The sequence below is a fragment of the Cryptomeria japonica genome, chromosome 3, assembly GCF_030272615.1.
Source record: "Cryptomeria japonica chromosome 3, Sugi_1.0, whole genome shotgun sequence".
Lineage (NCBI taxonomy): Eukaryota > Viridiplantae > Streptophyta > Pinopsida > Cupressales > Cupressaceae > Cryptomeria > Cryptomeria japonica.
The window spans coordinates 689042144-689114232 of record NC_081407.1 but is presented as its reverse complement, the minus strand read 5'-3'; the positions used below and the strand labels follow the sequence as shown (position 1 = coordinate 689114232).

Genomic DNA, 72089 nt, shown 5'->3' with positions numbered 1-72089 from the left:
GGTTGTTGGCTTGTATGGTCAAGTTTGTCTTATCTTTCATTGATTTATCTTTTATCGATTTATGTCAAATCATGTTACTATGCTACTCAAGGATGTCCACAAGTGACTAGAGGAGTCATGATGGGCATGCTCTTTTTCTTTGTTTGTTGTTTGTGGAGTGAGCCAATGAAGTTCTGGGGCAATTTCTCTAGTGGGTGTCTATGATTGGTACATTCATTCGGCAAGTATCCTATGCAAAAAATTGAAGCTAAGGATATCTATGCTTGTGACTACCACACATACCTCTACCCCTGGTGCTATTCCCAGAATGGAGGGTTCATTCCTTATATGCTACGTGTTTGTTTCTTGCAATGAGATATCTATACATCTTGGTTCCTTATACCCTGGTGTACTAAGCTTCATTGTTACATAATAAGGCTCAATGATGACAATGTGTCGCACTACGAATAAAGACAAAGAAGAGTATTCATCACCATCATTCACTATGGTTGTTCGAATGTGCGTGAAACCAGCTCGTAAAGTATACGTGTATGCATATGATACTGTGGTGCTGGTTGGTGTCTTAAATCATTTCCTCATATCAACTATTCTATCTATCAATCAATTATTCCTCACCTTTATCATATTTCATTATTCATCCAATTTTGATCTATCATTTGTCTTATACAGGATCAGTCCTTCCTAAAACCATACCTGATCATCTATCTTCATCTTATACAGGATGTATCCTTCTTGAAACCAGACGTTTTGATCATCTTTATCTTATACGGGATGTGTCCTTCCTGAAACCATACTTTATCTTTATCAGATCAATCTTATCAATCCAATTGATCATTCAATCAATCTACAAATCATTCATCTCTTCTATCCAATCGAACTCATTTGCGTCATCAAGTTAATCATTCTTCATCTCTCATATAATATTCTTCTTCTTTCGAGAGATCATTCATGTCTTCAATGCACAAACAATCTTTCGAGGGGGCATTATACCCTAACAACACCAGGGCATACTGGGACAAAAAAAAAAAATTTCTTCTTTGAAACAATATCCTCTCAACATTGTGTCAAAGAGGGGCAAATGTAGACACCTAAAAATGTCTCATCAATCTCTCGCCAATTATTCATCTTATTAATTAAGTAATTATTTAATTAATTCAATATTATTTCTTCTGAATTAACTCAATCATCATTCTTCATCTTACTAATTATTCAATTTTTATCCTTTACTCAATTCATCATTAACCCCCTCTCTCAAATATTAATTATTTAATTAATTGTGATTATTTCCTTAATGAATTAAATCATTCCTCCAAATCCCCAAATTTGAATTTCAACTTAATTTCATCTAATTCCAATTTCCCAAGTTCACATTTCCCCAAATTGGAATTTCATCCAATTTCAATAAATTTCATGTGCATTTCATCATTCAAAAATCCAAATTCAAATCAAAATCAAAATGAAATTAAATTTCAATTCAATCTCCTACAACACATGTTGAAAATCATAACTAGTTGATCAAATCAGTTAACTCTCCAATCTCCTCTTTTCACTCCAAATCATCTTTTCTAACTAATCAATCAAATCAGTCATCTCCTCAATCTATCCAATCAACTGACTAACCTATTTAGTTCACTATCCAACTAATCTAGTTGACTATTCAATCTATTTAGTTAACAAGTCAAACAATTTAAGTTAACAAATCAATCAACTCTGTTAACTTATCAATCTAAATCAGTTCACTCCCAATCAAAACTTGAGTTCAAAATCCCTCCCCAATCTATCTCAAAATCTATAAATTCAACATCATGTCTCCTCAATTTTCCTAGAATCCATAATCACATAATCACAGTCTTCAAAATATTTGTGTCAATCATATGCAGGAATCCTAGTGCAATACCTGAGAGCCACCTACCATACGAATTGGAGAACAATGGAAACACAAATCTGGAATAGGGAGTTTGAATTTATTTAAATCTTTTAATTCTAGTATTTATTTCATTACATTATGTTTGATTGTAGCTAGATTAGTTAAGGATCTATGATCGTCCTTATTTCCTAATTAGCTTAATTTACATGATTTAAAGCATGAAAACATTGAGGTATAAAAACATTCTTCAGTTATCACATTAACCATACAAGTTGGATCGATGAGCACCCCTCAAGAGGGTATACCTTTGATTCTTGCAGTGATATATAATGGGTCATCGAGTGCTTCAATAGTCTCACTAGGATCAAATATGATTCATAAGCCCTTAGGAGGTTCATTTTTATCAATAAGGTTCACCACATTATTAGACTAAAGGCCAAGATAACTGGGAGATAAGGCAAGATGATCAGTCTCAATCACATTAGTGGAATGAGGAGGTAAAGGATCAGTGAAAATTTGAAGATTTTGATTAGGAGGAGCTACTGATTTATTTCCTTTATCATTCACACTAGTCACAAATATAATATTATTATCAATCAAGTCTTGAATCTTATTTCTCAAGGAATAACATTTTTCAATGTCATGACCAGGTTGACGATGGTATTGGCAAACGACTTTGGCATCATATGAAGGTGGTGAAGGCTTAGTTGTATCAATTGGTTTAATAGGGGGAAGTTTCAACACATTCCTTTGTAACAATTGTGATATAATACTATGCAAAGATTCATTAAGAAGAGTGAATTCTTTTCTAAAGTATTTAGACAAAGGAGACACACCTATTATTGTGACTGCTACTTGAGTGTTGTTGTTGTCATTGAACTTGATGAATGCCTTATTCAGTTTGAACTTTGCAAAAGGTTGTTGAGCACTTTCACTTTTATCATTTGGATCCATTGAAGATGATTATTCCAATTCACTCAAGGTAAGGTGATAATTGTGAAGTACTACACACAATTGCGTAAAGGAAGTAAACTCAAAAAAGAGAAGCTTATCCCTAATATCTTTTTGCAAATTATAAATAAAAATTCTTTGAATATCTTGATCAAGTACAAGAAAAGAAATTTGAGAATACAAATGCTTATATTTGCCAATAAAATCAATAACTTTTTCTTTAATACCTTGCTTGCAATGCATCAAATCAGTCAAAGTAATCTTAGGACCAATATTATTGTGAAACTGTTGAATGAAAGCATTAGCCAATTGTTGAAATGAAGTAATAGAATAAGCAGGTAAAGAACAATACCATTGCAAAGATTTATCCCTTAGTGTTCTAGTAAACAATTTAGCCAACGGTCTTTGGTCATGAGAAAAGTCACTATACAAAGTTTGGAATGTTTTAACATGAGTCAAGGGATCACCTTTTCCATTATAAAGCTCTAATTGAGGTACTTTTACATGTTTAGGAGGGACAACCCGAACAATGTCATTGGATAATGGGCTCGCTACATCAAATGTGGACACATTATACTTAGATTGATTCATGGAAGCTATTTGTTGTTGCAAGGAAGACATTGTTTGGGCTAGACTATTGATGGTAGCTTTAGTAGAAGGGTTGAAATTAGACATGTTGGATTGAGAAGGAGGGGTAACATTGTTGAATGAAAGAGGAGCTTGAGAATAAGGAGGAATATTGTTATATGAAGGTAGCGGTTGAGAATAAGGAGGTGGAACACTATGATAAGTAGTTATTGGACATGATTGGGTAACAAATGGAATACTCATAGGAGGAGGTATGAAGGAATTATGATTAGAGGAGCTGCCCCTTGACTAACATTTTTAGGTATGACATTTTGTGTAGAGGTAGCCATGATGTTTGATGTAAAGGTGGGAACACTAGCCACAGGGCTAGTCAAAACAATGTAATGATTAACTTGACTAGAATGTTGTGTGTAACCAAGGACTTTAGCATAACTCTTCATAGGCATAATATTAGTATAACAATATGAGCAATACCACACAACACATCAACACCAAGTTTATCACTTCGAACCATTCTTTTTAATCCTTCAATCAATGGTAGAGCCTTACTTTTCGGGTATTGTTGACTCATCCATTGTTGAATATTTTCAAATTGATTATCAATCTTCTCCAATTGGTCAACGAAAACCCTAGTTAGTGATTCATCAACATCATGAGAATTATGAAAAGAATGAGGATAAACAGGGACATTTGTAGGATTGGAAGAACCACCAATATCCTCATGGAACAAGTTATCCAAATTAGGCTTTGTCTCCTTAATAATTAAACCTTGGGAAGCCTTAATTCTACAACTTCTTCTCACAAGGATATTATAGGTTGGACTAATAGTAGTAAAACTCATGCACTAAGGGAGGGAAATTGGAGATTTGAATTTTGAAATTTGAAACTTAAAATTTGAAATTTGAATTTGAAACTTGCAAAATAATTGAATAATGCAAAAATTTTAGAAAAATATTATTCAATTAAATAAGCAAATTGATTGAAAAGATAAGGAATAATTGTGAAAATTTATGCAACCCCCTAGGAAATTTAATTTTAAAAATAGGGTTTTGCTAAAATAGCCTCTTAATTAAAATTTAAAACTACCCACTAGGAGATGTAAATTTAAAATTAGGGCCTTGTAAAAATAACCTCTTAAATTTAAAATTTAAAATTTAAAATTAGATTAAGGTTTTTGAAAATTGAAATAATTAATTTAAATTTAAAAATTAGGACTCTTTTAATCAACCACTTAATTTTAAAATCTCAATTTGAAATGTGATCTAAGATTACAATTTTGAATTTGAGGCAACTCTAAAATGATGAATTCAAAATTTAAACAACCCACAAGCTCAATTTTTAAAATTAGGGTTTTTGAAAATAACCACTTAATTTTTTAAATTTAAATTTGAAATTAAACTTGTAGATGGAAATTTGAATTTTGAAATTGAAAAACACTCAAATCTAAAATAATTAATCCAAATTAAGCAATTCACAAGATCAATTTTAAATTTAAAAATTAGGGTTTTAATGAAATTAACCTCTTAATTTTTAAAATTTGCAAGGATATCAAACTTGTAAATGGTCATATGCAATTTTTGAGAAGAAACGATGGAGTAGTGCGCGAGGAGCTGTTGTGCTCGGGCTAGGGCATCGATGCCCTAGTGCGTGAGTTGCGTCTGCCTGTCGATGCGTTGGTGGGAGGGAGGTGTGTGTTGGTGCGTCGGTGGGAGGGAGGTGCGTGCTGGTGCAGGGAGGGGTTGATCTCGGGGTTGCGGATGCTGGGGGAGGTTCGGTGGCTGCAGGTGGTGCGTTGGTGCTATGTGAGGTAGGGTCTCGGGGCTTCCTACAGTTGCGTAGTCTGCCTACGGGGAAGGGTGGTGGGGGTCCAATCTACCCTGTGGTGGAGCTTGGAAGGGGGTGTTTGGTTCCTTGCAGGGGTTCGTGGAGCCCTTACTCTTTTCTTTTTCGGGGTGTGGGCTTTTCGCGAGGTGCTATGTCTAGTATTGTGGAGAGACCTCGAAGGCGTCTCCTGATATGGATTTTTGTGTTGCGGTGGGTTTAAAATCCCCATCCCAAAGTATCAAGGCCTTTGATAATAACCTTTTTGCCTCAAATTCGGGGATTGGTAGTGCTGGTGGCTCTCAGATTTTGAAGATTAATGGTTCTCTTGAGAGGTGCAGTGAGAGGCCGAGGTTGGATATTCCTCCAGAGATGATAGCTGAAGATGTTGAATACTTCTTAAAACACTCATTATATTGCAAGTTTTTGGGGATGAGGGTTTCTCTGCAGTTTTTGGAGAATTGGGCTCAGAGGACTTGGGGACTGGAAGGGGAAATGGAGATTATGTTGCTGGCAAACAACTACTTCATGGTTACATTTAATTGCATGGAGGATCGCAATAGGGTCTTTGAAGGAGGGTCGTATTTTTTCAACCAGGTGGGGTTGTTCATCAAACCTTGGCATGCAGGGTTTAACCCTTTGGAGGAGCTCCCGAATAGGGTCCTAGTGTGGGTTCATTTACCGCGTTTTCTGATGGAATATTGTCGGGAGGATGTGTTGTAGATGCTTGCTTCAGTGCTTGGGAGGCCAATTGGATCCTCGATGCAAACCTTGGGGAGAAAGGTAATGACTTTCACCCGTATCTGTGTTGAAATTGATCTCAGTAAGCCCCTGCCAGATGCTATAGATATGTGTGCGGGTTCTTATTCTTGGGTGCAGCAGTTGGATTATGAGACTTTACCATTTCGGTGTTGTCTTTGTCATGAGTATGGTCATTTGCAGTGCAAGTGTCCTAGATATAAACCGATGGTGCGCTAACCTCAACAGTCGGCCCGTAACATAGATGGGGCTGACAAAGGAAAAGTTGTCATGTTTGTTGAAGTTGTGGGTGCTGATGGTTTTGTCCTAGTTAAGACAAAGAACAGGAATCAGGGACAAAAGAGGCCCCTTCAGGAGAGACAGGAGGAGGATACCTTTAACAGATTTGAAGCCTTGGACGACCTTACACAACATGAGGTGAACCCAGGGTTAACTCCTTTGGGTGCATCAGGGTTGGTCCCTGATAGTGTGAATTGGGACTATACCCGGTCTCTGCAAGTAGTTGGGAGTCAACAAATGGAGATGGATCAACCAGTAGTGGCTCAGTTGGGGCCCATTTCTGGTGGTGAAGTGAAGTTGGCTGGGGGGATGGCTCTCCAGCGGTTCAAAAATTGGAACTTGCTGGGATCAAAAGTAACAAAATCGCCTTACGTTTGGGTCTTCACCAGAAGGACATTAAGAAAGGACCAACGAAGAAGATTTCTAAGGTTGGCAGAAAGAAGGATTTGGATAAGATCAAATTGATGGGGGAGAATTTGGTTGAGTCAGGGTCAATATAGACTCTGGATTCTCATTTTTTCAATCCCTCGAAATGATTGTGCTATCATGGAATGTGAGGGGCTTCAACAGTGTCCCTAGACAAAAACTTGTTCGGGAGTTGATAAGGAGTCATTCTCTTGAAGTCCTTTTCTTGCAGGAAACAAAACTTTCTGTGGAAAGTATGTTGGATTTGGTGCCAAAGCTATGGGGGAGAAGCCAATTTCAGTGTGTTGGGGCAGTTGGCTCCTCTAGAGGGGTGACCTATCTTTGGAACCCCTTGAGGATTCATCCTATTTGGTGGGTAGCCTCCAGATCTTCATTATCTGGGGTTGCCTCTAGTCTTGAAACTGGGGAATGTATCTTATTTACTAACATTTATGCCCCCACTGATCTTCAGGGTAAGCAGAAACTATGGTCTCATATTTATTTTATGCGAAGGTTGTTCCCTTTTCATCCTTGGATTATGGCGGGCGATTTCAATGCCATCCTAGAGCTAAGTGAGAAGAAGGGTGGTGTTATGAGATTGGAACCTTCTTCTTTCCTTTTTCGGGATAATTTATCTTCTTTGCATCTTTTTGATATTAAGCCTGGTAATGGTTTGTTCACGTGGAACAATAGGAGGGTTGGGGAGTATTGGATTGCGGAGAGGCTGGATTGCATTTTGGTTTCTAGTTTTTGGGTTGGTGGGGGGTGGTCCACATGTTCTGAGATTCTTGACTGGAGAGGGTCGGACTACTGGCCCATTAAGTTGGTATCTTCTTCTGCTCGGATCGCTCACTCTCCTTCATTCAAATTCCATCTTATGTGGTTACGGGATCCTTCTTTGCAGAATCATGTAGCTGAGTAGTGGAGGAAAGGGAGGCCAACCTTTGGCACTACTATGTACACTTTTAACAAGCAGCTGCGATTTGTTAAGTTTCAGCTTAAACGATGGAACAACCAGTGTTTCGGGAAGATTTTTCATGCTAAGAAAGCTGCTCAAATAGTGTCGAATGGTATCACCAGTGAAATTAGAGAGCATGGTTTGTCTAAAGCCTTGTTTAGGGAGGAAGACAAGGTTGTCAAGGCTTTAGAGGAATGGGAGCTTAGGGAGGAGATATACTGGAAATAGAGAGCTTGTATTGACTGGATTCAAGCGGGGGACAAGAATATTGCTTTCTCCTTCAATTCAATGAAAGCAAGAAGACATGGCAATTCCATTCTTGTTCTGGTCAATGATAGAGGTGAGCAGTTTTTATCCTTGCAGGAGATTTCTAGGGAGTCTTTACAGTATTTTCGGTCCTTCAACGAGGATCAGGGGGAGTCGAAAGAGGAGAATTAGGCTCTTGATTGCATTCCTTCTCTAGTCACTAGGGAGATGAATGAGCAGCTTATGGGTCCTATTTTGTTGGAAGAACTCGAGAGGATTGTTTTTCACATGAGGAAGGGAAAAGCTCCTGGACCGGATGGGTTTTCGGTTGAATTCTTTCAAGATTTATGGGATATTATCAAACTGGACTTATTGGAAGTAGACCAAGAGTCCCAGTGGAATAAGCAGATGCTTTGGGCTTTGAATGTGAATTTCATTGCACTAATCCCCAAGTATGATGGGGCTGACCGGTTAGGCCAGTTCTATCCTATCTCTCTCTGTAATGTGATATATAAGATCATCTCTAAGCTGATAGCAGATAGGTTGAAGAATTGTCTTGGGGATGTCATCTTTGAGGAGAAAAGCAGGTTTGTGGAAGGTCACCAAATCTTGGATGGTGTGATCATTTCTACAGAGACCATTCATTCTATGGCAACCTCCAAGGAAAAATCTATGTTTATTAAGTAGGATATGGCTAAGGCTTAGGATAGAGTTCGTTGGTCCTTCCTCCAGAATATCCTTAGGGCTTTTGGCTTTGCTGATGAATGGACCCAATGGGTTATGAGTTGTGTTACGTCTACCTCTTTCTCTGAGCTTATTAATGAAGATCATATTGAGTTGCTTGGTGCTTCTAGGGGTCTTCGCCAGGGAGACCCCCTCTCCCCTTATTCATTCTTTTGGCCGAGGGTCCGAGGAGGCTGATTAAGCATAATATGGATCTGGGTATTATTCAGGGTTGGAGTTGGGGTAATGACTTGCAACCACAGTCTCATTTGCAGTTTGTTGATGACACGAACCTGATGGGATTAGCTTGGATCAAAGAAGCTACTAATCTACCTAAAGTTTTGGATGTTTATCTTGCGGCATCGGGCCAGTTGATCAATGAGGATAAATCTTTTATCCTCTTCTTCAACACACCTGGATCTATTCAGAGGAGGATTGCTCATATCTTGAGATTCCAAGTTGGCTCTCTGCCCTTGACTTATCTGGGTACTCCTATTTCTCCTGGTAACCCTCCCAGGGATTCGTGGCAGGGTATCTTGGATAAATTTCGCACGAATGTTGAACATTGGACTCATAGATGGTTATCCTTTACTAGGAGGGTTCAACTGATCCAGTCGGTGGTTTAGGCTCTTCTGATTTATCGATGTATGATTCAAGTGGCCCCTAAGTGGTTCTTGAAGGGATTGGACTCTCTAGCAAGGTAATTCTTATGGGCAGGCAATCTGTCCTCACATAAACGGTGTCTCGTCAATTGGGACTTGGTGTGTAGCCCGAAACAGTCGGGTGGGGTTGGTTTAAGGCAGTCTATTTTATTTGGGGAGGCTTTGGTGGCTAAATTGTACTAGAGGTGGTGTGTTGAATAGGATCGCGGTTGGGCTAGGATTTTGGCCTACAAATATATGCAGAGGATCTCGAAGGAGGAAATCCCAAGATACTCGCTTGAGGGAAAAGTCTCAATGATTTGGAGCACTCTTAAGAAGGGGGATTCTCTTATTAAGGAAGGTCTCTTTTGGATATTTAGTAGGGGAGAAGAGGTCCTTTTCTGATACGACTCTTGGGATGGATACTCCCCCATCCTTGATTAGTTTCCTGACCTTAAGAATCTTTGTCAGAGGTTTCTGGAGGCAAGGTCGTCTAGGGTGAGTGACTTAAAGGCTGTTTATAGGTGTGGGCGGCTGGAGTTGGAGCGGTGGAAGGCTCCTAATGAGTGGTCGGTTGTTGGGATAGATGAAGAGTGTGTTGAGTTGCATGGCATTTTGGCGAGTAGACACTGTAGTTCCCTCAAGGGTAGGGATGGACTTGCTTGGTCTCTGAATCCTAAGGGCATCTTTACTGTGGCTAGTGGATACCAAGAGCTGTTGTCTTGTAGATTGGAGGGGAGGGAGGTGCACTGGTGTAAACATGTGTGGAATAATTTTTCTTGGCCGAAGTTTAACTGTTTTGCTTGGACTTTGGCTTTGAATAGATGCCTAGCTTGGGACAAAATTCGCAAGCGGGGATTCTTGGGGCCCTCCATCTGTGCTTTGTGTGGTAATGGGGAGGAAGATTCCTCACACCTGTTCTTTAGATGCCCTTTCTTGCTGCTTATTTGACATTTCTAGTGGGGGGTGTGGAAGCATCCTTGTGTTCACGCAGATTCTCTGGTGGAGTTTTGGGACAGTTTGGGCAGACCTCCTATTTTGTCCTCCTTTCTCCATACTATCTGGCATATTGGGCTTTTCATACTGTGACAGATCTGGCTCGAGAGGAATAGGAGGATCTTTCGGGAGGACAAACTGTTAGTTCACCAAGTGTGGAATAGAATCATTGTTATGATTTGGGAGATGGTGGAAGCTAAATGTGAGGTGAATTTTCCTCTGGATAGAGATGAGGTGAATATTGTGAGTAGGTTGGGTTTGCAGGAGTTGTCTCCCGCTTCAGCATGTGTTAGGAGAGGTAGACGTGCTATGAAGAAGGTTCAAAGGGTGGGAAGGTGGATGCCCCCTCGGGATGAGTTTATCAAGATTAACATTGATGGCTCCTCTAGGGGTAATCCGGGCCTTGCTGGGGTTGGTGGTGTTAGTAGGAGTGCTATGGGGGAGGTGGTCTTCTTTTTTTTGGTGCATAAAGGGCAGCAGTCTAATAACTTTATGGAGGGATTAGCAATTTTCTATGCCCTGGAGCGTGATTTGGAGTTGGGATGGCGGAAGGTTATCTGTGAATCGGATTCACAAATTATTGTCAACCTGTTGATTGAGTAGAAGGTGGGTGGGATTCACTAGTAGCTGGCATGGATTGTTCACCAGATTCTTCAAATTAGTACTACGATGGAGCCGGTGTCTTTCATCCACATTCCTCGTGAATGGAATAGAGCAGTTGATTGTTTGGCTAAGTGGGCATCAGAACGTGGTAATGATTGGAAAGTTGAAGGGTGGGAGCATCTCTCCCTGGATTACTGTCAGGACTTGTAGAAGATCTTTGCTGAGGACATGGATAGTTATGAAGCTAGTTGATCCTTGGTTGGGCTTGTGATTCTTTTCTGGGGCTTTGGGGCTCCGTTTCTCTTTGTATTTATTGTTTCTGATATTCAATAAAGTTTTTACCCCCTTTATTCAAAAAAAAACTTGTAAATGAAAATTTGAATTTTAAATTGCATAAACACTCAGATCTGAGAACATAAATCAAAATTAAAGGTGTAAGGAGTTGTGCTCACCAAAATGTAATGGTGAACACTGGCTATTAATGGATGTAACCATTAAGTGTATAAGCTCTATGTTTCAAAAATAATTGCAAATGTTAATTAATTAATTACATTTGAATCAAATCTAAAAATAAAAATATGAAGTAAGCATAGGACACATTAGGTTCACCAAAATGTAATGGTAAAAAATTAGGGTGTCCACCATTAGATGTATGACAACCACTGATTTTTGCTTGAGTTGATCATTACATTCAAAAGAGGGAGAACCCAATAGATTTAGTCAAAAATCAGCAAAGATTAAGATTGAACATTGATTGGATTGATTTGGGAGTTTCCTCTTTTGTGAGTTGAAATGTTGAATTAAGATAAGTGCTGAAAAATGAAGGTAAAACTGAGAAAACAATGAGCTACAAGCGCGGGATTTTTGCATGCACTTTGATCTGAGCAAAATATGCAAATTCAAATCTAATCCTCGAAAAAGCTCCAAAAATGTCAGCACCAGTGTTCCCATCGCCCTAGTCCTCCTACTTTTTCGTACGCCAAAAAAAGGTTAATTCTTCTTTGCAAATAGTGCCTATTTTGAAGAGTGCAACTTCGTACCTGTTTCCTAGACATAGAAAGAAGAGGAAATAGGTTGGGAATAGGGGCTTGCCTTAGATCAAACCCCGATTTTGGAATTAACCATGAAATTGAGATAAAGATAATTGAAATTGTTGTAATGGAAGATTCTCCTTCTGAGGGATATGTTGAATAATGACTGAAAATCAAGTGATATACCTCCTTGTGAAGTTTTGCTTGTCTCCACGTGAAATTAGGGCTTGATGAAGTCTTCAACAAAATGAGATGAAAGATGTCTACTTCAATACTTGAATATTGACTCTATTCATACTCTAAGGCTTGAAGGAAGATCAATTTTTGCTCAATTTCTCTTGAATGCTTGAATGTTTGATCTCATGTGTGTATAATGTATGTGTGGATGCTTGTGAATGTTCAAATGAGATGGGAAATTCTCCTTTTATACTTGTTTGTCGGATAAATTTCTAATTTCATGACATGAGCTGTCATAGAGAGAGAAATCTCGCTCAATTTTGAAATAGGACCAAGGGGTCAAATAAGGCCCAATTTAGGGGGGACCAGGGCATGGCGCCCTGGTCCTAATTAGAACTAGAGTATGGTGCCCTAGTCCTACCCATTTTTAGGGCTAGAATAAGGTACAAAATGCATGGGAAAAGTAAAAAAGGATGCAATTCATGAGGGGTATGAGCATAATAAAGTCCCAATCAAGCCAAGGGGTGCAAACGCTATGATAGGGACCCCATCCGGTTAAAATTATACAAAGGGTGCAATTTTAGGATGCAACAATTATATGATCTTGTAGTGTCATAAATTGTAACCCCTTCAATTTCACAATCCATTTTGGGTCCTTTCCTTAGTGCGTCTCCTCCTAGCTCTTTTTCAAGCATATTTCTAAGCCTTGTACTATAAAACTAATGTCATGTGATGATACAGTGATTTGATTCCCTATTGTAGGCCTATTTACACTGGAACTACCTTTGTTTCACCCCCCATTTTTGGGTGTAATAGGGCACTAGGCACCATAGTCCCCCTAGACTGGGCCCGATTTTGAATATGCCAGTGTACCAGTCCTCCAATTGTCATCTAATCTCAATATTTTAATATGATTTTTGGAGGTTAGCCTAATTTATGAAATACCTTGGGAACCCTGTATAAGATCATCTTTCCTAATTCATTTATCCATCTAAATTCCAATCAATTCCTGGAGCATGTATTATGAGTGAATTTCTTCATATCTAAACATTATGGAGCAATAAGTTACAATAATCTTCATGCAAGTGGTTTTTCATGATTGATAGTGTCTTGGCATGTCATGTTATTACATCAGCATTTGAGGGTCCTATCCAAAGAGTATTGCATCATCAACAACATCAAGACTGAGGTATAATATTGTGAAGTCAGTATTTTCCTTAAGGTTTCAGCCTCTACCCTATAAGGGTAAGCTCTCTTTTCTATCAATTCTTCATTTTAGGATTAATTTCAAACCTATGGTTTGACCTAGGCAAATCCCTATCAACCCAACACCAATTTTCCTCTCTTGTGTGGACAAGTTTCAAGATTAACAAAGGGGTATAGATTCAAAAAGTGCAAACTAAGACAAAGAGATCCAAAGTTTGAAGAAGCAAAAAACCCTGGATAGGGCAACTATTGTTAGTGTCCAACACTTTTCCGACAAATTTTTTGGGAAATAATCAAAGCAACATCATGATCCCAAATCTATTTTTGTGATTTGCATTAGACACCTTGAGGACAATGATGCTTAGTTATAGTGTCTGACACTTTTGGTCTCAAATTGCATACATAGGTTCATTTATGTTCCCTATTTCCATATTTGTACTCAGAGCCTACATATTGATATGTAGCTTGTTGTTCAAGTATTGATCACTCTTAATTTTGCACCATTAGCCCTAGTTCTTTCATTCTCTTGTCAAATCAAATCACCGAGTATGGAGAATAATCAATCATAGTGCCCAACTCTTACTAATAGGTACGGATTTGGCCCTATTGATCAATCTTGAATGTATTGTTGAGGTAAGTGAGTTTGATTCCCAGCTTACAGAATTAGACTAGTGAATCTTATTTATCCACCTTACATATCCTATATTAAATTTCACTAGACATTGCTCGTCTACTAGTATCTTATGATCATCTTGAATACATGTAATCTTATATGAGTTTGGATGTTCCATCCTCTCCAAATTCAACTTCCTCACCATCTCTTTACAAACCAAATTATTTGTACTTCCACTATCAATGATAGCTTTACAACACTTACCTCCCGATTTACATATCATTTTAAACAAAATTTTCTATTGTTTTTGTTTGCAACAAGGCTCTCTTCATGACCAATGTTTCACCTTTCTCAAGTTTTCCATAGATCCTAGTGATCAAATGGGTTCTTCCTTTCCATAAGTAGCTCTTGCATTGTTCTCTCCTTTCTTGATAACACTCCCTTGATGGCATTCAAATGCCTTACGTACTTCTCCTCAAAAAAAGAAACAAATTGTTTTGAAAGGATTCTTGACAAGTTCACTACCTATCCTTTGATATCCATCATTGTAGTAAGTATTGTGACTTCCTCTATCATTTTTGTCAAAATATTGAACATGTCTTGCTAAATAGTTTTCACTCTTCTCAACTCTATGGTATGGATATCCTTCCTCTCTTTGCTCCACATTTTGATACGTCTCTTTGATATCTTCCTCCTCTACCTTTCTACCTTAATTAAATCATTTACTCAACTTTTATTCAATTTTTAGCACAGTTTGGTACAGTTCTTCAATATCAATTATGTTTAAAAGATTCAATTCTTCTTTGATTTTGTTTTAAGGTTGTTTATGTACTGCACACTTTCTCCTAGCTAGCTTCACTGTGTCCAGTTCTAACGATCATATTATGAAAATCCTTGGTGTACTCATTCACAATTTTCTTCCTTTTCCTTAGGTTTTGTAACCTTTTTAACATCTCTATTTTATAGTCAGCAGGTATGAATTGATTTTTTAATTTTGTCACCATTCTATCCCACTTTGTGATTCTTTCTTTCTCTCTTCTATTTCTATCTAATTGAAATTATCTCCACTAAATTGTAGCACGACCTTTCAACTTGATTTTAGAAAATATAAGCCTTTTCAAACCATCAATTTTATCATACTCAAAATATTTTTCCATAGAATTTATCCAATCAATCAATTCTTCAGGATTCAAATTACTAGCATAATTAGAGATTTCAATTTGAGGTATGTTATCAAGTTTAGAAAAAAATTTCAATTATTATTTTTATCTAACTCTTATTTCTCTAGTATTTATTCATTTGGATTTATAGCTTGAGCTATTATTTCACCATCATCATTCTCATCCTCATTTCTAGGGTTTAGGCCTATGTTTCTATCTTCTTCTATAACATCTAATCATATCATTTTTCTCATCATGTCCAACATTTCTTCCAATCTTCCAACAACATTGGTAATACCAAATATTCTACTTAGTGGCATATTTCCTTCAAATATGGTGCAACTCCCTCGAGTCGATGATCTGGCTACAAGGTTCCAATTGCCTCATAGTTGGTGCTTTGTTGACAAACACTTGCAGGCTACCTCAAGTTCATGATCTATTCATTGTAGGATCTTCTAGAATATTCTTCACCTTCTTAATATTTAGAAACTTGCTTTGATAACACTTGATGTAGTCAGAAATGGAGGGTCCAAATTATGGAATTGTCCAAACATGCAACCTAGAGTTAATAAAATGGAAATACCATGAAAATAATAAAGATTATTATTGATTCAAAATATTAAATGATTACGAAGTTCTCATTTTCCTACTACATAAAGGTTATAGATTGGCTCACATGCTACCACAAGCTTATTAAAAACTTACATGCAAATATGAAAGTCAATATAAGACTCAAATCCTAACTCACAATGAGAATTGGAGAGCATCTTAACTATTATCTAACTAACACTATCTTTTCTACAAATTAAAAAAATGTTTATATACCCACTCCAAGCCTTAGAAATGATCCACATTGGCCACAAGGAGTTCCAACACTTGATGCTTTATTAAATGTGTAGGCAGGCTTCATCATGATGGTAAAGCTCCCAAAATAAATGAATTATATTGTGGTCCCATTTAAAAGTTTCTCTAGTCCTAATTTTCCATGTGGTACTGTTAGACAGTTCAAATAATCGGAAGACAACTAAGAAGGGGGGGGGGGGGGAATCAGTTCTCACCAGATTACCGAAACCTTAAGCAATTAAAACTTTAATACTGGAACATATAAGATCAATACCGAAATCCATAAACCAATTACCAAAATAGCAGATATACCAACTAAGCTCAAACAATAATTAGAGAACAGATACCATCCACATGACACCAAGATTTGTACGTGGAAAACCCGATAAAGGGAAAAACCATAGTGGGAAGCCTACCCACAGTCAGATAATACTTCTGCAGTAAGTATGCGATTACAAATTGAGGGGCCTGCACTTGCAAGAAGGTCAATGACCTAGAGCACATTGCTCATTACAAAAGGAGTTTCACTGACTACATGAAAATCCAAACTACAATCTGAAAGAAAGAATGAGCTGCAATGATAGCATCTCCAATGCCTGAATACAGTTCCAGTTAAGCTCAATACCAGAGGACTTAATCCTCTTGCATAAAACCAACTCGATCGCCTATGATCAAATGTCCTTACCTCTGATCTTCATGCACCCTGGTAGATGTGAAACCAAATCTACATCCTTCGCCTGCATCATCCTCTATTTGTGTCGTAATGGAAGCTTTGAGAAGTGTGCACCCACGTAGGAGAAATTTTGTTGGCTATTGATTATATAGCAACGCTGGTAGACAAATACGCCAAATGTGGAAGCACAATTCCCGCCTATGATTCATTTGGATCTATTCAAGGCTTGATGTGACACAACTTGAGTAAGAAGATGATAATAAAGGTTGCACTAATGACCATTTCTCATTCTCTAATTTTGTTGACAAGGGTTCTAGATACTCTGTTGCCAAAGGTCATATGTGAGACCTCCAATGCAAATGCCTTGCTGCTTAAAAATCCCCAGTTCTAAAATTAATTTGTATAGAATTGGGGTCGTACTTAAAAAACGCACCATTGAATTGAGAATTATGAGGCACAACAGATCTACTTCTGTTGTCCCCTGCATTACTGTTTTTGTTTGTGCTTGAACCTGGTTTGAGATAGGAGATGCGGGTATAAACCAAGGAGCTGCTTTTCGAACTAGCTCTCATTTGCCAACTAGAAGGATCACGTATCCCTCAACAAACAAATGAACACCGTACAGATCATCCCTCCCTCCATGTTGGTCAGTGCAAGCTCTAAATCTTGTTCTCCAAACCGCCATCCCCCTCCATTCACTTACACCAGATCCAGATTCTGTCATCATGGAAAGAAACCTCTATTCCACATTGTGTAAATCAATAAAGCAAGTAAAATATTATTGAATAAAGAAAGATAAAGAACAAGGAAACAAATCCAGGAAATACATCTACCACTCATTTAGAAAGCAAACATCATGATGCATATAAAGAAATCGAATGCAGCTGCACATAACTGCCTTAACCACTTCCTCCATTAGTGCGGAAACTTCTTAATTTCCAATACAATTGCTTTATTTTGATAATTAATTAATTCAACCATTCAATATTATGTAGATAACACTTAATCATCGTATTATAATTATTATATTTAGTTATTTGTGTCCTTGCAAGGGAGTTGATTCCATTGCTTATTATTACTAAAATAATACTTAATCTTTAAATGGTACAAGTGTTAAAGATACTACATTTCCCTTGGAGTTTATTCAAACAATCTATTATAAAAATCTAAAATGATGTGACAAGAGACGACTCCCTTTTGATCCATAAAATATTTTTAGCCTTAACATAATTCTAGATTAACAATTTATTAGGCCCACAATTTTGGGAAATTTCAAGAAGCGATGTGTAGATCATTGTTAGAAAAGATTAATCTAAAATCATTCTAGATCTAATGTGTATTTCTATCTACCTTAATTAACATATGATATCAATATACTTACTTGGTTTCATCAATGCTAAAGTTTGGGTACGATAATATCTCATTATTCAAATAGAGTTAAAGGGGCATTACATGCCATAATATGATGTGAACACCTATCTACTGCATAGCCATAACTTACCCAACATACAACTACAAAAAAATTATACTCGGCTATGATACAACTATAATTAGTACACTATAACTATACATAGACAAGGGCGTCTTTCATCCAATATATAAAGATGTTGAATATGTCCCATATGTTGAACTAGATTATCTTATACAAGTTTGAATAAACTATTCCAATTACTACATGTAGATTAGATCAAAAAATGTGTGAGGAGTGAGTGCCCCCCCCACAAGCTTCGCACACATTCTTGGTCTTCTTTTAGTCCCACATTCAATAATTTTGATCATAATTGATAAATAAAAATATAATTTACATAGTAAGAGCGAATATTTGCATCTAAAGATTATTATAAGCCAATTTATAATTGTTAAGTGTCATCATAAAAATAACACCTCAATACATGCTTAATTATCTTTAAACCATTTATTCATAATTGATTTCTTGCAAAAATTGTGAGAGTGATTGTTATTATAAAGGATAAATTTGACTTTATTGATTAGATACATACGCTGTAATGCACAAATTAAAACAATAACAAAGAATAAACTTGAAGGTTTATTATTTCATATTTTTCCTCTAGTTTCATTCTAATGGATAACTCAATCACACTATAAGAAAATTACAAGGCCATACATTTATTGTGACAACTTAAGTCAAGCTCTTTGAATTTACGTTGTTAGATCCAATAGTTTACATGTTATTCCTTACAACCGTTTATTGACACTTACTAAATGTTTATTCTTAGAATATTTAATGTGCACATTGTGTGCATTAACCCCATAGGACATGATGGACAAGAGGTCCAATAGTATTAAATATAACCATATGGACCCATGATATTCATGGTGGATGAACGTGGATCATTATAATTCATTTGCAACCAAAGGTGAATTGATATGCATGGTGAGTTATAAAAGTTATCTCCTTTCAATTTATGAAAGACGGAAACATACCTTTCTTTAACCTTTATATTTTGTATTCACACTTATAAACAATTACCTTGCAAAACAATATCTAATAAACCAATTAGGTACAAGGGCCACACAATTTCATAAAAGATAATAAAGACACGACACATGCATTTTGACCAAGTTTCTAGCATAAGATGTGACATTTCAACAATTCACAGTGTATTAGTGTCTTAATCGATAACTAAATAAACTAACTAAACTCTTATGGCTTGAATAGTTGGCTAACCCAGAGAACCAACTAGAGTATTTCACCTTGCTGTCCATGTCACTGTTGATAGATGACATCATCCTCTCACATGATGCTTTCCCTCTTATTAAGGACATAACCTCATACAATACATCATGATCAACATACATTACTCTACATCAATAATCTTAATCAAGATACATGGTTAAATCATCATTAGTTAATTGCTTCAATACACATAATTGGAGTGCACATCTTATAATTGTCTTTTGGCCCATCATCATGAAATTAAATATTAAGCCAATAAATAAGCACACATAGAAATAGTTGACCTATCCATTCTAATCAATAATTAATAATTGTTAACAATCATACATATTATTGTAGATTTGCTAATAATAAATGCAATATGTATTTATGTGGTACTGTAAAAATAGACACACAATTTTGAAAATAAGAAAAAGAAATTCAATTCCTTGGAACTATAATAGTGTAATGCATTTCATGAAACAAATATTTGTGAATCCCTTTATGTGGTGTAAATTGCGACTTTGGATAGATATGAAACATTTTAATAATTATCTTTTAATGTGATGTATATTGCACATTGGAGCACATTTAAATGAATGTGAGATATTTAATAAAATTTGTGATTGAGGTCTTGTATAGTGCACATGTGAATGGATATGATTTGCTTGAATATTTGTCACAAAAAAAATCTCCTTTAGATAATTGTTTTGTGGAAACAAAGGTAAAATTTATAGGTCACACTCGGAGATGCCACTAGCATAAATATTAAATATATCTATATAAAAGACAATGAGAGGCTTGCATTGAGTTGTCTAATAGAGAACTTACATAAATTCTAGATAAGGACATAAAGTAAAAAGAAAAAAAATACATTAGCAATGTTAGAAGTACAATTGCCGTTGCACCAAAGATCGACCCGTTAATGTCTGATACAACCACTAGACTTAAAGAATCCATAGGAGGTGATTAAGCCATGTCACAAACTTGAGCATTGCATTGCACAATACAAGGAGACTAAGAGCGCACACCTTGCTATAATCCCCCCCAGCGCAAGCAAGGGGGTTTGAACCTGTGACCCAGGCTCTGATACCACTTGTTAGAAGCATGGTTGTTGTTGCTCCAAAAGATCAACCTGTTAATGCCTGATACAACCACTAGACTTATATAATCCACAAGAAGTGGTTAAGCCATGTCACAAACCCGAGCGTTGCGTTGCACACACAAGGAGACCAAGGGCGCACACCTTGCAACAAACAACATAATGAGGAACTGACCAACACAAGGTCAATACAAGATAGGCAGCTCATGTTAATTTAGATAGGAGTTGGGGTAAATGACGAATCTCCAAGGAAAATTGGGAAGAAAGAATATGCCTATCTTGTAAACTAGGAACAATGAAGATAAAATTTGAATAAATATCTTAAATATATCTATATAAAAGACAACGAGAGACTTGTCTTGAGATTTCCAACATAGAACTTATATAAATTCTAGATAAGAACATAAAGTAAAAATAAAAAAAAATGTTAACAACATAATGAGAAATTGACCAACATAAGGTCAAAACGAGATAGGTAGCTCATATTAATTTAGGTAGGAGTTAGGGTAAATGGTGAATCTCCAAGGAAGAATGGGACGAAAGAATATGCCCATCTTTTAAATTAAGAACGTCAAAGATAAAATGAGATTACACTAGAGAATTCTAAATATACATCAACATTTCTTAAGGTATCATCTTGTCAATATGAAAGTTCCACATTTGAAACTCATTATATGATTCAATAAATTATTTTTTTTTATAAATACATTATAAAAACCTTGCTAATTTCTTTTATAAATCTCCACCTATTCCACTAAAATATAGACATATTTGTCCCTATTCAACATTTGATGATGTAGGTCTTTTCCATGAAACTCAATACCTATATAAAAGTAGTTCCAACTCCATAACCAAATTGTTAGAGACCAGAGGTTGAGTGTTTAACTATGTGAAAAGTAGTTGTGGGGTTTATCTACCCCCAAAGTTTCAGCAATATGGAAAAAGCCTAAAGGTGTGTATGAGTTTAAGGTAAAAGCATGCATTGACCACACCAAATGGCACTCAAAGGGGATACAAAAGTAGGACCCTCACAGCCACCCCTACGTACTCAAATTATTAAATTTGTCTTCTATTTTCACATGGGAGTAGAGCTCTCTAAAAAAAATCTCTTTCAATGTCCACGTCATGAACAAGTGGACCACTAGGAGACTTCCACCTGGCAATCTACTTTTCTCTTCTCTTTGAGCTGTTCGAGCAAAACGGGAAAAAAATAAAGGCCAAAAATAATGCCGAAAAACAGAACAAAAGGGCCCCTGCAGGCCCCGTCAATAGACGGAGGCCGAGACCCGTCGAAACGGTAAATGACCTCTTTTTTTTTTTTCTTACGCCTGCAAAAATTACGACATCCCGTCAGCCTGCCGGCTCTCGATTTTTTTTTTTAAATAAATTTTTTCCTCTACATCTTTCTTTTTCCGTCATATGACGAGAACTGTTGTACAATGGTACATTTACTGCAAGAGCAGCGGGAGAAGGCGAGGGGTGTGAAGCAAAGCGAGAGAGAAGCTTCTGGAAGCTTGGAGCTGGTTCAGTGACGTCCATAGAACCCAGCGCTATGTCTCAGGCGATGCAGGTCTGAAAAAGAGCGGGTTAATTTGGTTGCCTGTGCTGTGAAATCGAGTGTCCTGGAGGATTCTGGTGGAGCTTTGGTGCTGAAGTTTCTGTGGTGAGTGGAGGCCCTGCTAACATTATTTTGTATGTTGTTTTTTACGTTTTCAAACTTCTTGGCTTTTTATTAGCAGTGAAGTGGATCCGGGGTTTAATGTTTGCAAGGTTAACGTGATCCAGGGTTTGGTGTATTTATTTATTTTTCAGTTAATTTTCTCCTTGGATTGAGGAAGATTCAGGGTTTCATATGTTCTGTGCATTTCTTACAATGGGATTCGGCCACATTATGTTGCGCGAGAAGCGAGCGAGCGTTCAGTTTTTTGAGCTTTTCTTTTTGGCGAATTGTCAAATTTTTAACCGCGGCATGGGGACTTGCATTCAGCTTATAAGCCGTACGTGTGTAATACTAAAATTTTATAATACACATTAATTACATGTCTTTGGGGGATTTGAATCTAAATATCACACAATAAAAGCATCCACTCATTTAATTGTTTCAGTTGAGTTGATCTAATGAGATTTAGCCGAATTAAATTTCTATGCATATCCAGTAAAATGCGTGATCTACTCATTATTCGTAATATGCCATTTTTGGACCACAGCATAGTCTTGGGGTTATCCTGGCGTAAACGCCATCCGTTCGGTCATATTCACCAAAGACTTGCACCTGGCCTAATTCTTTAACTTAATATTGCACATTATCTGTCTGTCAAAGGTTTGAACCCGTGGCTTTACCACAAGATTCCTGTGCATTTACCACCTCAACTCATCACATTTGACTCAAAATATTTGACAGTTTTATCGTTTGAGTATTCTTTATTTTGTGTGTTTGACCTTAATGACTTGATGGTTTTGAATTTCAATATTCTTGGATAAAGGATTAGCTCAATGCTTAATTGAATTCTTCTCCTGCATTGATTGGAAAGCAGGATGGATAGAGTTGGTGTGGGCACAAACCTGGTAAGTGTAAGGCATTGCACATGGGTGCAAGTAATTTGGACCGGATTCATATTCAGGCCTTGTTACAGGTATTACCGGTGCACAATGAGTGTTATCAATAAACTTCCAGTTGTGTCTTTGTTATGAGTATGCTGATCTATTATTAAAAAATAATTTGGGATGAAACCTAAACCCACCTTCGTATCTAGCCGGGGTTCTTGGTTGGAATAACAAAATGAGTGCCATTATAATGGTTAACATATTTTTCTCCTTTTTATCAGAAACAACAGTACTTGATGGGGGTTAGTGAAATAAAGTGCACCAGTTCACCAAAGTTGTGTTTTAAATGGGTTGATGTGTGACTTCAAAGGAGTGGGTTGAGGGAATATTTCTACTTTGTACCTTAGATGTAGTGGAAACCAAAAGAGACTTCTTCATGGAATGCTCTGCTTATGGTGGCATCTGGTACAGATGCATGAATGCTTTAAGGGTTAAATCTATCCTTGGCCTCTTTGAAGAGCCAATCTTTAGAGAAGGTGAAATAATCAATTGACCAGAATCATTGGTAAAAGATCTATCCATAAGAAGAAATGAGCATCTTCTCCCAAACTTAGCCTCCTCTTTTTCTTTCATCGATTTCGTCTTCCATTGTAGAGTGGGTTCCCTAGAAAACATATACACTAGGGGATGGAGACTAGCGGCCACCCCAAAGAAAACAGAATCATTGTTGTCTTGGAGTAAATAATATTTAAATTTCTCAAGGAGAATTCTAATACATTTAATTCATTTTTTGTATAGACCAATTGCTACTCTACTTTGCAGCTGGTAATGTATAAAAAACAGGTCAAAATAGTTTTAGGCTTTGACAAATCTGCAGCTCTGTCAAAAGGTTATAGGCATGATCTCTACGTGACAATAACTTATTACAATCATGCTATGCTTAGAAATAGGCTAATGGACGTAATGCTATTGTTTGTATCCTGTTCAGAATAATTCTGCTCTGAATAGATTATAAACTAGAAAATTGTTAACAATATGTTCACAAGAGTTTGTCAATGTTTGATCTTAAGTAAACATAATATTATTTAAAATTACTACAATAAGGCCTTTAAGTGGATAAGCAAGATGAGCATGGGCAAAATGAGAACTAATTCACATGATTGCCTCTATTTTAAATGGTTGAAATTGCATCAATAACCCTTTTTGGATGATGTTAACATTATATTTTTTTCAGTCCATATACTGTGAAAATATTACTATCAATAACAACAGAGCTTGCAACAATCTAAAGATGACATGAAGTGAATTTTTTCATTGACTGCAAAAATTGGAAAATATCACAGGTCATAAACTGTTGTTGATAAAAAAATCACTGCATTATGTTCCAATGTATTAGCATGGTCTGAATGGACGACACTAGTAGGCGGGTAGTGTGGAATTTTCTTGGAGTTAGAGCATAGGGAAGATGTCAAACCGAGGAAGTGGGATATTGTGCATATAATTCATTTCTGTCATGTGTGTGGTTTTTATGCTTGATTTTGATCTCCGGTATATCTTTGGTGCTTTACTTGTCATTGGGGGATGCAGTTTACCTTAAGCATTTTTAATGTTTCAGTATATCAGTTCTAAAGATTTTGCAGCTAACCGTGGTTCTCATTTCATTAAGTATGTAATTTTCTAGTAATTGGATGGGTACTTTTAGCTAATTTGCATTGTTAACCAGTGATGTCAAACTGAAGGGGGGCTAAAGCCATTAATTAGTTAAGTCCTTGCTTTCACGTGTTTAGTTTTTTGTACATGATTGATGTTTGGTGCATCTTTAATGCTTCACTCTTCATAGGAATTGCCTAGTCTACCATAAGTACTTTTGATGTTTGAGACACCCTTTGTCTTGAATTGTTTCCAACTAACTGATGGTTCTGGTTAAATCAGGCAGGTAATAACTAGCATTTTGATGGATGTTCCTAGTTCATTTGCATTATCTTTGTGCACTTCTATTTTTACCGTTTTCATCAATTTCAGCATCAAATCAGACTGCTCAGATTGGTTGTCAATGAAATGTTGTTCATGATGGAACGATGGCAATTCAGGTTTCTATGTTGTAGGGCATCTCAGTCTAATCAGCAATTAACATTCTGTTCTGGTTGTCTTGTTTTCATCTGTATTCTGAATTCATTTGTAAACACAGATTTGAAAATGCTGATAACAAACTTATAGGACAGATTTATCTAACCAGTGAGTATTTTTTGGTCAAATACTGTTTGGAATCAGTCTTACACTCCTCTCTAGCAATTTTTTTTTCTTCAACCTGCTGAAATTTTGCTCATATTAGAAGCATAATACTTGCACTACTGCTCTAACAATGACAGTCCTTTATATTTTTAACTGAGATCACCCAATTTGCTAGCTTTATTTTTGTTTTGAGGGGGGAACCTGTTTACTATCCACCCAGTTCAAGTAATATGCTCATTGATGAAGATGAACTATTGAACATTGTCTATAGTTGTAATTATAATTGTGTTTGAATTGCTACTGTTCTCATCATGGTTATGACATATAGTTGAAAACCTGGTTTGATAGAAGCTGGAAGCACGTTGAATCTGAAAACTGAATGAGATGATGGTGTGGGATAGAAGCCCAAGGAGGAGAGCACACTATTATTGAGATTGTTGCAACTTAAGCCATTTATGGCATCAGCGAGTCTAGGTCACAATGGAGGCGTAGGGAGTTCAAGGACAATCAACAGGTTGAAAGCACCTAACAGTGTCGACTGGCTTGGACAGGAGATGCTTGAGATGAGGATAAGGGACAACAAGCTGGACCTTGATGAAGAGAAGGTAAGAAAGTGATTTTCTGTCTAATATAAAATTAATTTTTCAAACAAGATGTTAAAAATAGTCAGACAGCTGTTTTCCTTGTAAGTTTGTGCAAATATGGTTGTTTAATGACATAGTGAAGTATATGGATTTCAGGATATCGAGCCAGCTATTGTTGATGGTATGGGTGCAGAGGCAGGCCATATAATGGCTACAACCATAGGTGGCAGAAATGGCACTCCCAAACAGGTTTTCTTAAGAAAATTGTGGAGAATTAAAGTTCAGTAGGCCAAAACTAGGAACCAAATTAGAGCATGTTTAGTTCTGTGTCTTGTCTCATCTATTACTAATTTATTTTTCCTTAATCCGATTTACCAGACAGTAGGCCAAAACTAGAAATTTAAAGTTTATTTGACCCAGGATCTTTTTTCTCAATTATTTATTTGCTCTTATTTTGACTTGCCAGACTATCAGTTACATTGCAGAACACGTTGTTGGAACAGGATCTTTTGGTGTTGTTTTTCAGGTGATAACTGCCTGTTCTTGGTGTGAATAGAAAATTTTATCCAGTTCTTCTTTTGAATTTAAAGTAAAATTGTTGTGTTACTTTCTGCAGGCAAAATGCAGAGAAACAGCAGAAATTGTTGCAATCAAGAAGGTTCTTCAAGATAAGCGGTACAAAAACCGTGAGCTGCAGATAATGCATATGCTAGACCATCCAAATATTGTTGCTCTTAAACATTGCTTCTTCTCTACAACAGACAAAGAAGAACTCTACCTGAATCTTGTATTAGAGTATGTCCCAGAGACAGTTAATCGCATTGCAAGGCATTACAACAGAATAAATCAAAGAATGCCACTCTTGTATGTGAAGCTCTATACTTATCAGGTTTGTGATTTTTCACTTTCTTCGTTTGTAATTTTATTATTTGAAGTTTGTTGAAAAGAGTGGTAACCGCTTTTCTAGGGTGAGAAGCTAAGTCAAAGCCTGCCTTACTAATAAAAGTAAAAGCTTGGGATGGTTCTGAAGGTTACTATTTGGGTAGAATTTATTATGACAATTACCCTTTGATCAGTTGGAGCTGATTGTTGGCATTCATGGTGATGTATTTAATCTCCCTGAAGGATAGTTTAAGATTTAACAGCAGGTCCTGGCACACAATTTTTTTTTGACTTGATAGTACAACTACATGTAATTGAGAAGTTGGCGAAGAACTAATTAGGCCTTCTGAAGTCAAGTTTCTTGCAATAAAACAATGTCTTCCTTTCTTGTCTTGAATTTAACATAAGGATAATGCTTTTTACAATGGATGCCCAAGCTTCAAATATTCCAAGATATCATCCACATGGATCTGAAGGGCTTGGTGTTGCTCAAGAGCTCTTTGTTTTTGAAGTCATTGCCCTTGGCTTCACAGTGTCTGCATATGGGCTTTTACTTATTGGGTTTTGACAAAGTAGCTGTATGGTCAAAATCTACTCGTTTTCTTTTTTTAATTTGTCTTCTGGAACTATAAAGATTGTTTATTTTCGGAGCTTCTAGATGATTTAGATTTGGAAGACTGCTGTGGCCACTTTTCCTTGACTATATCACCTGTACCATTAATTTGTCGGATCTCAGATTCATGCATCTGTTCTCTATGGGATGTTTAGCAGGAGAAGAAGTTGATGGATGGAATATTCTCTGCTGGTAGAATGCTTGGGGCAGCATCCTGCTGCACCAATACCAGAAGAGACTGAGAAGTTTTAAAATTGAACAGATTTAGACCATTGTCTCGTGCAATCAATCGCTAGGAAACTCATGTTCAGGGGTGGCGCTCCGTCCCTGCATCCACACCTACATTTCTTGGTGGATGTATTTTATTATGATAGTTGTAATTTTTATTGTTTATCTTGTACCCTATTTCAAAATGATGTATCTGCTCCTGTATCCATATCATACACATCTAGCTACTATGCATTAAAGCTAAAGGTGGGACTGATGGCATTCTTTTGCAGGTAAAGAATGAAATATGTCCTGATATCATGGGATTCCTTAGAGTGTCCTCGGTACACACTTTACTGAGATGTCCATTCCAATGATCATGCTTTCACCAGAAAGGAATATGTTTTAGAATTAATGAGTTAATCCCATTCTATACCGGACAGGGCAACCTGAGTCCTTTTACAGAGTTCTACAAGTCAATGTGGATGCAGGTAGATTGAGTATGACTCAGGAGTTGTTGCAATATGAACTTGTAAGGCTATCCATGTGTTCACTTGTGTCATTGCCAATTCATATATGGAATTAAAATTTCCAAAATGTCCCACGTAGTGAATATGGTTGACACCCAGACTGGAACAATGGCAGGTAGATTCTCTAAAGGATTGAAATCAGTAACTCAATATTTTATGATAAGATCTGCCCCTTTCATACAGTATGGTCCACCACCTTGAAAGCTAGCATCATTTTTTAGCCATTGTTGAAAACATCACCATAGAATACTCTCATGGCATATTAATAAGCTTCACTGGAGAAGCAATTTTCCAGATATTTAGCATCCAGTGAGGGTTTGTGGATTTGGATATAGTTCTATGAACTGAAAGGTCGGTCCCTTTTTGCATTACTGCCAGAATCAAGGCTCCACTTCTGCCAAGGCATTTATTTCTGACCGTTTGTAAAGCTTGGCTGTAAAGGAGGGATGAGTTACTACTTGTTGAGATACTACACTAGGTTAGTCTTCAGGATTCTGATGCTTTTATTGCCCTTGATGTTTTAGGAACTTAAGTAGGGGAGGATACCATACTCTTGTCCAAAGGGTAAGAAAAAATGTGAAGAAAAAATGGTCTTGAGAAAGTGATTCTAGATTTTACACAAACTTTTCACTGGAAACTGCCTAACATGCTTAGAGTTTTATAGGCAATGTTGACATACATTTACATTTAACTGTGGAGTTGCAATAAGTTATTTCAAAAATAAATTTGTCTGACTGTGGCATATGTCAAGCTTATTTCTAATAACTTCCAGGGAGTAATGAAGCTGTGAGAGTCTATCCATGTTGGACTTAGCTTCCTTGGCCACATGCACTATCTTATATGGATCTGCTCCTCATACTTTTGTAAGAAACATAATATCCAGGAAGAGTTGTAGTTCAAATGCTCAAAAAGCTTACCATTATCTGGCATTTTTTTAGCCTATGTGCAATAACTTTCAGTGAGTCATGAAGTAGTAAGTGTCTATCTTCATTTTCTTGAGATGGGGCCTACTCTTCTTGTAAAGATGTGTTACACATTGTAAGAAATAAAAGAGCAGGAATAGCTGCAGTTGAAATGCTTGAAAAGCTTAACTTAATGGGAGAATGATTTCACAACTCTCCATGCTCTTGTAATTCTTGGTGTAATAGATCCGAATGACCTAAACCGGAATGATGCACATATGAAGTTCAAACAGGCTAAACTCTATTCTTATGAAAGAAAATGTAATTGTGATGATGTATGATTTGCACATTTCTTCTGTAGTACATCATTTTTATTTTACTTTTTGTTATTTCACTCACATCACTGTATGTTTCCAATGCAAGAAGTGAATTGGTTGATGCATCTTGGCACAAAATGCTCTTTTGAAAAAAAATGGAAGTCAACTTTTTTAATGCTGTAAATTCAGTATTTTGGCTGGTTAGGTATCCTTGGGCAGGAAAGTCGCCGTTCTAAAATACATTGTTGTTGCTATTCAGATTTGCAGAGCACTTGCGTACATTCATAATTGTGTTGGTATTTGCCACCGTGATATCAAGCCGCAAAATCTCCTAGTAAGTTTATTGCTCGTTATTCTTTTTTCACAAATATGCATGTGATTTGTTTTATCAGATGCTTATGTTATGATAAACATCACCAGGACCTGGACAAACATTATTCAATACATAGAATGATTGTATTTGTGATAAAAACTATTGATGAACTTCTGAATTGGGATATGATTATTGTTGTTATATATATGTATATGCATATCTAATAACATATTATAAAACAAACCTATATATGCATTGATTTATAAATTAAAGAAATAATAATAAAAAGCCTTAAGGATATTTAAGGTAAACTTATAAGTTTGTAACTAATAATTTTAGATTTTGCAATTCTGATTAATTTCTGCTTCTTTTTCTCATACTCTTCTGCTCTTCTTCAACAAGTCAGTCACTGCACAATTCTCCTTCTGGCATTGCCTCATATTGTAGGGACTATGGGTCTCCTGCTCCAATTTGCACAAAATATCACCGTGAGCTATCAGACCATAATTTCGCAAACTCATTCAATCATCAACATGAAGGAATGAAGTATCAGACCATAATTTTGCACACTCATTCAATCATTCTGCCGACCTATCCTCTTGCAGACAGCCAAATGCAATTTCTTCATCGGAAGTGTACTTCTCTTGTTTCAGTAAGTAGATAACAAAAGAGAGAATGCATCCCCTGCCTGTCTAGTCAACCTCTGCATCTGCTATATGTTTGGCCATCACCCTTACACTATGAGCTATCTCCATCTTCTGAATTTTCTCAGTGCTATTAGATCATAGTTTTGTGAACTCGTTCTATCAATGATCTGTCAGACAACTGAATGTTCTTTGAACTCACTTTCATGCTCTTCTTCATCCTGATGATGGATCATGCTATCTCCATCTTCTGGATTTGCTCAATGCTATTAGTATTAGATCATACCTTTGTGAACTCATTCTATCATTTCTCTCTCAGAAAACTAAATGTTCTGTGAATTCACTTTCTTGCTCTTTTCATCCTGATAATGGACCATGTAATGTGATCTGACATGTTGATGATAAAAAAATCTCACACAGTTTATCTGGAATTATTTGTGTTAACAAATATGGACTGTGAAAATATTATGTTACCGAACTAAATGTTAAGTATTCTTCATTAGGAGAGTGCTGGACAACAAAGAAGAGAAACATATTGCCTACTTGTCTTATTAATCTTTGCATCTACTTCAAGTTCAGTTGCTAACAAAGACTGTGCTCATGTTTGGCTCTTTTTGGGGTTTCTACTCCATTTCTATGGCTACAAGTTTGTCAAACTAACATGGTCTTTTTTCTGATGGTATATTGTTATTACTCCTTCTCTTCCTAGATGGTGGTAACTGTTATCCATAGCCCTCTTTTACTCAGTTTGAGCAATTAAAAGTTTTTGGGCTACAGAAGTCATTGTATCCTTAAATTGAAAAATCACTTTGAGAAGGTGTAGAGATAATTAATAATATCATAATGCAGAACATTGCACACTTAGATCTGTAAATAGATTTGTATTGATTTAGACTCCATGGAAAAGTGTAGATTTAGAGGATGCTTGTGTTGTAGGTCCAAAATATGATTTTGATGACACTAAAATCTGAATATTTTTTCATATTTGGATTCCTCTCAAAAAATTATGCAATTATTAAAAAAACCGCACCTCATTTTGAGTTCATATGCAAAAGTTATGGCTTCCAAAAGTTAAGAGGACAAAAATTGCCAGAAAGTGGTTGTCTTGTTTTTGTTAGATGGTAGTTTTGAAACCACTCTGCTGAAAAGAGGTGGTTTTGAACTGTGACAATGAAATGTCCTTTGGCATTCCAAAATTTGGTAGCAATGGGGTATTTATCCTACCCACCAACGTGATGGAGGGACAAGATGGCTACATTTGGTAGCAATTCTTTATGAAGGGTCGCCACCCTTTTTCTTAGCGGGACCCACGTGGAAGTTATTCCAATCCACTGTTTAAGAGGGTTATCGGGTCTTTGAAAATATCGGTCAACAAGTTTAGCAAATGTTTTAATATAATGGTATTGTTCAGCATTATCAAAGTATAATATATAATATATGTTGCTAATATAATAACATTATAAAATGTAAATTAATGTTTATTGCAAATATAGTAACACCATTTAATATGAGGATTGATAACAGGGCATCATTTTTACATCAATGTAATATAATACAAATTTAATATAATCTTAACAAATTATATGACAAAAATTATACTGATTGTTTCTACTATAAATGGGTGAACATGACAGCCCTCCCTTACCGAGATTGCTTGCCCTCAAGCAATTTCAAATTAGGATAGTCAAATGTCTTGGGTCCTTCCCAAGTTGCATCCTCTATTGGTAGTCCTTTCCATTTGACTAGGTATTCTTCAATAGTTTTGTTTCTTAGCCTCTTCTCTTGTACATTGAGGATAGTTTCTGGTTCCAAGATCAACTTCCCTTCATCATCCAAGGGTGGCAATTCGGAGCATGGGATGGTATGCTGCCCTAACACCTTTTTGAGGCGAGATACATGAAATACATTGTGAATTCTGCTATTGGGAGGGAGTTCCAATTCATAAGCCACTTCTCCTATCTTCCTCAATATCTTGTATGGCCCATAAAATCGGGGTTTACGTTTTTTAGCCCCACTGACCTTGATGGATGATTGCTTATATGGCTGTAATCTCAAAAAGACCATATCTCCAATCTCAAATGTGTGCTCAGTCCTTTTCCCGTTAGTGTATACTTTTGGCTGATTCTGGGCTTGATGAAGGTTGTCCTTGAGTGAGTTCATGATGTCCACATTCTATTGTATGAAGTCCTTGGCTCCCAAGGCACAACTCTCTATCCGAACCAAATCTCCAAAGGATGTGGCCTCATATCTATATAATGCTCGAAAGGGGCTCATCCATATAGACATATGGTGGGTAGTATTATAACAATACTCTCCCAAGTGCAACCATTTAACCCAACCATTCTGCTGCCCTGTGACATAATTTCTCAAATATCCCTCCAACCATTTGTTCACAATTTCTGTCTGCCCGTCTGTTTGGGGATGATAACTGGTACTTGGGTTTAATTCTGTCCCTGCTAATAAGAATAATTCTTGCCAAAAGATGCTAAGGAAGTGGCTGTCCCAATCACTAAGAATATTCCAGGGAAGACCATGTAGCCGGAACACCTCCTTAAAGAATATCTCAGCCACTTGAGGAGTTTTGAAGTTTGTTGATATGGCCATGAAGTGTGCATATTTAGTGAGACAGTCTACCACTACGTAAATACAATCCTTGCCTTGTACCTTGGGCAACCCGGTGATGAAATCCATAGAGATGCTCTCCCATTTCTGGTTTGGTATGGGCAAAGGCTGGAGTAGACCTGCCTGGGAAGGTGTGCTCTTCTTTGTTCTTCTGAAACACAAGACATTCATTGGTGTGCTTTAGCACATCTCCCTTAAAGTCCTTTCCATGTGAATCTTTCCCTGATTTGCTTGTAAGTATTAAAATACCCCTGATGCCCAGATAATGGATTGTCATAGTAGGTTTTCAAAATTTCCTGCTTTAGTTGAGACCCTGTGGTGATGTAAAATCTCCCCTTGTAGAGGGTGAGGCCCTCAACGATTTGGAATTTGTCATCTTGAATTTTCCCTTCTATCAAATCACTTGAGAACTGATCCTTGGCATATTTAGTGATCAGAGATGTTTTCCATTCTATGGATATTGCTGAAATGGAACCAAGATGTGGTCTTTGTGATAATGCATCAGCTACTACATTTTTCTTACCCTTCATGCACTCGATGTCGAAATCATAGGCCTGCAACTTGCTCACCCACTTTTGTTGACTGTCATTCAAATCCTTTTGACTTAAGAAGAATCTAAGGCTATTGTGATTTGTTTTCACAATGAACCTGCCACAGATTAGATATTGCCTGAATTTTTCGAGGGCATGCATTATAGCTAACATTTCCTTGTCATATACTGAATATGTCCTTTCTACATCTTTGAGTTTCCTGCTTTTGAAAGCTATGGGATGCCTATTTTGCATCAATACTGCTCCAATGCCTTCTCCTGAAGCGTCACAATATAATTCAAAGGGTGAGTTAAAATCAGGAATTGCCAATACAGGGCATGAACTCATCACCTCCTTCAGTCTTTCAAAAGCTGCTTGTGCCTTCTCATTCCAAGAGAAAACTCCCCTTTTGGTTAGATCAGTGAGTGGTGAGGTCAATTTTGAGAATCCCTTCACAAACCTCCTGTAATAACTGCATAGTCCCAAGAATCCTTTGAGCTGAGTTAGGGTTTTGGGTTTTGGCCAACTTCGGATAGCCTCGATCTTCTCCTCATCAGCATGACACTCTAGCACTATTATGCCATTCGTTACATCTACTCGTTTGAAACGAACATTTGCTTCAAATTCATTTTAGTTGACAAAGAGTGTAATCCAAGGAATTGCATAGCAAATCTTTTCACCTTTGGTTAAACTAGCTTCTTGTCCTCAATCCAGGAGCACATCATACACAACACCTTTGCATGATTGTAGATGAATTTGATAATTGTGCAAGACTTTTGCAATATCTACCTAACCCCTTCAAGTTTTCCAATGCCCTTTAGGGTTAGATCAAGGCAGGGTGCTGCACATGGGCTAAAAAACATCAGAGGGATACTTGCTCATCAAGAGTTCCCTAGGAGCAACACAAACAACATTGTTTGTAATAAATTGAATCATATTTGGTGCCCTTGCATCCATGATCATCTCATCAAATGACTTGAAAAGTGTAACCACATATTTGATCCTGTTTGATTCATCCATGTATTTCAAAAAATTGTGTCAATATCTCAAGAGACAAGGAAGTTGATAAGAGTTCAGTATTATTGATTATTGATGTTTTTAACCATTGTTTACATATTGTTGAATATCTCATAAGATGGGGCTTTGAACCCAAGATCTATAGCTGCAATATCAACCACCATATTTGGCCAATATGGAGACCTGATAACATGGAATGACAAGCTAGAGTAGTATCAGAAATTTGTAATTACCTTTTTTGCCTTTTCATAGGCATTCTTCCTACATTTTGTACTCTCCAAAGTGGTCTGTGATCCTGGTGTAGCATGAGATGCAAAGAAAGAACTAATGTTTCCTGCACCTGTGTTTGAGCCACATGCTATAGAAGTAGGTGTTGACACAGACTCCTTGAAAGACTATTGTGCATTGGTTACCTTATCCAAAGGACTACCCTTAGCATTTGTAGAATTAGAAGCCACTTCTGTCTTAGTTCTTGATTTTTTTTACCTTACTATCAGAATTTGTTTGAAGAGCTGGTTTTCCCTGATGTGTGACATTTGCAGAGCACTTTGGGTATGCAATGGTATCATGTCTTGTCTCCTTCACCAAATGCCATTTGAAGTGATATTTGCCTCCATTGCCATTATTCAAACAAAAATTGCCTCCAAAGTCTCTTTGACATGGCATTATGACCAAATCTGCAAAAACATCTGATTTCAGTCTTTCATGATGACCAAATCTGCACAGCCACAAAACAAAATTTTTCAGCTGAGTACATCAAACACCTTGGAAACATTAGTACTTTACAGTAAAATTAAGTCAAGCATCCTAGTGGGTTATCGATAAAATAACAATTTGTGCGACATCTCTGCGCTCACCTTGGTCAAATAATTTGTGTGACTGCAAAAATTAGTTCCTAATCGCTGTAATGTTTTTTATTGTACATTGATAAATTTGTGAGAATGTATGGTCATCTTAAAAGTTACAAATGAATTTGTATTCATTTGTAATTCAAATAACCCTTGTTGTTCATAACTTCATAGTAACTCTTGATCAGGGGCCTGATAAATATTAACCGGCTGTGATGGTTTTGTACATACATATTCAATACAGGTAGAGCAACAAATAACAAAAGAGAGCTGGAGGAGGCCCTCTGTGGCCTGAAATACTGAGTACCACAAAGCATTACCTATGCAGAAATCAAGGGAGACTTGAAAATTAGCAATACAACTGCAAGCAAAATGTGCCAAATTAAGATGGTTACTATTTCCAACTAGGGGATGGTCTGTGTAAGAGTGCAAACATGAATTTACTCTGGGATGTATTGAACAAGCAGAAACTTTGTGTTGATCCCACAAGTCACTTAATGAGTAGGATGAATGACATGATCCATTGTTATTAGATATCCAGTTAGGAATCAATTAATTTATGTAGCTATTTACACAGGTCATATTTCTTTGTGCAGCTATGCACTGTGCTCGTCTATACCACACCACTAAAATTTGTCATATGTAAATTTTTCTATGTTAAAAACATGTATTGATCTGCAGCTTATGATATCCTCTGAAGTATGTTATCTGTTTACCATAATCATTTTTCTGCAATATAATACACCATCAAACCAATGATTAAGACAATCAAGGTTGTACCAAATTTACCAAAAGTACTACCTTGCATCTCATTATAAGTGCACAAAGTCTTGATTAGGTCTTCATTGTTGCATTTCTGGGAAAAATACAGCAGACAAGTTCATTTTCTACATCTCTGTTGACACATCAAATTCAATACCTGATGAATTTTGAACCTTACCAGAAGTATCATATGTCTCTTATGATTCAAGGGTGATAAATTTGAAAGCTAATTACAGCCCAAGAATCAGTCCTGGCACTATAGGGGATGGACAGAAAGTGGAGGAGATGTTATTTCACAAGATACACATAAATAGAACAGCAGTGGCATGATCATTTGATGGAAAACCTACTACCTGCGTAGTGCGTGAACATCATGTAGGCTGACATACAAGGAACCTAAAATACCAAAAAATCAACAAAGAATTATTAGCTATGCAAAACGATATCAAATGTTGTAAGAAAACAAGGTCAAAAGATCATTTTGTAACAGTACCTGTGCTGTTTAGCTTTGGAGCTTAAGTTTCTCATTTTTTCACACATACTAAAAGAACACATCAAAGCTACCTGCTTTCCATTCATAGCGACAAAGCATGCAATGTAAAAGATTACAGTAATCTGTCACTAGAGAAAACAAAGGCTCTTGAGAGCATACATAAACGAGCAGTCAGCAGACAATATCCCTGATATCTAACCTTGACTGGTCAGCTTCAACTCCGAAGGCCACCTTGTCACCATGGTTTTGAAATGCATTGACAGTCATGTTTCACAATCATCCATGAGCAAAAAATGCTCTAGCCTCACGTTGCGCAAAGCTGTCACAGGGAAAACTTGCTGGATTGTGTGTAAACCCTATCGTGTGTGTAAAATATATCATGGAGTATATCATGTGTACAAAAAAGTAGTGAAATTGGTCAAAATATATCTGCATGTGAAAAAATTGTTGAAATTGTATTTAAATGTGATAAAATCATAAGGAAGGTCAATAATCAGCAGTCAACAGTTTCTTTTGAAAATCATGAACTTAACAACTAAAAAATCAAGATACCTTCCAATGTGTGATTAATTACGGTTTTTTTTGTGACTTTTCCTTCTTTGAAATAAACAATAAGAAAAATGTGCAGAATATATTGTCATCTTGGACTTTTACATATAGGGCCTTCTATCCAATCGAGATGTAGATAGCTAGATTATTTGATGACCACAAACTTGGTGCAAGGACATTATTATTGTTTTACATGACTGATTTTATCTTTCCTTTATTAGGGGCATTTACAATTCTATTGTGTTTAACTTTGTGATTTTGGAGTTTTCAGGTGAATCCTCACACACATCAATTAAAGCTTTGTGATTTTGGCAGTGCAAAAGTACTGGTGAGCTTCTTGTTTTCAGTTTGCATATGTTTGACTCCACATGAAAAGCCTTTTATCTACAAGAAAATATACTAATATGAAAGAAGACATTTGTTGGTTATCTGAGCATTGATATGTCTAAGATTTGATTATTTTTCTTAGGTTAAAGGAGAACCAAATATCTCTTACATATGTTCTCGATATTATCGAGCTCCAGAGCTTATTTTTGGAGCTACAGAATACACAACTGCCATAGATATGTGGTCAACAGGTTGTGTGATGGCTGAGCTGCTGCTTGGACAGGTTAGTAAGCAAACTATGTTTTTGCTGAGTAAACTGCCATGCTCGGAATTTGATTCAGTATATTCCTTTGCTTGACTCAATATGTTACCTTGCAGCCTTTATTTCCAGGAGAAAGTGGTGTAGACCAGCTTGTTGAGATCATCAAGGTGATTACTTTTGTTGGTGATAGGTGCTAAATGCTAAAATTCCTACAGCACAATGTTTTACATAAACTGTCTTTTATTAAGTATTTATCATTTATGTTACAGGTTTTGGGGACACCTACCAGGGAGGAGATAAAATGCATGAATCCGAACTATACAGAATTCAAATTTCCACAGATAAAGGCTCATCCTTGGCACAAGGTACTTGCTGAATGTGTGGATTAGAAGCTTAGGTTTATCATGATATATTACTAAGTTGCACTATTTTCTTATTTTGAGAAATGCGTTAGTGTGAACAGTTGCAGGTGTACTTTTACTGAGATTTTGTCAAAACCTTGCCAATAAGTAGTAGGAATGCTCTCTCTCTCTCTCTTCCAAGTATTTTGTTCGACACTCCTTGATCCTACATCACTATGCCATATCAAACTTGCCAAATTATTTTGTTTAATATCATAGTTTTAACATCTGATGTTTTCCTTTTACCCCCTACTGCTGAGCTATTATAAAGACTTCCATATATCATTCTCTTGACTTTTCTGGATTTGTGAGATGCAATGTGCATTTGTATGCAAAATTATTTCCTGTTATTTGATGGAGAATGTTTTAACTGCACTTGCACAATATTTTGTCTGAGAGGCAAGGATTTTTTTATCAACTTGCTGACTTCATCATAGAAATGATGCGACTTCCTGTGGAAACCACAAGGCAGCAAGTTTATGTTTAATAAATATTCTCATTTACGTTTTGGTCACAAGCATGAAGTGCCATCCATATGTAATATACTATCATACATAAACATGCACAAAATTAAAGGATAAATGGTATGACCAAAAAATCCGTTAGAAATATTTTGCTGCTTAGTAAGAAGAAACAAATAGGTAGGGGGCAGTACCCATTTTGGGGCTAGCTTCTTTTATAAATATTTTTTTAACAACACATTCAGAAAAAGTTACTACTCGTGAGGATGGGAAATAATATGGAAATCAAAAGTACACATATTACGCCAAAAACCCAATGGATCCACAAGGTACAATGCTTAGCCCTTAGCCTATCATGATATAGCATTGTAACAGTCCCACCTCCTTGAATTACATTGAACCAAAGCATTTGTAGTGCTAGGTGCTGCAATGTCAATGGATCCTTCTGCATGGCTTTCTCCAAGCAACTCAAGAGTCCATTCAATCTTTTTCTTGTATGCCACATTCTTGTAGGGCTCGTATTGTTGAGGCCCATGTTTTTTCTGTTCTCTTTTCTCCCGAGTCTTTTTCTTATATGACTGCAACTTTAAGAAGGTCCAATCACCTACTTCAATCTTTCCTATTCGGTGTGGATTCTGTTGAGATTTAATCCTATCTTGGATCACTTTCAAGTTATCCTTTAGTTGCTTTAAAACCTGCTGATTTTCTTCAAGTATATTATAGATAGCTGACACATGTTAACCTTTGATGGATCAATCAATCAGTAAGGGTTTGTGATAATTGTAAAAGGCCTTAAATAGTAGCATCTCAGTAGATGTATGATATGTTGTATTGCGCACCATTTCTCCACCAAATACAACTATTATGGTCATGAGGTATGCTGAGCTGCAACATAATTTCCTAAGTACCCATCTTGGCACTTGTTAACATTTTTTTGCTGTCCATCTGTTTGAGAATGACAGCTAGAACTTGAAGTTAAATTGGGTCCATTATGCTTCAACAATTCCTTGGAAATATTACTTGTAATTTTGTAAATATGGAATTCTGATCATTAACAGTATTCTTGGAAGACCTTGCAGCTTATATTTGTATTCCATAAATAGTTCAACAATTTGTGAAGCTTTATTACTAGCTACAAGCTCCATAGAAATAAAATGAGCGTAATTTGTTTACCAATCAACAACTACATAAATCGACTTTTCTTCTCCCACATTTTGTAGGCCAACTATAAAGTCCATCCAATGGGTTACCATTTTTGGTTGGGAATGGGCAAGGGCTGCAAGAGACAGGCTTCTTACATTCTTTATTCTATTCCTTTGCCAGAATTGTCTTGAAGCCACAATGTTCCTTACATCTTCTTTCAATCCCCTTAAAAAACTTGCATCTTGTGCTAAAGTACAACTTAAAAAACTAAAAGCCAATATAACTGGCAACAAGGAATTACATTCTTCAAATAGCTTTCTTTTAAATTTGAATTGGGTACAAGGTATATGCAATTCTTACTAAAACTTTAAATATCACACCCCTTGAAAAACTATATATGCTGCCTGCTTGTGTTCTTTCTTTGTCTTGCAACATAGCATTGGCTATCTAGTCTTTTTTATGTTCGGCTAGAATTTATCCCTTCCATTCTGGTCTCGGCATTACATTGCATGCTATGTAGGTAGCTGTGATAAAGAATCAACAACAAAATTACATGTGCTTCTTATATTGAATTTCAAAATCATAACCTTGTAGTTTGCATATTGTTCACTCCAAGTGTTTATGACAATAAATTTTGTGTACTTTGTTGTCTTGTTACAATATTTTAGTATTTTACTGCTCTGACAAATATGACTTGAATTTTCCTGTAGCATGCATAAGGGATAATATTTCCTTATAATCTATGCACAAAAGATTGTGTTTCTTATACAGTTTTCTATTTTCAAAAGCAATGGGTCTCTTGCTTTGCATGAACACTGCCATGATGCCTATGCCTGAAGCATCACATTGCACTATAGAGGGCTGAATAAAATCTGGAAGTGCAAGGTTAGAATTTGTTACTTTCTTATATTTTGAAATGCATCTTCTGCTGCCTCTGCCCCATTGAACCGGTCTTTATGTTTTTTGGAAGATTAGTGAGAGGTGCCATGAGACCTCCAAAATCCTTGACAAATCTTCTATACAACTGCACAGCCTGTCAAAACCTCTCAATTGAGTCATATTTTGGGTAGTTGGCCAATCAAGGTGTGTACAGGAAATTTAAAGTAACTCTGTCTAATTAAGCTACATTTGTTAATTAGGCAAAAGTATTGAGCTGGAAATGAAAATCTTCAATTTCACCCCAGAACAGTAAATATGAAATCATAGGGAACCTGGAGAGTGAGTCTAGTAGCTATTTGGTACAGACGCTATCATGCTTGCTCTGTAGTTTGGAAGTTGCACTGTTGTCCTGATTATATGCTGTTGTCTGGAAATATCTGAAAATTAGACTTTCTGCACAGGTTCGATAATTCTTGCATACAAGGAAGGCCAAATAGTTAAAAACACAAGGTTGTACCTGGAAAAGTACAGAATAGCAAATGATATGATTTAAACTAGATTTTAATCTTAAACAAAATAACTAAATGACAAAGGAAGGTAAGAGAGGGCGAATCTCCATTGAGTTAGTCATCAAAGAACCTATTAGCTGGGGCAGGAAAAATGTTGGGGACTGCTTGGGAGCTTGCCAAATGGTCAAGCCCCTAGTTTGGTCTTTTGACTTCCACAGACAATCAATGGAATGAGGAAAATAGGAAATCATGTGTGCTCTCAAATCCTACGTGCTTCTAGAACTTAAGAACAATAAAATAAAAATTCAACCCTAAGTCTACAAAGATTCAACACATTGGTGTGTATAGAACAAAGAAACGGGACTCCGACTCGGTAAGGCCGAATCCTCTTGTGACTCGGGACTCGGAGTCAAAACTCGGCTCAGACTCGGCTGGACTCGACAAAGTGAAAAATTCAAGAAATTTAGAGATTTTTAAAGATTTAAAACTTGTTTCATGCACCCTTTATTTATTTTTGATTGGTAATAATATTTTTATTTATCATTATAAAATATGGTTATTACATCTTCAAAATTCGGGCTTTCATAAATATCTTTATCCCTTTCCTAGAACTTTCAAACCTATACTTGCCTCATATTCCAGGCATTGGTGTTCAGACCACCATAAAAAAGATACAAAAAACACCCACCAATCCATCTCCCTAGAAACCCACAGGATGATATATAGGCTTATTGCCGTTTAAACATATCTATGCTATTCGGACCCATATTGGGCTTACATAGTTTACTACAAACATAAGCAGCCTATATGAATATTCCAAAAAGGAACCGGACACTACTAACCAAAAAAAATCCCCCACACCCACAGCTGCAACCGCATCCCCTTCGACCGGGAGCTCGACAGGCTCTTATTACTACTGCTGATTGGTTTGAAAAACCCGACGCTTCCTCATTCCTCCGCGCCTGCCTTTGGGGTGTGCCTTCGACCAAGCTTTAACCAGTTCGTTCTCTTCCAACTCGTGCTGCCTAATCAGTCTCTTCAAATTCTCCCAAGATCGCCTGCCTTTGGGGTGTGCCTTCGACCAAGCTTTAACCAGTTCGTTCTCTTCCAACTCGTGCTGCCTAATCAATCTCTTCAAATTCTCCCAAGATCCCGCCCTTTCCATCACATAAGTTTCTTTGTCGACTTTCCCTATCCATCGAACAAAGGAGACTAGGCCGAATTCATCAGCATCCTTTGCATCTGCAAAACCTTCAGAATAGTCAAACCCGACTCTTGGCACAGCCCATTCCAGAATGGAATCTAGACCTTCCAGCATTGCATCCTCAAATATTGATGTAACCGCCCACTTCACCGTGTCTATATCTTCTCCAATTTCTAAACCCCAGGCTATCACCATTGAGATGATGTCTAAATTAACCTTCCAGCGAGACACATTCTCCATAAAATGTGGTCCAACCACCTTCAACACAGTGTTGATCATTTCCTCCTCCTTGAAACGGAGGAGTCTTGACATTTTGTCTCTGCTGATGGCCCCTTTGAAACCTTTTTGCTGCTTTTTAGTTGTGACTGTAAAGTTCGCCTCCATGTTAGCAGCTCCTGCACTTTCTTCCCTCTCTGATGTCTCCGCTCGGTTCACTCTGCAGCTTGTTTTTCTACTCTTAACTTCACTGAAATAACTGCTACCCCTGGATATATAACATCCTACACCTTCTTATTTTATGATCTGTGCACGCCATCCCACAACATTTAACTTCGCACGATTACCCCTTAATATATCTTTCACTTTATGTGAAATCAACTTGATCATTCCATTTAATTATGACTTGTCATGCGTGTCAAGGATTCGGGGATCCTTACATGTTCTCCCAGTTAGCTGCCGTTTTGAAACGCCCTCGCATAGTTATAATTACGACTGTGTTACTTCCCCCGTGCGAGCTTTCTCTTCATTCTTGCCGCACAATGCATCCCTCTTGGGAGTGGCGCCATCCACCTGACCTCACTCCACAGAATCCAACTCCCCAATCATTACCCTGTTGCCTCGCCCATAAATGATATGCCTTGATTATCATCCATTTTTAAAACCCCTTTAGCCTCGAATGATAGGGCCCATTTGGATAAACTGTCCGCAGTTTGGTTACCTGCCCATCTAATGTGGCTAATTTTATAGTTTTCAAAAAATTTTAGTTCTGCTAAAATTCTTGTTAAAAAACCTTGAAGATGCCAAGCACTTATCTCTCCATTCATAATGGCTTGGATTATAATTAATGAGTCCCCTTCTAAATGGAGGTTTTTCACCCCTTCTTTTTTTGCTAATTCTATCCCTGAAAGCGCTGCTTGGGCTTCAGCCTCATTGTTGGTGCTCTTCCGAAGCCTTTTAGCTCCATATTTTAAAAGATCTCCATTGTCGTCCCATAATGCAAATCCTGCCCCTGCTAGCTAGCCATATTTTTGTGCTGCTCTATCAAAATTTACTTTAAACCATCCCTTCTCTGGTGGTTTCCATTGAACCTCCTCTGACATTTGCCTCTTCCCCTTTTTCACTAATATTGACCCATGTCTAATTTTAATGCCTGGCCAAGCCTTTTGGATATATCTGTCCATTAAAGTGAAAGAGGTGGATAATGAGGAAGTATGTGATGCTGCTGAACCTACCATCTCTTCTATAGCTCGATTAATTCTTGTTAACAACCTCCTCTCGTCCTCCATTATGTCTTGAAAAATTCTTCTATTTCGTTCCTTCCATATCTCCCATATAACTATGGAAGGACTAATTTTCCACACACAAGAAAGAGTTGACCTCCTTGGTTGTCTTGGCCAACTTTCAAAAACCTCTTTTAGGGAGCTTTGTAACGGTCCCTGCCAATTTAGGTTCCTCTGGAGTTCAGACCAGCATTTCTGTGCCACTTCGCATGTTAGGAGCAGGTGATCTGCAGATTCTTCCGACTGATTGCACATGACACACTTTGATGGGCCCACAAAGCCGAGCCTTTTCCTTCTTTCTCCTGTTGAAATTCTGCCTTTCACAGCTAGCCATGCAAAAGCACCTGCTTTTGGAAGACATTCTTTACTCCAGAAGAGGGCCCATGTTTTTGATTGAGTCTCCTCTCTTCCTTCCAAAAGCTGATATCCCAGTTTGACTGAATATTTAGCATCCTTAGCCCCACGCCATATTACCTTGTCCTCTTTATCAATGAGGTAAATCTTCCTCTGATCCAACACATTTTGGAGTCTTTGCTGTTCCTGAAGAGAATCCTGTAGATGACAGATCTTTCCAGTGCCATTCTATTCCTAAGACTCCCTCTGAGCTATACATGTAATCTCTCACTTTAACTCCCCATAACTGCACTAACAATTCCTTTGACTCTGTGAAGTCCTCCATTTCTCTCAAGGTAGGGTGGCCTGCCCAAGAATCCTCCCAGAACTTGGCCTCTGCCCCATTCCCAAGCTGCCATGTTAGATGGTCTGTTACTACCTTGCGACATTCCAAGATGAAGTTCCATATTGCTGATCCTTTAGGAGGGTTACGAATTGTGAAGATTCTGTGATCCTCTGTTGAATCTAGATACTTTGCTCTCAGCACTTTTACCCACATCTGGTGTGGGTTAGATTAGATATTCCAGACTAATTTAGCTCCTAGGGTGCAGTTCATTTTTTGCCAATCCCTCAATCCTGCACCTCCTCTTTCCTTAGCTTGACAAATTTTTTCCCATGCCAATAGTGGGATTTTCTCTTGATCATTTGCCCCATTCCAAAAAAAGTTTCTCATCTTTTGTTGGATTGAATTGATGACCTTTTTTGGGATTTTAAGGCACATCATTGAATAAATTGGAATGGCTGACACAACTGTCTTAAGCATAAGAATTCTGCCAGCTGATGTTAACCATCTACTTTTCCACCCCTCCATTTTATTAATGCAACTATCAATTAATTTCTTCCACAACTTCGATCTGTTTGCTCCTCCAAAAACAGGGATTCCTAGATATCTGCCCGGTAAAGACCCCATTTTCATTCCCAGAATTCTGCATATCTCCCTTTGCTTACATGGTTTTCAGTTGAAGAAATAAATTTCTGACTTATGCCAGTTAACTTTTTGACTTGATGCTGTTTCACAGATGTCAAGGGTTTCTTTCATTACCTTTCCTTCCCTGGCCGAAGCATCTCCTGCTAAAAAAGTGTCATCTGCGAATTGCAGGTGTGTTATGGGGTTTACACCTGTTGCTATTTGGACTCCCTTCCAAGCTCCTGATTCCCATCTTTTGGATATAAGGCGTCCGAGCACTTCTGCCATTATAATGAATAGGAACGGTGAGAGAGGGTCACCTTGTCTTATGCCTTTTGTGGATTCAAAAAAACCTTGGGGGCTACTGTTGACAAGGACTGAGAATCGCGGAGTGTTGATGCAGCTACTGACCCAGGCAATCCAATCTTCGCTGAACCTGAACCTCTGAAGAACTTTTAGAAGAAAGTCCTGATTTACCTCATCATATGCTTTCCTAATGTCAACCTTGATCATCATCTTCTCTGCCCTTGTTGTCCGAATAGAGTGGACAGCTTCATGTGCCAGGATAATACCTTCAAAAATAGATCTGCTTGGAGCAAAGCCACTTTGTTCACTTGAAATGATGAGATCTAAAAGTGGTTTTAATCTATTTGCAATGACTTTTGAAATGATTTTATAAATGGAATTGCAGAGCGATATCGGGCGAAAGTCATCAAAAGAGTTGATTTCCGCCTTCTTTGGAATCAGAGCAATGAATGTATTGTTGAAATCTATTAAAATGAAGCCTCCCTTCCGAGACTCCTCTACCACTCCAAGGATATCTTCAGCCAAAATGTCCCAAATTTTTTGAAAGAAAAGAGCTGGGAAACCATCCGAACCAGGCGATTTTTCTGCACCTAAACTAAAAACTGCCTTTTTGACCTCTACCATTGTGACCTGCTCCATTAACCTTCTGTTGTGGTCTGCCATTATACATGTGGGGATGACCTCTAGAATACGAGGGATGTTTTCCTCCTGATCATCCAACCTGTTAAAAATTTCAGAGAAATGCTCTATTGCTGCCCGGTTAATTTGATTTATGTCTGTGATTGTTATGCCCTCTTTGTTTTTTATTGAGGAGATCTTGTTATGTTCTCTTTTAACTTTGACTGAGGTGTGGAAAAACTGTGTTCCTGTCACCATCTTTTAACCAGGTTTCTCTGGATTTTTGTCTCCAGTATATCTCCTCTCTAGCTAAAACCTCCAAGTAATTTGTGCTTAGTATTTTCTCCCTTTTGAAACAATCCTCATCCATCCCATTGCTGATAATTTGCTCATGTAAGACTTTTAGGTCTTTCTCTAAATCAAGCTGATCTCTGAAGATATTTCTAAATGATTCTCTATTGCATATGGGATAATGGTCTGATCCCGTGATAGGAAGGATCTCCGCTTCGTTGGTCCAGTGACTCTCCGTCCAATCCCCAGCTACAAAAAACCTATCTAATTTTTCAGCGATATTCAGGAAGCCACTCCTTCTGTTGGTCCAAGTGAAATCCCCCGTTTTGAAGGGAATTTCAATCAATCCTGCCCTTATAACAAAGGAGCTGAAATCTCTTTGACTCTGCCTATTCCAGCCCACACCCCCCATTTTGTCTGAAGGTCGGAGTAGGGCGTTGAAATCTCCTCCCAGGATGAATACATTTTCCTTGTCATTACTCAAAATTTCAGATATCTCATCCACACTTGATTTTTCAGAATTGTGTTGGTAGGCCCATAAATATTGAAGAGAAAGAAACTTGTCTGAAGTTGCAATGATTTGATCTTCAGCCATTGCCACCAACGAGTGGCCCTAACAACCACCACTTCTACCACTGAATCCTTCCAAAGAGTTGCTAGGCCTCCAGAGGCACCTTGAGCTTCTACCAAACTACATTTCCATGCTTGAAATTTCCTTGAAAACACACTCACATCTTTGTTTCTTGTAAGAGAAAAATGTCTGGTCTTACTTGATCAATGCACTGTTTGATCAAGCGAATCTTGTCAGGGGCATTGCAGCCCCTGACATTCCACGAGAGGGTCCTCATTGCTCTCAAGAAAAGGCATAGCCTTTTCCCGATCTCAATTTGCTTTGGCCTGCTGCGTTGCCCCGCCAATTCCAGTTTGAACTTATTTGACTTTGGCCTTCTTTTCTTTTTCTCCCCAACCTTGGCCTTGGTTTGGAGGGATAGGGAGGTTTCCAGTGATCGCCCCCCTGACACTCCTATTGCTGCCAATCCTAGTTCATGCTCTTCATCCTGGAATCCTGGGGATCCATAGTCATAATCTGATCCAAAAAAATTCCCACCGCTGTCCTCTACCTTTTCAAAGGAATTGTTTAAATTTCTGATTGGAGAGATTTGGATATCCTTATATATTATGTCTTCCCCTGGTCAAATTGTGTTTTTTCTTGACTTCTCTTAGCTGCATGGAGATTGGAATTGCTCCAGGTTTTTATCAGTCACCTGATTTGATCGGATAATGTTGTCCATCACAAAGTTCGCTACATTGGGGGAGGGAGTGGTCTTCTTGGTCCCCTCCTGTGTAGCCTTAACGTTTACATTACACATTTGAGTAGATGAAGTCTCTTCCTCTTGAGGCGGGGCTCTGTTTTCCAGTGGGTCTATTTTGCTTCCCTCCTCAACAAAAGTCACCTCCCTCTTGTAACCTTCCCCGCTTCCATCCCCTGACAAACTTCCGGCTTTCCCTGTGTTAATGTGTAAGTAGCCTTCAAAACTTTCCTCTGGGACCTTGTTCTCATTAAAATGATCGATTGATTGAGCCTTTGCCATGAAAATCTCATCAATGATTGTCTTCTGATAGTTGACTGTGATCGGCTTGATTCCCTTGACATGGTCTCCGCTACATACTGCATGAGAGTGAATTTGCCAATCTTTTTCATTCCATTGTTTTTCTCCATGATATCCTTCCGTCAATCTAATGATTTCCTTCTCCAGAACTTGTTGCATACTCTCTTTGCCTTTTGTTTCTGTATTGCAAAAACCTGGTGGATGGATTTTGTTGGTGCATTTTGCACAGGATTCCATGTCTTCCTCTAGCATTATTTTTTGTTTCCAAATCCCCACCCCCGTTTTAATTTCTAGAGTATCTGAAAGGTTGTGCACTGTCTGCCAGTTTATGCATAACCTTGAAATCATGCTGTATTTAGCTGGGTCTACAAGTTCTTCCGACATTACAAACTCCCCCAAGTGGTTGCCTATTTGTTTCAGGGTTTCTGAATCCTTATACTCTTGGGTAGGCTTGGCAACTTAATCCAAATCAGGGTTTTTTCTATTGAGGCTTCAAATGGATTAAAATTTAGAGTCCAAGTAGAAATGTTTAAACCTTTTCCTTCAATAAAAAAAGGGCCGTTTTCTAGAATCCAGTCTCTGTCCTGAGCTGTTGGGCATACTACTAAATAATAACCGTTACCCAAAGTTTTCAGATCCATACCTTCACCCCTTCACCCCAGTTTTTGTCGCACCAGTTCCTAAACTTGGTGAAAGCCGACCATATCCCACTCCATTTAACAAAAAGACCTTTGTCTATCAGAAAGCCGAGAGAATCTTTCCATGCATCGTTTGAAAGCTCAACTGTCATAACACGATTGAAAATGGCATTAGGGTTTACCTCTAGGATCTTAACTGCTTCGGAAGACATCTTTGGCCGCCATACTTTCTCCTTCACCATATTGAAATCCACTTTAGGGCCATTTCCTAGATCGCAATATCCCCAAAAGAAACTTGCCGATTGCTTTAGGGTGATTTAGGGCCTTCCGCTCTCTTTCTCACCCATGGCTTGGCATTCCCCAGAGCCTTCCATGCCCAGGAGCGTTGTCGCTGTGTTGTTCGACCACTTGCCTTCTAGCCGTAACTGTGGTTTCTCCCGAAAGGCCATCTCCTCCCTGCATCCTCTCTGTAGCTAAAACCCTCGTGACGCCTGAAACCATCGAACCTGCTCCGCTCTGCCATGATTGCCGCAAAATTTCAATATTCCATCATTTTCATGCACCCTTTATTAAATACACCTTATAGACACAATAACATCACCAAATAAAAGCTAATTTGATTACATACACAAGTATACATCAATCACATAAGTATAAATTCAAATTGTAGCTGAAGGAAATAACATAGATATATAAATATTGTCAAATGTATACAATATTACAAAACTCATGGAATAAAAAATCCATGTCATCATATGATCAAATGTTCCATACAAATACCAAAAGTAAAAACAACTACAAGCCTATGGGTCAGAGGAGCCTGCAACCCCTGGCCCTGACCCCCTGCAAAGGTGTCTAAGGTAGGTCCTGGATGATTCGACAGCCATAGCCTCTCCCCGTGACACCATGCCACCCTCACCAACATCAGGAATATCTGTGTCATTGTTTGCCTTTGACTTTGTTGTCTCTGCTCGTGCTCTCTGCTCCTCCTTTGCCATGGCTATAGCTTTAGCCTTTGTATCTGCTTGGTCGACCCAATCAATGTCGTCCTCACTAAAGACAGGTTCTGTCTCAGTGGCCCACTCGGCTTCAAGATCAACCTCATCTAGAATGATAGGGGTGACGTGAATGCCGGGCTTTTAAAACATGTTATTTTTTGTCATTTTATTTGCCTTACACCGGTCGAGTCTGGGTGTCGGGACTCAGCCAAACTCGACGAGTCTTGGCGATTTTGGGTGAGTTTTGGGTCTGAACTCGACTGAGTCAGAGTCAGGGCCTGTCAAACTCGGCGATTATCACTCGGCTCGAGAGTTGCCCAAACTCGACGATTTTGGGCGATTCCCGTTTCTCTGGTATAGAAAGAGAAATTTGGGAGATGTAGGATCCAAAGATGCCAAGGAAGTAGTACAATATTGTAATGTCCCCTTTTGGGATTGCCCTAAATCTTGCCTTAGAATCACAAATTCCATTAGAATAAGAAATGTAAGATAGTTAGAGGTATAACTTTTACCAATTAAAGTGCCTTTGAAGTTTTCAACATGATAAACCCTGATTTAAGTCCTGCAGCCATATATATATATATATATAATTCATAAATCTCAATTATTTCCATTAGGGTTAGTAATCACACATATGTAATGTCCCCTACCTGATTAACATAATTAATCTATTTCAATATACTAAAATTGATTGAGAGACAAATCATGAAGCCAATCATTGATATTCTTCAATTTATTAGTTTTTAAGAAGTGCTTATTTATTTTCCTCATGAGATGATTAATTTCATTATTAATAGTTCTTAATATAAATATCAGACTTTGCTACTACTTCAGTTTTAAGGGAGAAGGGCCTATGTATGTTACCAAAGCACTTAGAGACCAAATACAATAGGTTCCCTCAAATATTACAGATCCAAGCCCTTACCTATCTTGGGTCTATCCCCTCAAGGCTTACGGGTCGCTTATCCCCACCCTATCTTGGGACTTAACCTATTGCTTGGATTTAGACTGCCCCTCTTTGGAACATCTCATTCCCATCTTCTTAAATACTGACAGGAATAACATGATTTAGACTGTAAGTACACTAATTTCTTATGTATTATGAATATATGTGAAATTAAGTGTGACTGTCATACATTGCAGTCCATATTAGTATAACTATTTATTCTGCATAATAATATTATCGGGCTTCATATATTAAGCATACTTATTAAACACATCCCCATGCATACCACCAAGAACAAGGATGTTATTGGCTGTAACTTAATAACAGTTCTGATCTGATCTGATCTGATCTGATCCATGGTGCTGTCACTGGATGCTTTTGATTCCTTTCCTTTATATCTCTCAATGTGAGGGAGAGGTCACACCTTTTCATCATGTATGCCCTTTGGCAAGAGACAGCCTTTGAAAGAGTGCAACTCTTCATTATTTCTGCCCTTTGAAAGGGACACAACCTTTCAGAATCAGATCTGCACTTCTTATTCCCAAATGATCCCCTCTTCAAATGAGTTCTCTCCTCCCTTTTATACCTCATATTTGGGGGAGTCGCAACTTATCATATCATGCCTTTTGACTGTTCATTAAATTTAATCAAATCTTAATTATATTTAATTATATTCTTTTATATTTTATTTGTATTTTTATTATTTTTTATTTTAATTTTATTATTATGATTTATTATTAAATTATATTTCAACGTGGGGACATTACAGTAGGTATTTGTAATGTCCCCTACCTGATTAACATAATTAATCTATTTCAATATACTAAAATTGATTGAGAGACAAATCATGAAGCCAGTCATTGATATTCTTCAATTTATTAGTTATTAACAAGTGCTTATTTATTTTCCTCGTTAGATGATTAATTTCATTCATTATTAATAGTTCTTAATATAAATATCAGACCCTGCTACTACTTCAGTTTTAAGGGAGAAGGGCCTATGTATGTTACCAAAGCACTTAGAGACCAAGTACAATAGGTTCCCTCAAAAGTTTACAGATCCAAGCCCTTACCTATCTTGGGTCTATTCCTTCAAGGCTTTCGGGTCGCTGATCCCCACCCTATCTTGGGACTTAACCTATTGCTTGGATTTAGACTGCCCCTCTTTGGAACATCTCATTCTCATCTTCTTAAATACTGAGAGTAATAACATGATTTAGACTTTAAGTATACTAATGTCTTATGTATTATGAATATATATATGAAATTAAGTATGACTGCATACATTGCAGTCCATATTAATATTACTATTTATTCTGCATAAGAATATTATCGGGCTTCATATATTAAGCATACTTATTAAATACATCCCCATGCATACCACCAAGAACAAGGAGGTTACTGGCTGTAACATAATAACAGTTCTGATCTGATCGGATCCATGGTGCTGGCACTGGATGCTTTTGATTCCTTTCCTTTATATCTCTCAATGTGAGGGAGAGGTCACACCTCTTCATCATGTATGCCCTTTCGCAAGAGACACCCTTTTAAAGAGTGCAACTCTTCATTATTCCCGCCCTTTTAAAGGGACACAACCTTTCACAATCAGATCTACACTTTTATTTAAATCAGATATGCATTTCTCATTCCGAAATTATCCCCTCTTCAAATGAGTTCTCTCCTCCCTTTTATACCTCATATTTGGGGGGGTCACAACTTATCATTTCATGCCTTTTGACCATTCATTAACTTTAATCAAATCTTAATTATATTTAATATATTCTTTTATATTTTATTTGTATTTTTATTCTTTTGTATTTTAATTTTATTATTAAATTATATTTCAAAGTGGGGACATTACAACATATGAGTACAAATACATAATAATTATCATAATTCATTAGATAGGCCATGTCACACCTATATTTATTTATCCAATCACAATAGGGTTTAAATGAGGGAGCATGATAGGTTAGCCCAAAACAATCCTCACATTAAGCCCAAGAGTGGACGCTCACCTACTTGGCTCCAAGTGGTATGCACATTGGACATCCAGCATGGGGTGGTCTACCTAGTGGGGTGCTTGTATCTGCCCTCCCTATTCATGTCTCCTTATTCACCCTCTTATGACTGTGATTTCTCTAATAATCAACCATTGTAGAGGCTGGAAAGGAAATCGCAATAGGGTGCCCAGAAATCCTCCTATTTAAGCCCAAGAGTGGACACGTGACCTCTTGGCCCCAAGTGGTAGGCTCGTTGGACATCCATCATGGGGTGGTCTAGTTAGATGGTGATCTGCTCCCCTTCCTTGCATTTCCTTCTCTTCTCTACATGTTTGCTTGCTGGGTTATAAATACTGAATAGATTAATGTTTTAGGATATGCATTTCACATTATTTTCTATGCAAAACACATAAGAGAGTACATGTTAGATGATATCTTCATAATGCTTACATTACTAAGCATACAACTCATGCATATCACAAATGGACAAAAATGCTATTGTTTGCAATATATAGAAATCCCTGATCTGATCTATCTATATGCTTGATTGCTGAAGACTGTTCTGTTCTCTTGTGCTGCTGACTGGAGTGATTTTGCCTCGATGTTTCGATCTATCTATTGGGTCACTGGATATTGTTTTCCCTCTTATGAGGATTGATCTTCCTTTTGAAATGATTGCTTGATCTCCTTGTTCGATGACTTCATTTGATTAGAGTTCTTCTTTTTATATCCTTCAATGGGCAATAAAGGTTATGTCTCTTCCCGTGGGTTGTAACCTTCCTAAGGGTGGTGTCCCTTCAACTAACTTTTGCCCAACTTAACTAATCGTTGTTGTAATCATGTGCAACTGCTTCCTTAAGGAAGTCCTCCTTAATCATAGTTAATAATAAAGAAAATCGCTGCCATCATGAATTCGTTCCTCAGCCATAATATATGTATAGGCGTTTTATGCTGTGTATCAACCTGGCTGATATTCGATAGGGTAAAACCATTATCTTCTCCTTTTGCTGTTAGTCTGATCTGATCAGACTTTCTGAAATTGTGAAGTTCTTAGAAATAAGATCATTTTTCTGTGCTTAGGTGTTCCTTGTCTCATTCAGGGATGGTGTGAATATAGGTGTCATGGCAGGGCAGGACAAATACAAAGATAACAAACAAGAAGAAAGGAATGACAAACCATCCCAAAGAGTATTGTAGAAGATTGGAAAGAGAAGAATACTTAGAGCCAAAAACCAGTTTCAAGAGCATGAGAAGGGAAGAGGAATCTCAATTCAAAATTTCAATCATCCAATAGGCTATCTTTGGCCAAGAGGTTATGAAATGATTGTTGGACATGTACAGAATTAGGCTCAACAGTGGTTATGAACATGAAAAATAAAAAACACCTTTGTTCTGAGTGCCAAATGGAGCCCGTATGAATGTATGGTTGGGAGATGTGAGCATGCTTGCATAGATGCTTGCACAACTGTGCTAATGTTGAAGAATAAACAAGTGGGAAAAAGTACAAAATGGTCACATTGAACACAAGAAGCATAAAAAATACACTACATAGAATATAAGCACAGAAAACAACATAAAACTTGGCATCTGTATTAGGAACTATCAAAGTAATTATTTAATGTTTGTATAAATGGTCATTTGGTTATTTAGTTTAGGATATTTCCTTTTTGTAGTTTGTTCTTATTTAGAATGTTTCTTTTCGGTCTTTTGTTTCTGTTTTAGAAACTTTACTTGTAATTGCTTATTTAATTATCATTTCAGGAACCAGTCTAGGGAAAAGGGCTAAAATGGCCCCTAAAACATACTATAGGAGTGGACACTAAATCAAGGACAATTTGTAGTGTCAAAATTGTAGGGTATGCAATTTTTGACCTTACAGAAGGATAACTTGAATACGAGCTGCATCAACCTTAACTCTCTCTAAGTAAATTATATGCAACAAATAAATAAACTTGCTCTTTACAAAGGCTCAATTAGATTGTTCTGCAAAGAATGAGTTTAAGCTTGAGATTTCTCAAATACATTCCAAATACACAAAAGAATCCACTATATTTTTGCTATAGGCTTTGAAGATTTGGTTCATTGTACCTTGGAATGTGGTTAGTACATGGTTTAGCTCAAAAAGTATCACTTGAAATTCATAGTGGCCATGGTGAGTTCTAAATGCGGTCTTGAATTCATCACTTCTCCTCTTCCTTATCTGGCTGTAATAGATCTCAAATCAATCTTCATAAACATCGCTGTTGTAGAAATAGTTCATGTGTGTGTAATTGGAAATCTGGTTTTGATGGTCTTTTTATTCAATTGCCTTCTTTATGGTATAACTATAGGAGAAGCAAAAGGGCTCTTGTGGGGTCATATGTGAGCCATGACCATTATCTCTCTACTATTTTGATTTTCGCATGTCATCTTTGAGTAGCTTTGGATCTCTGTAAGAAGGAAGAACAAGTGGTTTGTACCCTCGTTCCAACTTGATAATGTGTTCTTGTCCTTTATTTGGCGATAACCTGATGGTAGACCTTTATATTTTTTTGCATGTTCATTAGTTAGCCCATGCATTTCTTTTTTTCTGGATTTTGTGATAGACCTTCGAATATTTTTCCATGTTCATTAGTTAGCCCATGTACTTTTTTTCTGGGTTTTGTGTTTCCATTTTAACATGCAAGCCTTTAATAGAATTACATTGAAAGATTTAACGAAGTTGTCTTTTGCAAGGTGTTTTTGCCAATTTTATGAGTTGAAATTCAATTAACTTTGCAGATGTTGGATCCCCTGTAACTGTAATCAGCTGCTCTAATCAAATTTGATGTACAGATCATCAAGATTTGTCTGAAATTCAGGAAGGTCTTTGACTGTTGCATTCCTACATCAACACTTGCTTGAGTCACCAAATAGAAATAAAAAATTACTTTATTCTTATCCAGCTCTATTTTCATGCCTTTTATCAAGCCCTTACACTCCATCATGGTGTTGCTGGTCGCTGGCACCCGATAATGCTGTAATGCCACAACCCTCAGAGTTGCAGATGTAGCCGATTTGGTATCTATGGATTAATGAGTGTTCCTGGAACCGATCAGAGTTACCATAGTCCTTCCCTTACTTTGCTTCTGACTCCTAGGGTTTTATATTTGGTGATACCAATCATAGCAGCAAGTGAATAGTGGGTATATTTTTCTGTACCTTTTGTTTATTCATAATCAATTTCAGCCATTTCCATATTTGCTTCATCCACGTCTTTGGTAATATGGATCCTTTCAGAGGATTAGTACCTGTGTCCTTTTGAGCATACCTCTTTAAAATTAAAACAAAGTTCCTTTAATTGTAAGTCAGCAATGACATCAGGGTCTACTTGTCTTTGTAAAGACCTTGAGGTCTGTATGATCTAAATCTTTGTACTTAAACTGTTAAATTCAAAGAAACAAACTAGCTGCACAATATAGATTTAAACTGGTTCAGAAAAAGAAACACACACTTTAAGGAGCTCCAAATTGCTTATAGAACATTCAGATAATTAATTGTGCTTACACAGATTTAGAGCATCAATAAACACGTTTCATCTTAGGAACTGCAAATTCAAGAATATATTTGCTATTGAACTGATATAGAATTTCTTCACAACAGCAATTTAAGCTTTCAGATTACACAGAACTCAATATAGAATTCAAACAGCAACACACAGCATAGGATAACTCTTGAGGGTTTTGTCTCAAGACCATATAGAGCTTGAACAGCAACACATAGCAGCAGTGGTGATCTCTTGGGGGTTCCGTCCCAAGACCCAAATTGTGCACAAGGCAGACCAATATATTCGGTATGCCTAAAAAACAAAGCAGGGTCTTCAATATATACCCACTTGGGGTGGTACATTAAATTGTAGTGCAAGGCAAGTAAACAATCTGATTGCCTTCGATAAAGGGATGCCAGTCTGTAAAGAGGGAAACCACAGTTAGCAGCGAGTTGGCTGAAGTTGGTAGAAGCTTCCAGTTTACAAATAGTGGCGGACAGTTGGCACATAGTTGCCAAAGAGAAATCCTAGGGCAGTTTGTCCCTAGAAGACGGGGGCAAATGATTTGCCCCCCTTCAAGAAGTTGGTAGAAGACATAAAACAAAACAAAAAAAAATCTGATTTTCTTCTAGAAGCATCAAGAAGTCGGTTGTCACTACAAAACAAAATCTGATTTGTTGTCACAACAAAACAAAACAAAATCTGATTTGTTGTCACTACAAAACAAAATCTGATTTGTTGTCACAACAAAACAAAACCTGATTTTTCTGGTAAAGGACAAGAGTGCACAGTTGGCAGCCAACATTGCCGTCCAGGCCAGGTGGCCCCATTTCAGTCTTCCCTTTGACTGTTAAACAATTAAAATTAAGGGGAAATTTAGTTTTCAAAATACCTCTTGATTTCATTTTTGCTGCCAAGTTGGTTTTCACAATTGTGCTTGGGCTTCCCGCCCTTGCTCTTTCTCTAAATGAAAAATATTGTAGGAGTCATATGAGCGGAAGAAATGTTCATTCTCTCCCAATTGAGCTAACTATATCTTTCTAGAAACCAATTCATAAGAGCCATTCCAAGGAACTTGGGAAAGCTGACAAAATTGGTATTCTTGTGATTAAAGACAATAATTACGATTGGCTCAATTCTGGAGACAGGATATTTTATTGACAATCACTGTTTATGTTTAGCTTGGATAATTGTTGTAAGCACCTTTTGCAGAAAATGTCCACATAGTTATTTGTTATCAACGTGTCCAGTGTTAGTGTTAATTCTCACATGCTTGGAGAAGTCTAATAGGAGAATTATTTTGGGAAAGCCAGGCTGAATTGATTCAAGATTTTTGGGTGCTGGCCATATTTCCAGGAAACAGGGTCTGGTCATTTAGAAGGTGATGGGGACAGGGATGTGAATCGGGAAGCCAATTTTTAAAAAATTAGGATAGTGGGGCTCGATAAATGGAAAAATACAAAACATTAAATATAATATTATATTAGAAAATAAATAAATTTATATTGTATGGTATGAGTTTCAAAGCTACTATGCTGCTTTGCAAATATCCACTATGGATGCGTTTTTTAATTTCATCTCCAGTTTTTACTATACCATGTTATTATTTACTCTCAAATTATATGGAGAAACAAAAAATGGTTGGATTCTTTTTTCACGTGCCTTGCAACTTTTATATTTAGATGGATTGGGGATTTGCTCTCAACTGTTCTCTTTTGCCGAGAGACAATAAGAGGACAAGCATAACAATGAGTGTGGTTTCTTAAGATATATCTTTTTCTGTCAGGTGTTCCAAAAACGTTTACCTCCGGAAGCAGTGGATTTGGTATGCAGGCTGTTGCAATATTCACCTAATCTTCGCTGCACTGCTGTAAGTTCACAATAACGAGTTTTTTATTCTATAAACTCAGAACTGTAATGGCTGCAGTTTTTTAAGCCACGAGTTAGGATCATTATTGGCTATTTCATTTAGATATTTAATTAGTTATGATCAGCATAATATTGACTATTTCATTTAGATAGTTATCTTCATGCTGTCACTTTTGCCTACAGTTGGAAGCTTGCATCCACCCTTTCTTTGATGAGCTGAGAGATCCTAACACTCGGCTACCTAACGGTCGGCCTCTTCCACCATTATTTAATTTCAAACCCCAAGGTTGGTTTCAAATGCTAGATCTTTTCCATTGGAGATATTTTCAAGAATCCAAATAATCTGTTCAGGAATATCTGAGTTTCCAAGCTTTCCTTGCAGAATTGACTGGTGTACCTCCGGATACTTTTGAGCGACTCATTCCTGAACATGCACGGAAACAGAATTTATTTATGGCTCTACATACATAATTTCAAGGGTAGTGGTCCAAATGTATCCTTGCAACTTATCAAGAGTTAAAGGTGGGATGAAATTGGAAGAACTCATTTGGAAGTGGTCTTGGATATCTTGAGTGTTGTGAGTTATAGTTCCTGCATCGCATCTCTTCATATCTTCACCCAATGGATTATCATGTACCATCATAGCAGCTGGTTTTGAGGTTGTGCTAGTCTTGGATTTGTAAAATTCTCTCTTCCAAAAGCTTTCTGGAGGATATATTTCTCTCTTCTAAAAGATTTTCTGGAGAATTTACTTTCCCCTATAGTATGCGTGTGAAGGTATACAGGACAATGGCTTATTAGTACGTCATCGATATCCTATGTCATTCATACAGGGATTGATATCCCTTAAATGTTTGATGTTTTGATTTCTAACTTTCATAAATGTATTTGCTTGTAATATGTTTAAAAGTCACTTTGTTGTCTACATAGTGGAAGAATGTTTACTAAATGGTAAGCTGGTATTGTATTATTCTTCAAATTTGATTTTGTGTATGCAGGTTTGATTGAGCAGTATGTATTGAAAGGGATCAATGCTGATCTATGTTTAACAGGGATGTGTATTGGGCACTTGATGGAAGACTTGCCCAGGTTTGGGCGCTCCAAGAAGTCTGAGTTGCCAGTCTTACCAAATGCGATTGTGTTTCTGTCTCTAACCAAACGCAATGAAATAAAAAATAACTAACTAAATTGATTAAACATTTGCTTTATCGTCACTAAGTCGAAAATGAAATACAAATTATATTAAATAGTTCATAAAGTAACATTAAATAAGAGAATGCTTCTTCGCTGGTGTTCTCAACGTTGTTCACATCTTGTTTAATGTTTCACCAATAACAAAAATTGGCTTGTTTTGACCCCATTTTTTGGTTCCACTAGAGGGGCATTAGAAATGAACAGTTTAGGTGCTTTTAATATTTTATTTTTTTAATTAGGAGGGGAATCTTTTGGGAGTGATTTTGACTGCTTGGGTTAATTGGAAGCATGTATCTATTTTCAAAAAAAATTCGGTAAATTTTTTATTTCAGCATTTAGGGGAGAGGATCCAGTATAGTTGAGCATCCAAACTACGTATTTCTCAATTCTTATTTGGAAATTTCAAATTACTTCCAATTTTTTTTACAGCAGCATACTTGGCAAGTCTAATTTCGAAGCACTAAGTCATGTTTTATTGGTGCATTGCATGCCATCATATGATTTGTTGTTTTTTAGATCTAAGGAATACATTTCATTCGAGTATGGATACTCATCATCAACACTAACAACTTTTAAGTCGCAACTATTGGTGCAATATTTTTGAAGATATTGGGCTTGGTAGTTGCTTTTAAGAAAAAAATATCGAAAAAAATATTATTGGGCCATTTTTCAAGGTGTATATTTGATCCCTAGGTTTATTGACGTCATTTTATAATACTTAGCGTATTCCTATGGAGATGTGCCTACAATTAAATGCACATAGGTTAGGGTTATGAATGTGAAAAAATCTTATTGTATTGTAAACGGTTTAGTTTTGTTTCGTTGGGTATTTTTTGAAAGGGTTTTCAAAGGTATAATTTTTTGTGTGCTTTTTTCTATTTTATCGTATTGTGGATTTGAATCTATTTAGCATAATATTTCTTATTTTAATATTATTTTCCGTCTTTTCATTTGTTACGAGTTAGTTTGCTTGTTAGATCCACAAGAGAGTACGCGTTGAGTGATTTTGTTTTTAAGTATAGAAAGATGATGCAAGCTTATGGAAGAATGGAGATTGATAGATTTAATGGTTAGAATTGAGTAATAGAAGCTCAAGAGTGAAGTTCTCCTTGTTTACAAAGATATGTAGCTTGTCAAAAACCTTGTGGCTTGTTGATAGAAGATATAGTGAAAGTTGATAAGAAGGTGAGAAGCTTGATTGTACATCATCTTGTCGATTTAGTGCTCTTGAATGTTGTAGGTGAAGACATCACCAAGTAGATTTGGTATAAGGTTAGGGCTTTCTATTATATGATGTACCTAGTGGACTAAGCCATTTTTTAGCAAAAGTTGTATTTTGTGCCTATGTTGGATGGCTATTTGGTGAGTGAGCTTTGAAAGCTTTTAACATTGTTATTTGTTAGTTGACATTTGTTGATGCAAATATGGACAATGAGGATAAGCACATTACCGTTTGGAGTTCATTGCCAAATTCATTGGTTAACCTTGTTATGGTGATTTACCTTTTCTATTCTAAATCTTGAGGAGGTGGTATGTACCTTGTTGCAAGAAGGAATGTGGTGAAAAATGTTAGAATCCATAAAGGATGCTTCGGTCATTAGAGTTTGTTTAAAAAAACAAGACAAGAACAAGAAAGAAAACAAGAGGTTCAAGTTGAAGAGAACATCCAAGTCTCTTGGCAAATCTAAGGTGAAACGTTGGAATTTTAAAAAGATAAACCATATCGGTAAGCAGTATAAAGAAAAAAGGGTTGAGGAAGAATTGATGATGAATTAAATTCAAAGGGTTCTAGTGAAGAAATTTGAGATGTGTTCTTCACATCTTTTGTTATGTATTTATGTGGAGGCATGATGACTTATCGAATCAGGGGTTTTGTATCATATGACTTCCCATAAGTGGGTGGATATCTATGCAATGGAGAAGTCTTCTTAGAACAAATGTTTCATTCGATCATTGATGGTAGGAACACCACAATGATTATTTGGTGCTCCAAACATTCTTGGTTAGGCTAGGAACCTTATTATGGAAGTAAAGTGAATGATTTGGTGTGTAGATGATTTGGCAAGGAAGAGTGAGAGGAGGTATGGTGTGGGCAAAGAGAGTTCACTTCCGAACTTCCAAATTTGCTGTTAGCACATTAACTAATTGCAATAATTATAAGGTTCTTGATGCTAAGAAACCATAAGTTGCTTATTGAAAATACCATGTGGCATGAATGCATTGAACACATTGGTGAGAATGGTCTTTCACCCTTGAATTGAAAAGATTTGGTTGAGGTTTTGTTGAATATTTTGCACATTTTGATTTTTTGTGAATAGTGTATATAAGAAATAAAATTGTGTTAAGTTTTTCTAGTTCTTTATAGGATTTGGTATGGGGGCTATAGTGATGTGTTGAGACTTGTTTCCATTCCTTTATGAAAATTCTTATAGCGACGATTTCTCTAGAAAGACGTGTATTCTTTCTTAGATAGAAATATAGAGTCTTAAACATGTTTTTAAAGCTCATGTAGAGAGCTTGACATATGATTTGGTGTAGTATGAGAAACTATATAAGGACAATGGTTGTAGCAAAACAAAAGACAATTCCATACACCTCGCAACAAAATAAAGTTGTTGAGAGAATGAACATGCTATTGATGGGAAGGGATATGAATATGCCTTAGGGTAGGACTAGTTAGTATTGTTTGTTATGTGATCAATGAATCTTGTGTGTCATCTCTTGTTGATAAAATATTTGAGCTTTGGACTAGCAAGGATCACCCTCTTCAACATCTTAGGGTGTTTTGTTATGATGCTTATGTGCATGTTCCTTTGGCTAGAATGGTGAAAAATGCTACAAGCTTTGGAATCCTTTGATAGGAAAGATGGTATAGCTAAAAATGTAATATCCAAAGAAATTCGATTTTCTCCATACTTTGAGCAACTAAGTGATGAAAAGGCAAATGAGACGTAGTTTGAACCAAAGTTTGAGGAAATTGCATTTGATAAAGAACAAGAAATTCATGAAGGACTAATAGATGAGAATTTAGAGGTGAAAGAACTTGTTACTTCACTTGTAAGGATGCCCACTTGGCAAAGAAGAGAACTTGAAAGGCATAGTGCAATTGAACTCTTTGTTATGAACTTGAAAGGTATGTTGCAATTGAATTTTGTTGCATGAACTTAAAATGTATAGTGCAATTTAATTTTGTTGTATTTGTGTATTATTTGCTAATGATGTAGGGCCTATAACTATGAAGGAGATAGTGGAATCAAAGAACAGGAAATCTTGGAAGGTGGTCATGGATGAGACATTTTCCTTGTAGAATAATAAGACATGGATGTTGGTGTAATTGTTTGAATGAAGGGAATTTGATGGATACAAATGGTTTTTCAAGAAGAGGTTTATTCTAAGGGTAAAATAAAAAAATATAAGACATGCTTGATGGCAAAGGGTTATTTTTAGGTTGACCGAATATATTTTGGTGAGATTTTTTCATATTGTTGATATGTAAATAGAGTGGCCATACCACACATTGTTATTAGGAAATGAATATTCTAATTGCAAAGAATTCAAACAATCTTAAACTTGTACTAACACAACTTAGTGATAGTTGTCTAACAACATTAAAATGTTCAAATGTAATAAACATAGATCTTCATCACCATGAATGCATTATTTAAACACACACAAACTCAAAATGGACTTGGAGAAAACTCAATTTAGGTGAAAAGCTCCAACCTATGGAGTAACTTATTCCTTATTCTACTGTTTAGAAAGGAAGTACAAATGATTAAGGAAGCTGATCTCAATCTCAATAAGATCCTATATAAACTTTAGAGCTTTTAATATGCCATCCATTCACTATCCAAAAATCGAAACAAATGAATTACCAATATCTTTTTATGATAGAAATAAGCTATAAAATTGACACGAGATAACACAATTTCATACTCGTTATTCCAAGATATGTGCAAATGTCAAGATGGGATTAGGAGCTCAAAGAGAAGCTGCAAGATAATGACTATGCATCAATGCATATGTATGCCAAAGTATACAAAAGAATGCAAAATACAAGATAGGTAGTGAGCTTATATAGAACTTTAGAGAGGATGGAGGTGGCAAATTTAACCAATATGGACTGACCACCAAGTAGTCTAAAAATAGTAAATGCTCCCCTCTTTTAGGATGGTAACACCTTAACACCTTATCTCATAGCTATTAACTAATTGAACTCACTTTATTAACCTAAGAAAGCTAATAAAACTGTACCAAAAACTTATGACTATAAAATACCCCACTAGGAAAATAAAAACCTACACTTACACCCCCTTAGCTGTAGCCTAGGTGGGTGAAACGATGATGGGTCCTAGCAAGTGAAGCTTGTCGAGGTACCCAAGTACATAGTAAATCCACCAAAAAGAAGAAGCCCCCTCTCACAACAAAGAACTACAACCCCCCAAAAAATAGAGAGAGAAATGAAGTGGAAGGACTAGGTAGTCCCCTCACAATGTAGAATCAATGGGGATGGTAAATGCTCGAAACAAGATGTTGCAGATGGTCCACAATCATCAAACAATGTTCCTTCCCTAAGGAAGAAATAAAAAAAAGGTGTACACATGAGATCTTTCCATTCCTAAAAGGAATATATTGGAAGAAAGCTCAAATTGTAGAAGTCTCTCAACTGTGCTCAAGTGTGCCAATGTTGATGTTGAAAGTTGCCACTACCAAGTCAGGTGTTATAGGCCTCATTAATGAAGATGACAATCCCATATCTAGTAGAGAAGAATGTAGAGCAAGATCCAAAGTCTCAAGTATCTCCTCTAAAGATAAGGATGCTTTCTCCAAGTGCCGCTCCAAAGTATCCACACTCATGTCAAACTATGACAAATGATCATGTAGAGAATGAACAAGAAGGCTTAAGTGTCCCCTCAAAACAAAAAAAGAAGAATCAACTCCATCAAAGAGAAGATGAATGCAATCAATATTGTCTCCCAAATTTGCAATATGAGAGTCCACAAATAAGAAATACCTATTGAAAAATCATCCCAAAATGCTATATTTGAAAGACTATGTAGGCCTTGTTGCGAAGAATCACTAGAAGCTCTTGGAGAAGCAACAAATGTAAGGACAAAAGTGAAGGGAAATCGGGCATCCCAAAGAAGCCATTTGAGATTAGTAGCACATCCAACATCCAATACAAACGCACACTACTATGCCATAAAGCAGAATTAGGCACAATTTATTTCCCACATTAACCCTTAGAGGAAAGTGATTGCAATTTAATATCTTGTTAGATCAAACAACAGTTTCAGTAGCATGCATACATTTAGATTCAACAACACAAAATCATAAATTAGAAGAGAAAGACAAAAGAATATAACACAGATTTATCGTGGGGAATTTGAGTAAAAAACCCCACACTCCATAACCAGAGAGCCATTGTTTTATCCAACAACAAAATACAATTACAATACAATCTTCAAGCTCTAAGCCCTTACAAGGAGATTTACATCCCGCTCCATCCTGGAGAAAATCCAGCAACATAACCTCTGTAAAATGAACTCCTCTCTTACAACTACTCTAGCAATCCTTATAGAGCTTACAATGCAAAAGACAATAGTTTCCCAAAAGTGTCCACATTCAATGTATCTACGAATGTAATTAGAAACTTCCTTTTGCATAACTCATGTATAAATAATATTAAATACAAATATTATTTATTCCACAAATATAAGGTAATCAAGATGAGATAAACAAGCGTTTTTCTAATTTGAAACTTTTCATTTTACTCCAAGCCTATCCAGGTGGAAGATTTGGTCTTGCTGAGAATCTTTCCAAATTCGTGCTAAAGAATAGGATACAATTTCCACATGTCGTTTGGAGGGGATTTTGAAGAGCTTTGAAACATTTCTCTTCTCCAATTCCCTCCTTGTGACAAGTGTCACAATTTCACTTTCCCCTCAAAGCTTGTTGTACCCAACTTGCCATTGGGCCCCACAATTAAGCTTTGCACTTTGGAAACTCAATATATTCCATTAAATAAATAAAATCAGCACATAAGACCATTTAATTAATTAAATAATTTTCTTAGGACTCCTAAGGTTCAGGCACCTTAATCCCAACAATCTCCCACTTGATGAAGACCTTACAAGAGTCATCTCATCACAAGATTTACATTGCTAAGAGCCACCTGATGAAATCACATCATCACTGCCATCTATGAAACCACATAGATCCAAAACATGCTTTCATGCTCCATCATGACACCTGCAACAACATCTGATATGTCCACCATCTCAGGCAACAATCCATGTTGTCCTCCAACATGCCACCTATGGAAGAAAAGGAACAAGCCAAGGTAAAAATGCACTAGTCCAAAGAACACAAGTATAAGATCCCAGTGACATCAAAGGCTATAGGATACTGCCACCACTCCACCGTGCTCACGAGCTATACATAAGCATCAACAACGTCAACTTCAAAGCCCATAATCAAAACACAACTATGAAGTAATTCTCCTAGAAAACAAGATAAAACACTAGCTAGAACAATAATCAAACTGATTGCTCCGATCCAACTGATAAACCCACGCAACTGAAAATAACACCCACAATAAGTGCTAATCCATCCGATCACCCATACCTCGAAGGTATAAACCATCAATAAACTCCCGCCACCAACATAACCAACCCAAGAAACCACAACCTAAATCTCCATGTGCAAACCAGTCAATGAAGACCAAACACATTCAGGAACTCCCATTGCATGGGTAATGTCGAATCTAAAAGGATCAAAGGCATACCGAGTCTACCAATCACATTACATAGAGTGTAACCAAGTGTCTCCATAACTCTCCCATGTTCTCCACATCTGATAGAAGAAAGAGATACATGAACCTCCATGTCATCGCCCAAGTGACAACATATGATCACAAACTAGTTGTTGGGTGAATATTTTGTCACCAGTGTACCAATGACAAAATATATATTTCACACACAGCTATGACAAGACAAAGTCTTTCCTCTCATCAAGGGGAGGTTCCTTATTGGAATTTTGGGTATCTCGACAATTTATACAAAATAAAATTCGGGTGTAAGCTTAGGGCATGCAATTCTCTTTTTTCAGAATCAATGTATTCTCCCTTCACTTGGTGATATTTCTTACAACTTAATAAACTTTAACAATTAAAAGAACTTCTTGACAAAGATTCTCAATATCTAGACAATCATGTAAGCTCAAAGTCTTACGTGAGTGCAACTACTTTAATCACCACTATTTCAACTTGAATCACAACTTGTAGCTCAAAGTCTCCAAGATGTGATCAAGATTCCTAAAACTACAAGTAATTGGCAGCAATACAAAACTTCCTACATAATCACTTAATTATCAGAAAATTTCCCAAATATGTAGATAACACAAAGTCTATTTACACAATTAGAAAGCTCTTTTATTAACATTCACAATTTCACCAAAAAGATTCAAATGCATAAGAAATGATTATGAGAAATAAACATAAGAATGATTCCAATCATAATCACAATCTTTGGCCCAACACAAAGTTTGGAAACTAGCAGATTGCTATTTTTATTTCCTTGAATCATTTTTTTACATCAAGAAAGCACAAAGTCTTAGTCGAGACAAAAATTTGGCAGAGTTTTGCTAAGCATAATAAAAGATAAATATTTACAAATGAGGTCCTCCTTATATAGGAAAAGAGTGGAGAAAAATGTGGGCACAGTTGAATAATTCAACTGCACAGTCCCACTTGACTACAACTACTGCATAAAATGAAAATGCAACTGCAAGAAAATTTGCAGTAACTAAGAATGCAACTACATGAAAAGATAGTGTCAATGGGGACACTTTATTCATCTTTCTCTTCATTGGATTTTTGGAATTCCTCGAACTTGGCCAAAACAACTTCCATCTCGACTTTGTTCGGCATTGTGGTAGAAGTAGTGATGGCGCGAACATGGGAAACTACATCTTCGACTTTCATGTATCTCTTCTTTCCATTTTTCAACATTGATGCAAGAACTTCAAAACTGACTTGTATTTCTAGCAACTTATCAAATGCATTCAATGTGAAATCTTGTTTTGTACAGTGACCTATTAGAGAAATAAATTCTTGTATGATGGTGTCACTGGTCACAAGCTTTTGATTATCATCATACAAATAACAAGGAATTTTAGCTATCCTTGCTGAAATACGGTCAATCTCATCATCAACTTCTTTCTTTTCTCGATCCAACTCCATAATCATTGACCTTATTATTTCCTTCTTATGAGATAATAATGACAAAATCTGGATGTATTTCTCTCTTGTTGAAATTACTTTATTTTCTATAAGGACATCAATTCTGAAATCCTCCATTTTACCCCAAAGAGTTACACTCTTTTCAATATCTTCTACCTCTTGAGATAAAGAAGTTTTGACACCTTGCATTTGACTTTGAACAACTTCAAAGTCAGTTAACAACTTAATCGTTCAATCTAGAAGATGAGAACCCTCTGATTTCAAACGGGCAATCCATTCATCCACTACTCGACCCTTGATGCCCACCTGTTCCACTTTTTTGAGAGCCTCAGTATCAATTGAGGAAACAATCGACTCAACTTCCTGAGAAGATTGCGTGACCTTGAGAAACACACTGGTCAACTGCTCACATTTCTGCTTCAATTCATTCTTTTCATCTCTTTCTTGATCAAACCTTCACACAAGAGAATTGAAAGCAGTTTGAGAGTCTAACTTGACACTCTCATGTGTCTCCACTCCAAGTTCTACAGTCTGCATAGTATAATCTCCAGGTTGAATATTATCCTTGTTCTTATCTGAAGATGGCACCATGACCTCAACATATTTTCTTTTTGTAGCAGGATCCACCAATACCTGAGAGATAGTCTTTGGATTTTTAGTGCTTTTGGATTTTGGAGGAACTAACTACTCAAAATCAAATTCATCTGGTGAAATCATCTATTTCTTCAATTTAGGTGCTACTATATCCATCCATGGTGGTAAATCTACTTTAGTAGATGAAGTTAAGGCCTCCTTCTGAATGGCAACTAGCATCTGAGAGACATTCTGACTGGAAGTTGCAGCAGCAGAAGATGGAATTACTGGTACTAAGGCTGTGACAACAGATGGTGTTTCTGTTAATGGAGCAACAATAGCCATTATTGATGCCTTCTTGGAAACAACCATGGTTGCAACTGTGGATGGTGCATTAGTGGCAACAATAGTACTTACAATAGGTGAAACTTCAGCTATGATTGTTATGGAAGGTAGGGCCATTGACTGTTGTTCTATAGTTACTTGTTCCAAAGATTCAGTAAAATCCAGAATTGAAGACTCAATAATGGATGTAGGAACATCATCAAAAATTGATAGACTAGACAATGTAACATATTGTTGATCACCCTCCTGTTGTGGTAATTTTATATTTAACCCTTCGTCATCATATTCTTCTTCCTCTTGATCTGAATCTGATTCAATAGAATGAATGATAACTTGTGTAGGAGTTGATACTTGTGAAGTGGTGGGAGTATCACTCTCACTTTGATGAGTTGGCTCTTCAACTTGCATTTCCTCTTCATGAGGAATTTCTCCTTCTTCTTGTTCTTTCTCAACCTGTTCAACAACTTGCTTCTCAGGCTCTTCTGCTTGTGTCACTTGTGCAACTGATGATGATTCACCTTTCTTTGACCCTTTGACAGTGAATTTGATTTTAGGTCCTTTTCCCTTAGATTGTATCGAAGGGATTAATGGAGGTCCTTGCACATCTACTTTGCCCTTGGTCCTTAATTCAACTGTTTTACCAAATGGACCATCACTATTATCATCATCACCAGAACAGGAAGGAAGCTGCTTCATTCTTATCTTCTTCTTCAATAACCATGCATTAATATTGGCCAGAATAGGGGCAATTATTTGAGTAATAGACTTGTTTTCCTTTCTAGACCATTGGATGAGTGGCAATGGAGAATCAACAATCTTCCGTTCAAAGTAGATCGGGTCTACTATATCATCAGTATCTTTCATTGTATCCGGGATTTTAGCCAAATCTAGGTTCTCAATTCGTTCCAAAGTGAGATGACTGAAATGCATTCTTCTCACATCTTCCTCATTTTCACAATCTGCTCAGACATCTTCAAGCCGATATACATGTGTATAGATCCTCTTTATTTTGTTCTTCATCCCACGAAAATCAAAATTATTACGTTCCTTGAATCTCCTCATGGTGTTCCATTGCATTTCCTCTTCCACATTTTTGGCCTTTGGGTTGGTCATCACTGAATATCGGCCAATGACTTCTGGAAATTTCAGGCCAGTATTATGAGCTTGTGACTACTTCTCATGTACATGGATCAATTGTCGACATAATTCCATGAGAATAATTTTATCCGAAGGATACCTTGGTAGCAATAATGGTTCACTTGTATAACATCCTATACAGATATATGTGAAAGTGGGAAATTGGAGGAATACACAACCAAAGAAAGAAACTCTGTTGTAAGCCGCTTTTGAAAGTCTTCTTTTCTCTAAACCTTTATCAAACATACACTTCCAGACATCAAATAAGGCATCATTGACCCTTATGAAATGACTTCCCTAGTTATTAATTGTAAGCTAATCATAATAGTTCTAGACAGGTACTAACCTTCTATCACCCTTTGTAGACAAACCTATATATTGCCTCATGGAGGCAATTGCATACACAAGGTATGAGGTCATATAGAACATCAGTGTTGTTTTGACCTCTTTCAACTATGCACAAAGTGCATCACTAATTTGTTCACCCCAATCAATTTTGGTATTCCCTTTCCTGATTATGCTCATGTAGTAGCACATCTAGTTCTGAAAGTAATGAAAATCTCTCAAACCTTTCACTTGTACCAACATAGTGACCATATCATTGTATTCTTCATTGAAATCACTCCTATAGAAGTATTTAGGCCATCTTGAAGTGGTGGAGCCCCTGGCTGAAGATACAAAACTGTATTAATCATCTTCTTACATTTCACTTCATTTTTCTCATAGTACTCTTGAGCACCATCTTTGGTTATGTCTGCCACTTCTTCCACTAGAGAACCCTTAAACACACTGTTGAAGAAAACATTGTCTAATGTCATGACAACATTCTGATTTACATCCTTCACCTACCTTGTATGTAGATCAAAATGATCTGCCACTACAAGTACAAAATTCGGATCATGAGCTGCTACTGAGAAAGAAGCATACTTGTGCAACTCTGATCTGATTAAATTTGCCATATGTGAAGGGGTTTTCTCAACTCGATCAATTAACTCTTGCATATCCAGATGGCCGATCTTTGTATCTCTTATCTCTTTGACATTGGAGTCGACCGATCTCTCTAGGAACATGTTCAAGTATTTATCATACTTGTACTTTATCTTTTTCACAGATGGCTTGCTTGGCGAAGACTCTAACTGTCTTGAAGAAGGATCTGATTTTCCTTGAGTAGGCTTAGACATTTGCAAAGTGCTGAATTCAATACTAATCATTAGTATTTTGAAGATCATCAGCATCAGAAGGGCAAATTTCATCGAACATAACAAGAATCCAGAGTCAAAAAGGACTTGGGAAAAAATTGGACAAAAACTTGCAGGTCGGACTCTAAAGTCCGATCTACAAGTAAGAAACCAATATTCACACATCGGACTTTAAAGTCCAATGTGCACGGAAAAACATCATAGATTTCATATCAGACTTTAAAGTCCGATGTGTGAATCAGATAAAACAACTTTGTAGGTCGGACTTTAAAGTCCGACCTGCACTCTAGCAAAGAGTAACACTATTATGCACATTGAACTTTAAAGTCCGATCTGCATAATAGGGTAAAACATAAATCTGCAGGTCAGACTTTAAAGTCTGACCTGCAGTTGAGAAGAAATGTGGCCTGCACATCGGACTTTAAAGTCTGATATGCAAGCGAGGGAAGGACAAAGCTCCTCGGCATGTCAGACTTTAAAGTCCGACCTGTCGACTTAGGGAAGAACAAGGATCAACAGGTCAGACTTTAAAGGCCGACATGCCGACTCAAGAAGAATCTCATCTTCTTCACATCGGACTTTAAAGTCCGATGCGAAGACATGAACAAAACAGCTCCCGCATGTTGGATTTTAAAATCTGACATGTGGGAGATGGTAAAATGGGAAAAACTAAGTTTCTAGGGTATGCAGATTTTAAAATCTGACATACCCTAAAAACAAAACCAACAAAAAAAACCAGAAAACAAACAAAATGAAAACCCTAATTAAGACTATGCATAAACTCAGAACACGCAAAAACACAAAAAAGCAACAAAACATACCTAAAGATAGCGATTGAATGGAGGTAATCAACTCACAAAACCTCCTTGAACGCGCTTACATGAGTGAAAGGCACAGACTCAGAGCTCAAACAGACCAAAGAACCGAAAAGAAATGAAAAAAAAACCTAAAAAAGACATTAAATAAAGTTAAGAGTGCAATTAATGCACTAAGAGCACCATACAAGTCAGAATTTAAAGTCTGATCTGCATAAAGAAACCCCTGTAGGTCAGACTTTAAAGTCCGACTTGCAATTAAAACTTGACAAGACTGCACATCGGACTTTAAAGTTCGACGTGCATTCAAACCAAAAAGCTCAATTCCCTTGTAGGTCGGACTTTAAAGTCCGACTTGTAGGTTAAAATTGCAAATCATGCTCATTGAACTTTAAAGTCCGATGTGCAGTTAAATTGAAATATAAACACCTTGCAGGTCGAACTTTAAAGTTCGAAAGTCCGACCTGCAGGTAAAACTGCAAAAAACATCTAACTTAAAAACGACAAAAACAAATGACAAAAAAAAGATTTCAACTAACTGACAGAGTCGATTAGCCTTTCCTAGAGGACGTGAGGTACGAAACAGAACAATTTCGTAGGGCTGCATCATTATTTTGGCCATGCTGAAATTGAGGACAACACTAGTGATCACTGTAGCTGCGTACAAAACCTCGCATCCAATACCAAGTGAATTCAAACCTCTTGGAAGATCACTAAGACCAAAGAGAGAAACAACAAACCATAAACATGTAGCATGTCCTTCTACAAACACAATCTAAGTGTCAACTATGCCAAGTAAGATCTCCCTCATGTCCCCAAGTGAAAAGCCATAACAACATCCAAACCCATTCAATCTGAAGAGATTAAACATAACATATATATCATGTATCTACATGGATGTAAGCCTC

At 37.0% G+C, this 72089-nt stretch overlaps 1 protein-coding gene across 4 annotated transcripts; it reads left to right on the top strand.

The window, feature by feature from the left end:
• Positions 1–21488: 21488 nt before the first annotated feature.
• LOC131051529 (shaggy-related protein kinase kappa) lies at positions 21489–58601 on the top strand. Of its 4 annotated transcripts, none has more exons than XM_057986100.2 (14): positions 21489–21616; positions 21783–21982; positions 25444–25700; positions 25836–25928; positions 26146–26205; positions 26296–26568; positions 29390–29464; positions 37180–37236; positions 37378–37518; positions 37614–37664; positions 37767–37862; positions 57594–57677; positions 57860–57962; positions 58059–58601. In XM_057986100.2, the coding sequence occupies exons 3-14, from the start codon at positions 25551–25553 to the stop codon at positions 58145–58147; spliced, it is 1272 nt and encodes a 423-aa protein (XP_057842083.2). In that variant the 5' UTR covers positions 21489–21616; positions 21783–21982; positions 25444–25550; the 3' UTR covers positions 58148–58601. The 4 variants fall into 4 exon arrangements, with proteins under 4 accessions (XP_057842083.2, XP_057842085.2, XP_057842082.2 ...); XM_057986102.2 differs by lacking the exon at positions 21489–21616 and adding an exon at positions 22854–22952 and having other exon boundaries at positions 21650–21982; XM_057986099.2 differs by lacking the exon at positions 21489–21616 and having other exon boundaries at positions 21650–21982; positions 25447–25700.
• The last annotated feature ends 13488 nt before the right edge of the window (positions 58602–72089 follow it).

Coding starts and splice junctions, on each gene's coding strand:
- LOC131051529 (XM_057986100.2), top strand. CDS start 25,551: ATGGCATCAGCGAGTCTAGGTCACAATGGAGGCGTAGGGAGTTCAAGG. Junction 26,569..29,389: donor TGAAGCTCTATACTTATCAG/GTTTGTGATTTT, acceptor GTTGCTATTCAG/ATTTGCAGAGCACTTGCGTA. Junction 37,519..37,613: donor CTGAGCTGCTGCTTGGACAG/GTTAGTAAGCAA, acceptor GTTACCTTGCAG/CCTTTATTTCCAGGAGAAAG.